The sequence below is a fragment of the Manihot esculenta genome, chromosome 13, assembly GCF_001659605.2.
Source record: "Manihot esculenta cultivar AM560-2 chromosome 13, M.esculenta_v8, whole genome shotgun sequence".
Lineage (NCBI taxonomy): Eukaryota > Viridiplantae > Streptophyta > Magnoliopsida > Malpighiales > Euphorbiaceae > Manihot > Manihot esculenta.
Window position 1 is genome coordinate 8093605 of NC_035173.2, and position 68123 is coordinate 8161727.

General features: G+C 35.6%; 10 protein-coding genes across 16 annotated transcripts; 6 read left to right on the top strand and 4 right to left on the bottom strand.

The window, feature by feature from the left end:
* The first annotated feature begins 18072 nt into the window (after positions 1-18072).
* On the top strand, positions 18073-19128 carry LOC110630544. Its single transcript, XM_021778081.2, has one exon. The coding sequence runs from the start codon at positions 18449-18451 to the stop codon at positions 18866-18868; it is 420 nt and encodes a 139-aa protein (XP_021633773.1). The 5' UTR covers positions 18073-18448; the 3' UTR covers positions 18869-19128.
* Positions 19129-19440: 312 nt separating this feature from the next.
* Positions 19441-26932, bottom strand: LOC110629177 (transcription initiation factor TFIID subunit 6). 4 transcript variants are annotated; one of them, XM_043949828.1, is made up of 11 exons: positions 26556-26932; positions 25717-25818; positions 25523-25631; positions 24945-25045; positions 24724-24861; positions 24533-24628; positions 22810-22934; positions 22293-22425; positions 21120-21245; positions 20918-21020; positions 19441-19916 (listed from the first exon to the last, which is right to left on the bottom strand). In XM_043949828.1, the coding sequence occupies exons 1-11, from the start codon at positions 26766-26768 to the stop codon at positions 19555-19557; spliced, it is 1608 nt and encodes a 535-aa protein (XP_043805763.1). In that variant the 5' UTR covers positions 26769-26932; the 3' UTR covers positions 19441-19554. The 4 variants fall into 4 exon arrangements, with proteins under 4 accessions (XP_043805763.1, XP_043805761.1, XP_043805762.1 ...); XM_043949826.1 differs by having other exon boundaries at positions 20912-21020; XM_043949827.1 differs by having other exon boundaries at positions 21120-21248.
* Positions 26933-32700: 5768 nt separating this feature from the next.
* On the top strand, positions 32701-34878 carry LOC110630346 (protein IQ-DOMAIN 33). Its single transcript, XM_021777799.2, has 6 exons — positions 32701-33159; positions 33259-33510; positions 33624-33830; positions 33917-34030; positions 34120-34488; positions 34607-34878. The coding sequence occupies exons 1-6, from the start codon at positions 33082-33084 to the stop codon at positions 34706-34708; spliced, it is 1122 nt and encodes a 373-aa protein (XP_021633491.1). The 5' UTR covers positions 32701-33081; the 3' UTR covers positions 34709-34878.
* A 507-nt stretch (positions 34879-35385) lies between these two features.
* On the bottom strand, positions 35386-36808 carry LOC110630348 (eukaryotic translation initiation factor 1A). Of its 2 annotated transcripts, none has more exons than XM_043949195.1 (2): positions 36651-36808; positions 35386-36028 (listed from the first exon to the last, which is right to left on the bottom strand). In XM_043949195.1, exon 2 carries the CDS (start codon positions 36015-36017, stop codon positions 35580-35582), a length of 438 nt encoding a protein of 145 aa, XP_043805130.1. In that variant the 5' UTR covers positions 36018-36028; positions 36651-36808; the 3' UTR covers positions 35386-35579. The 2 variants fall into 2 exon arrangements, with proteins under 2 accessions (XP_043805130.1, XP_043805131.1); XM_043949196.1 differs by having other exon boundaries at positions 35386-36040; positions 36651-36792.
* A 1877-nt stretch (positions 36809-38685) lies between these two features.
* On the top strand, positions 38686-41738 carry LOC110630347 (tRNase Z TRZ2, chloroplastic). Its single transcript, XM_021777800.2, has 8 exons — positions 38686-39236; positions 39391-39553; positions 39653-39723; positions 39804-39899; positions 39978-40091; positions 40540-40608; positions 40725-40799; positions 41484-41738. The coding sequence occupies exons 1-8, from the start codon at positions 38835-38837 to the stop codon at positions 41571-41573; spliced, it is 1080 nt and encodes a 359-aa protein (XP_021633492.2). The 5' UTR covers positions 38686-38834; the 3' UTR covers positions 41574-41738.
* Positions 41739-42004: 266 nt separating this feature from the next.
* LOC110630345 (3-oxoacyl-[acyl-carrier-protein] synthase, mitochondrial) lies at positions 42005-48280 on the bottom strand. Of its 3 annotated transcripts, none has more exons than XM_021777796.2 (14): positions 48039-48279; positions 47733-47962; positions 47386-47493; positions 47222-47293; positions 46935-47021; positions 46328-46479; positions 44800-44880; positions 44678-44711; positions 44521-44587; positions 44359-44435; positions 44026-44086; positions 43824-43906; positions 42745-42816; positions 42005-42415 (listed from the first exon to the last, which is right to left on the bottom strand). In XM_021777796.2, exons 1-14 carry the CDS (start codon positions 48169-48171, stop codon positions 42251-42253), a joined length of 1422 nt encoding a protein of 473 aa, XP_021633488.2. In that variant the 5' UTR covers positions 48172-48279; the 3' UTR covers positions 42005-42250. The 3 variants fall into 3 exon arrangements, with proteins under 3 accessions (XP_021633488.2, XP_021633490.2, XP_021633489.2); XM_021777797.2 differs by having other exon boundaries at positions 42340-42569; positions 48039-48280; XM_021777798.2 differs by lacking the exon at positions 48039-48279 and having other exon boundaries at positions 47386-47554; positions 47733-47935.
* A 963-nt stretch (positions 48281-49243) lies between these two features.
* Positions 49244-54061, top strand: LOC110630331 (protein-tyrosine-phosphatase IBR5). Its single transcript, XM_021777774.2, has 5 exons — positions 49244-49911; positions 51034-51133; positions 51771-51828; positions 52024-52130; positions 53480-54061. Exons 1-5 carry the CDS (start codon positions 49672-49674, stop codon positions 53788-53790), a joined length of 816 nt encoding a protein of 271 aa, XP_021633466.1. The 5' UTR covers positions 49244-49671; the 3' UTR covers positions 53791-54061.
* A 186-nt stretch (positions 54062-54247) lies between these two features.
* LOC110630332 (mitochondrial pyruvate carrier 4) lies at positions 54248-58069 on the bottom strand. Its single transcript, XM_021777775.2, has 5 exons — positions 57964-58069; positions 57770-57868; positions 57631-57683; positions 55302-55375; positions 54248-54450 (listed from the first exon to the last, which is right to left on the bottom strand). Exons 1-5 carry the CDS (start codon positions 58016-58018, stop codon positions 54399-54401), a joined length of 333 nt encoding a protein of 110 aa, XP_021633467.1. The 5' UTR covers positions 58019-58069; the 3' UTR covers positions 54248-54398.
* Positions 58070-60995: 2926 nt separating this feature from the next.
* On the top strand, positions 60996-63974 carry LOC122721550 (GDSL esterase/lipase At2g42990-like). The gene is made up of 3 exons (XM_043949492.1): positions 60996-61433; positions 61701-62193; positions 63578-63974. Exons 1-3 carry the CDS (start codon positions 61074-61076, stop codon positions 63766-63768), a joined length of 1044 nt encoding a protein of 347 aa, XP_043805427.1. The 5' UTR covers positions 60996-61073; the 3' UTR covers positions 63769-63974.
* A 3302-nt stretch (positions 63975-67276) lies between these two features.
* Positions 67277-68001, top strand: LOC122721477 (GDSL esterase/lipase At2g04570-like). The gene is made up of 2 exons (XM_043949312.1): positions 67277-67393; positions 67488-68001. Exons 1-2 carry the CDS (start codon positions 67277-67279, stop codon positions 67983-67985), a joined length of 615 nt encoding a protein of 204 aa, XP_043805247.1. The 3' UTR covers positions 67986-68001.
* The last annotated feature ends 122 nt before the right edge of the window (positions 68002-68123 follow it).

A 68123-nucleotide genomic window follows, 5' to 3' on the forward strand; every position in this document is an offset into this window, starting at 1 on the left:
AGGAGACCAGTGGTGAAGGAGTTTTACAAGCTCATTGATGAAGGTCTACAGTTGGAGTTGTCTGGTATAGGTGCTTTAGTGGCCCAGATGAGAGTGGCACCCGTGTTTCTGGAGCAGGTGGCTCAGAAACAGCATGAGGATTCAGAGTTAGTGAAGATTGCCAGGACTGTTCAGTCAGGCAAGGATAGTGAGTTCAGATTTGACAGTAAGGGGATCCTCCGCTATGGGAGTCGATTGTGTGTACCATATGACATAGGGCTAAAAGGAGACATTATGAGGGAGGCTCATAATGCAAGATACAACGTTCACCCCGGAGCCACCAAGATGTATCAAGATCTGAAGAAAGTTTATTGGTGGCCAGCGATGAAGAAAGAAGTGGCACAGTTTGTGTCAGCCTGCGAAGTGTGTCAGAGGGTGAAGCTGGAACATCAAAAGCCGGCTGGAATGCTTAACCCGCTACCTATTCCAGAGTAGAAATGGGAGAATATAGCTATGGACTTCGTAGTGGGGTTACCGGCGACGTCCAACAGATTGGACTCCATATGGGTGATTGTGGACAGACTCACCAAATCTGCTCACTTCATCCCTGTCAGGAGTGGCTATTCTGTGGACAAGTTGGCACAGGTGTATGTTGATGAGATCGTCAGGTTGCATGGGGTTCCTGTTTCAATAGTGTCTGATAGAGGGCCCCAGTTCACCTCCAGGTTTTGGCGGAGTCTGCAGAGTGCCATAGGTACCAGGTTGGATTTCAGTACTGCCTTCCACCCCCAGACTAATGGACAGTCAGAAAGGACCATCCAGACAATCGAGGATATGCTTAGAATGTGTGTGCTGGACTTTGGCGGTTCTTGGAGGCAGCATCTACCTTTGGTGGAGTTTGCCTACAATAACAGCCATCATGCTAGCATCGGGATGGCTCCATATGAAGCTTTGTACGGAAGGAAGTGCAGGTCACCTGTTTGCTGGGAGGAAGTTGGAGAGAAGGCCTTAGCAGGGCCTGAGCTAGTAGAGATTACCAGCAAGGTGGTACCCATAATCAGAGAAAGGATCAAGACTGCTGCAAGCAGACAGAAGAGTTATGCAGACATCCGCAGACGGCAAGTACAGTTTGAGGAGGGAGATCTGGTATTGCTCAAGGTGTCTCCAATGAAAGGGGTGGTTCGATTCGGAAGGAAAGGTAAACTGGCTCCACGGTACATTTCGGCCGCCGAACATGCAGACATTTCGGGTGTGCCTTAGGCCCCCGAAGGAATAGGTTGAGGAAGGTCCAGGTTCGGCCGCCGAACCTCAAGTTCGGCTGCCGAACATGTCATGCATGCGGAGGCATGTTCGGCCCCCGAACGTGGCCTGGCCAGCCACTATAAAAGGGTCCCTTAGCCGAAAATGGGCGAGCTTTTCTCCCCATTGTCGGCCAAGGTGAGTTCTCCGCCGTTCCTCACCAACCTTTGAGTTCTTCCTTCAGATCTTTCAAGATTTTCACAAGTTTTTGCTTTGTTTTGAAGATTTTCAAGTTTTGAGCAAGTTTTGAGCTTGGAGACCCAAGGAAGTTGTAAATCTCCCATCTCCGAGTTTAGGTCGTCTCTCTCTCGATCTTCATGAGGTAAGAGCCGATCTTAAGCTCAATGCATGTTTTAAGTGAGTTTTATGCTAGTTTATGGGGTAGAATGGCATGTATAGGTTTATATGAGTTTTTGAGTTTATATTGTGTTTTTGAACAATGTGGCTTGCCAATGCATGTTTGATATGTTGTAGATGGGGCTTAGGATAGTTTGAAGCCCCTAGGAGCTTGTATGCTTGTGTATGTGTGTTGTAGAATAGGTTTATGCATGTTTGGAAAGTTTTGGAGGCAAATGTGCATAAAAGAGCTGAGTTTCTGCCATTTGGGAGAAACCAGGTTCGGCAGCCGAAGGAACTTCCGGCTGCCGAACATGCTTGTGGGAGCAGCCTTCGGCTGCCGAAGCTTGCCCCCGAAGGGAGACTTTCGTCTCTGTCTGGGAGTTTTGGCTGCCGAAAATGCCGCCGAACATGCATGAGTTTCGCCTCTATCTGGGAGTTTCGGCCGCCGAAGGTGCCGCCGAACCTGCCTGACTTTCGGCTCTGGAGGGACTTTCGGCCGCCGAACCTGCCGCCGAAAGTGCCCTGTCCAGCCCTCTTTTGCATGATTTTCTATGATTATTTCATGATGTTCTAGGGGGTTTTTGGGGGATATTTTTAGAGTTATGTTCTAGTTGTTTGGTCCCTCATTGGAGTCCACCTGTGTAGGTTCGGACCCGAGGAACTGAGGACCCCAGCAGTGAGTTCAGCTGCTTCTGAGACAGTAGAGCTTCAGCCAGAGGTGAGTGGAATAACTCTTATGCTTTTAAATAAATAAACCAGTTTTAGCATGATTCACGCATCATGAATGCCATGAGATATAATAGGGTGCTTGTATTAGAACTCACGAATATGTTGCATTGCATAATATGTTGATGATGCAGATGAATGTTGAATGATCCTTTAGTCCTCATATGTTATGATATGATGATGATACAGTACAGAAGACCAGTGAGGCCCATTCTACGCCCCTGGCACCATGTAAGAGAAAGACCAGTGAGGCCCATTCTACGCCCCTAGCACAGTTGGAATGTTATGTTATGCTATGTTATGATTATGTAAGAGAAAGACCAGTGAGGCCCATTCTACGCCCCTGGCACAGTTGGACCATGTAGAGGACTATTGGTGACAAATTCATCCTTGATGTGATTAGTTGTGATGTGATGCATTTCATGTTATCATATGTTTCAAATGTTTTATTATTCTGCTCACTGGGCTCTTGTAACTCACCCCTCTCCCTTAACCCCCAGGCTTGCAGATACAGGGTAGACCAGGAGGTCAGCAAGAGTAAAGAAGTCTAGTGTATGTAATAGCTAGAATGTGGACATGACAAATTGTATAATAATGTATAGTTATGTAATGTAATGACATGGAGGATTAGAGATTGTGCTTAAGCCTATGTGTATGGTATCCCTTTTAATACATGATCTTAGAGATTTTGTAATGCTTATGTAAACCAACTCAACACATGTTATGCCGCCCATTGGGGGCATTGATGAGGTCCCACAGAAGGGCCAATGTTTATGATTATGTTTATGTTCAGTGCATGCACATGTTGAGTTGGTGTATGAGAGAATGAATGAAAGAAAAGTTTTAAATTTTTATGTATGTTGTTGATCATGTATGGGATTAAACAGGTTCACAGGATGCATGTTAGGCTTGCTACGGGTCCCGGCGGCCTTAAGCCGACCTGGATCCTAGCGCCGGTAGCGGTCCGATTTTCGGGTCGTTACAAAACTGGGGTAATCCGATGTACCTCCCATCGAATACCTGAGATTATGAGAAAAGGGTGGGTAGTAAGGTGGCTGAACAAATCCCGAGGCCTGAGTGCCTCCTTGGGACTCTCCCATTCCCTCTTCTGACATACTTACTCCGAGACTGCCATCCCTTCTCTGATCCACATCCATCTGATCCCCCACATTCTCTGACATAACCCCTTGTACTGTTCCCCGCACTGATCTGCTTCTACCCAGATCCAAAGACCTTCTAGGGTCTCTTACTACTCTTTCTCTGCTGGACCTACTTGACATTGCCCTAGGCAATGCAGGAGGACGGGCATCAGTGCCCTCGTCCTGGGGTGGTACTCCAGTCAATCGTGCAGATCGATGAGTTCCTCTCATCCTGTTTACTGAAAAACAGCACACATCACATAGAACATTAGCATCAAATGGTTTATGTACAAACACATGAACCCGCATCACATACATCGCATATCATAGCATAACATTAATGCACATGCATATAATCATGGCATTTCACATCATCATTCAAGACAGGACTCTTTATCCTATCCTAGTAGACATGATCTTCCTATTGTGCTTGACCTTTTATAACCTCTATGAGCCCGAAACTCTAGGTCCGACCATATGAACCTAGGGCTCTGATACCATTCTGTAACGACCCGAAAATCCGGACCGCTACCGAGGCTAGGATCCAGGTCGGCATAAGGCCGCCGGGACCCGTAGCAAGCCTAACATCATCTTGTGAACCTGCTTAATCCCATACATGATCAACAACAAACATAAAAATTGAACTTTTCTTTCCATTCATTCATTCTTCCATTCATTCACCAAACTCAACCTGTGCATGCACTATACATAAACATAGTCATAAGCATTAACTCCTCTTTGGAGTCTCATCATTGCCCCAATGGGGTGACATAACATAAATTGAGTTTGGTTACATAAGCATCATTAAAATCATGTACTCAAAGGGATTAACAACATACTAGGGTCAAGCACAACTATGAACCTCAATAGATCTCATTACATTACATTTCTATACTAAACTTATACATAACTGTACTCAATATAACATATCAACATTTATCATGTCCACTCTAGCTATTACATGACCATGACTTCTTTACTCTTGCTGACCTCCTGGTCTACCATGTACCTGCAAACCTGGGGTTTAAGGGAGAGGGGTGAGCTACTAGAGCCCAGTGAGCAGAATAATAAAACATAGCATTTAAAACATATGATAGCATGGAATGCATCACAACACAAACATTTCACATCAAGGATGAACTTGTCACCACTTAGCCCTCCATACAGTCTAATCATGCCAGGGGTGTAGTGCAGGCACACCTGGACTTCCATAGCATAGCATACATATCCATTTATGCCGGGGGTGTAGTGCAGGCTCACCCGGACTTCCATAGTCAGTCATGTCTTACCATATAAGGGCTAATGGATCATTCAACATTCATCCACATTAACAACATAAAGTGCAATGCGACATATTCGTGAATTCTAATGCAAGCACCCTAATATATCTCATGGCATTCATGATGTGTGAATCATGCTAAAACATTCATTATTTACTTTGAAATCATAGAGAGTTATTCCACTCACCTCTGGCTAGCTCTGACAAGACTCGAAAGCAGCTATCTCACTGCTGGGGTCCTCGGTTCCTCGGGTCCGAACCTACACAGGTGGACTCAAATGAGGGACCTAACATACATAAACATAACTCTAAGAACATCCCCTAAAAACCCCCTGTAACAGCCCGGAAATCGATACTCCTCTGTAACGGCCCGAACCATCACTGGCACTAGGATCCAGATCGGCTTAAGGCCGCCGGGACCCGTAGCAAGCCGACTATACTCTCTGTGTGCCTGAAAAATACTGTACATGATCAAACATATATATAAAAATTGTAAAACTTTTCTATGACTAACCAGGCTTAACTAAAGCATACTCTCAGATGTACAAATCTGGAATAGCCCTCAGGGCTCACACTAGTGGATGCTGTCCACTTAGGGTCAAGGGAGTGAAACCCTTTCTTCCCATCACACTCTACATATGCCATACATTAAACCTGGTTCAGTACATTTCTCCTCAAGAAACGTAAAACAGGATACATGTACAAAGGGATTATTCATACACTAGGGCATAGCACAACTCTATCTACCATATGACACTACATATCTATACATTACATTACCAACTAATCTTTAATTACATCATGTCCCCTAATCTAGTACATAGGTACATGCATATCCTTCCTCGTTACTCTTGCTGACTCTGATTTCCCATAGCTATCTCAGAACCTGCAAAACTGGGGTTAAGGGAGTGGGATGAGCTCTATAGCCCAGTGAGAAGGAACAATAAAACAGTTCATTAATTACATGATGCATACCTCAACTCCTCAACTTGCATATACTCAAGTATATGCACAAAGGGTTAAAAACTACCTAAAACCCCAACACAACAACATAGCATAACACATATCCACACTTTCATCACAAAACACACATAAACCTACTTTTAAACCTAATCATGCAAACTCATGCTTAAACTCCCTTTTCCCTTCATAAAACTCATGTAAAACATCATAAAAACTAAGGATCTCCACTCACCTCTTGAAGAACAAAGGCTGGTGTGATCCAAACTCAAAGCTATGGAGGATCTAAGCTCCAAACTCTCCAAAACCTTACTCAAAGTTCAAAACCTTCAAAACCAAGATAAAACTCACTTAAAACTTGCTTACCTTTGAAAGATCTGAAGAAAACCATGAAAACTCACCAAGGAGATCAAGAACTCACCTCTGGTCGTGAAAGGAAGCAAATCTGATTCATTTCACCGACTGAGGACCTCTTATAGGCGGCTGACCGCCTCAGCTTCGGCAGCCGAAACTGCATGCGAAACCATGCATCGTTCGGCGGCCGATCATGGACTTCGGAAGCCGAACCTCAAGCACTTTCGGCGGCCGAACATTACCTTCGGCGGCCGAACCTGCATTTGGCCTCCTTGGTCTTTTCTCTTCAAAACTCAACTCTTATCCACTCCAAGCCTTTAAAACACTTTAAAAATTATTAAAACATTTAAAAATCTTTTAGAAAACCTTCACTCTACCCTTCTAGAAACCTCTGACATCCTTGATTCCCACCGGACGGTAAGAATTCCGATGCCTGATCTAGCCGGGTATTACACCCCCTAAAACACCTTAAAACAATCAAAGGATTCATGCAAAGGAGGGCTGAACAGGGCACTTTCGGCGGCAGGTTCGGCGGCCAAAAGTCCCTCCAGAGCCGAAAGTCAGGCAGGTTCGGTGGCACCTTCGGCGGCCGAAACTCCCAGACAGAGACGAAACTCATGCATGATCGGCGGCACTTTCGACGGCCGAAACTGCCCTCCAGAGACGAAAGTCCTCTTTCGGGGGCAGGCTTCGGCAGCCGAAGGCTGCCTCCACAAGCGGGTTCGGCGGCCGAAAGTCCATTCGGCGGCCGAACCTGAGTTTCTCCAAAGTGGCAGAAACTTAACTCCAACATGCACAAACGCCTCCCAAACCTTTCAAACATGCATAAACCTGATCTACAACATGCATACTCAAGCATACAAGCTTCTAGGGGCTTCAAACTATCTTAAACCCCAACTACAACACATCAAGCAACCACAAACATCATACATTGCTCAAAAACTTAACATAACCCATAAAACCAACCAAAACCTAAATATGTATTTCTACCCCATAAATCAACTTAAAACTTGTTTAAAACATACAATGAGCTCAAGATCGGCCCTTACCTCTTGAAGATCGAGAGGAAAAACGATCCTAGCTCAGAGATGGGAGAGATCGAGCTCCTTGAACCTCCAAGCTCCAAAACTTGCTATATGTTCAAAAATCTTCAAAACAAAGTGAAAACCCGTGAAAATCATGAAATATTTGAAGGAAGAAACTCAAAATCGGCTAGGGACGGCGGAGAGCTCACCTTGGCCGAAAATGGGGAGAAAAACTCACACATTTCGGCTAAGGGACCCCTTTATAAGTGGCTGGCCAGGACACTTTCGGGGGCCTAACGTGCCTCCACATGCATGCCATGTTCGGCGGCCGAACCTGGGCTTCCCTCACTTATGCCTTCGGGGGCCTAAAGCACACCCGAAGTGCTAGCATGTTCGGCGGCCGAACCTGGGTCTTCCTCCAAGGCTATTTTCATTCAAAACTCATTTTCCTATTTACTTAACATCATTAAAAATATGAAAACATTTTATAATTACATCATTTTACCCTCCTAGAGATTTCCGACATCGAGATTCCACCAGACGGTAGGAATTCCGATACCGGAGTCTAGCCGGGTATTACACCTAGTGTTCGCTCACATAACATAGTGCCAGGGGCGACCTGGTCTTTCTATCTCATATCATACCATGGCATATCATATCATATCATATCATGTCGTACTGAGGGCTAGAGGATCATTCAAGATTCATCCACATCAACAACATATTATGCAATGCATCATATTCGTGAATACTAGTGCAATACAACCTACTACATAACATGGTAATCATGATGCATGAACATGCTTAACATTTGATTTATTTTAAACATAAGGTTCAGTTCCACTCACCTTTGACTAGCTCTGGGCCGACTCTAAAACGGCTGACACGGCTAAACACCTCGGTTCCTCGGGTCCGATCCTACACAGGTGGACTCCAGTGAGGTGCCAAACTGTAACAGCCCGAAAATCGAACTGCCACCGGCACTAGGATCCAGATCGACTTAAGGTCGCCGGGACCCGTAGTAAGCCTGCTATCCTGACTGTGAACCTGTGACATCCCATACATGATACTCGTTTCTCATATTAAAATACTAAGTTCAGTTCCATTCCACTCACCTTGGGTTGACTCTGAACTGACTCTGCAGGTTCTGAAACTGGACTCACTGCTGACCTCCCTGATTCCTCTGGTCCGTACCTACACAGGTGGACTCAAATGAGGGACCAACTCACTCAAGAACATTTCTAAGAAACTCCCCAAAACCCTTCGAAACTATCCTAGAACATTCACAGAAAACATGCAAAAGAAGGCTGGACAGGGCACTTTCGGCGGCAGGTTCGGCGGCCGAAACCCCTCTCCAGAGACGAAACTCATGCATGTTCGGCGGCACCTTCGGCGACCGAAGGTCTCGTCCAGAGACGAAACTCACATCCTTTCGGCAGCCGAACTCCCTCTTTCGGCGGCCGAAAGTCCCTTTCTAAACCGAAAGCTTAGCTTTCGGGGGCAAGCTTTGGCAGCCGAAACTGCCTCCAAGCATGTTCGGCGGCCGAACCTTCTTTCGGCGGCCGAACCTGGTTTTGTCCAGGGGACAGAACCTTGCTCTGTTTCATGCAAACTTTGCCCAAAAACCTACAACATGCATATCAACTACTCCCAACTAGCACATACACATATATATGCACAAAGGGGTCTCAAACTATCCTAAACCCCAAACAAACATAGCACATAACACTTAAACATGAAAGATCACCAAAAACCTCACCTACACCTAAACATGCATACTACCCATACAAACTTCATAAAACCTTCACAAATCAACACAGAAGGTTCAGGATCTGTACTTACCTCTTCTAAACAAGAGATTACACGATCCTAACGTGGAGATAGAGAGAAATCCGTTCTCAAACTCTCCAAGCTTCAAACTTTGTTCTTTTTGCTTAAAACCTTCACAAATCAGCAAAACTCTTAAAACCTTGGAAAGATTTGAAGGAAATCATAAAAACCATGAAAGTCAACGTGAGAGAGGCTGGAACTCACCTCTGGCTGCAAGTGGAGGAGAAATAGCCTCCTTCCACCGACCCTTGGCCCTTTTATAGGTGGCTGGCTAGACCACCTTCGGCAGCCGAACGTGAATCCGAAACCATGCAATGTTCGGCGGCCGAAAGTGACCTTCGGCGGCCGAACCTCTGCATTTCTCCCTTGTTGCTTTTCTTTCAAAACTCATTTCCTTTCACACTTGAAAACATTCAAAACTCTTAAAACACATATAAAAACATATGCCTGACCCTTCTCGAGGGTTCCGACACTCGAGATTCCACCGAACTACAGGAATTCCGAGGCCGGACTCGAGCCGGATATTGCACAAACACACTCTAAACAACTCATAAACAACTCCCCAAAACAAGCATCCAACCTCATTAAAACATGCATAAACTGCTCAAAACCAAGCATTAACCCTTAACCATGCATAAAGGAGCTTAACAATTAGATTAAACTCCAAAAACAACATCCAAAGCATACATAGATAGCTTATGACCTACATAGACCAAAACCATCAAAACATCCCTCAATCTCACTTGCTCTTTCCCAATCATGCATACACTCTCCCACATGCATAAACTAGTTCAAACCTTCCACATAACATCACATAAACACACATTGGGCACAAAACCCACATAAACCCTAACATGCTTATCTACCCATACTCAACCATCAAAACATCATTAAACTAACTTAAAACTTCATTAAAACACTAGGAAAGCAAGGATCTACACTTACCTCTTGAAGATCGAGAGGTGGTGCGATCTCTAACTCGGAGGTGTGGAGGATCCAAGCTCCAAAAGCCTCCAAACTTCCAAAACTTCTATTTGGGCTTTAAAACTTCAAAACAAAGGTAGATCTCATGAAAAACTTGAGGGATGGGTAGAGAAAACATGAAAACGACCAAAGGAGGACAAAAACTCACCTGAGCTCGAGAATGGGGAGAAAACTCACCCATTTCCGGTCTGAGGGCTCTTTATAGGTGGCCTGTTGAACCACCTTCAGCAGCCTAACGTGCCCCCTAAACTCATGCATGTTCGGCGGCCGAACCTTGGCTCATTCAAACAAGGCTTTCGGAGGCCAAAGGCGCTCCCGAAGCCTTCCCATGTTCGGCGGCCGAACCTGGCAAATGCCTCCTTGGTCTTTTCTTTTCAAAACTCAATTCTTTTCCATTTAAAACCATGAAATCAGTAAAAAAATTTTAGAAACCACATTTTAACCCTCTAGAAGATTCTAGCATCATCAAAATTCCAGATTTCAACGGAAATTCCACCGGAAGGTAGGGATTCTGATATCGGAATCTAGCCGGGTATTACAAAAGACGAATCGCTTAGGGAGTATGTCGCTCGTTTTAACACGGAAGCCTTGCAAATTTCTGAGCTCGATGAGGGAAGGGCTATAGAAGCCATGCAGAAGGGGACGACCTCAGTCGAATTCCTTGGCTCATTGAGCAGGAAGCCTCCGACCTCACTGGCCGAGCTGATGAAGCAGGCTGAAAAATATATAAGGCAGTACGATGCTTTGGTGACAAGCAGATTCGCCAGGGGAGCGACAGATAAGGGGAAAACACCAGAAGAAGGGAGGTCGGAAAGGCACGAGAAAAAGCATGGCAAGAGACCTGAAACGTACAGACAACCCTAGGAGCGCAGGGACCAAAGACCTCTCCCTCCTCGGGTTCTTGAATAGAGGCCACTCCCTCTAGTGGTTCCAGAAAAGTTGACCCCACTCAATGCCTCTAGAGCCGAAGTGCTCATGGCCGTCCAGGACAAGGAGTTCCTCCAATGGCCCAGACCTATGAAAACGGAAGCGAACCAGCGAAATCCTGATAAATATTGTCAGTACCATCGCACGCACAGACACAACACCAATGACTGCTTCCAGTTGATTGCTGAGATCGAGAGGCTAAACAAGCTGGTGAACTTTGGGTCCAGTGGAACCATCAATATGATCGTAGGCGGAACAAAAGGCTGAACAAGCTGGTGAAGCAGAAAAGGTACTTTCCTTAGAATGTTTGTATTATAAAAGCATGAATAACACCATCTTATAGTAATACAACGATTATCTCTATTATTGTGAGTACTAACTCTCCTAGGAAAAAGAAAAGAACAAGACCTCCTTGAAACATAGAGACCTCCTGAAGGTAGAAGGCCGGCGGGATCACAAAGATCTTCCCGGAACAAAAACGGTCGGCGAGGATCTCAAAAAGACCTCCCGGAGCAAAAACGGCCAAGATCTCGTAAGATCTCCTGGAGCAAAAACGGCCGGCGAGGATCTCAAAAAGACCTCCCGGAGCAAAAACGGCCAGGATCTCGTAAGATCTCCTAGAGCAAAAACGGCCGGCGAGGATCTCAAAAAGACCTCCCGAAGCAAAAACGGCCAGGATCTCGTAAGATCTCCTGGAGCAAAAACGGCCGGCGAGGACCTCAAAAAGACCTCCCGGAGCAAAAACGGCCGGCGAGGACCTCAAAAAGACCTCTAGGAGCAAAAACGGCCAGGATCTCGTAAGATCTCCTGGAGCAAAAATGGCCAGGATCTCGTAAGATCTCCTAGAGCAAAAACGGACGGCAAGGATCTCAAAAAGACCTCCCGGAGCAAAAACGGCTAGGATCTCGTAAGATCTCCTGGAGCAAAAACGGCCGGCGAGGATCTCAAAAAGACCTCCCGGAGCAAAAACGGCCAGGATCTCGTAAGATCTCCTGGAGCAAAAACGGCTGGCGAGGATCTCGAAAGACCTCCCGGAGCGAAAAACAGCAGTAAAAATCTCAAAAACCGGGGTCCCTAGAGATCTTCCGGTATCACATACTCACAGCAAACAGTGGTATACAACGACCACATGCAAAAACAAACTCATAAGAACATAGTTCCGACCTCATATAAAAGATAGGTGCACAGAACTATAAGTGAAAAGCTAAACTCCGACCTCCCAAAGGAGCTCGAGTCATAAGGTAAAGAGACTTTGGTCTCACACAACAGCCAAAGGCGTCAAAATACCATGCTGACCTCAAAAGGATGCTGAAACAGAAATAAAAGAATTCAAATCCGACCTCCCAAAAGAGCTCGGATTAATACAAAGACCTCGATCTCGCAAAGTAACCAGCACATAACAAAATTAAACCAAGGCACCTCAACGTTTGTATCATATAGCAGTGCGACCTACTAAAGCAGGATTCGCAGGCGCTAAAGCGCCAAAGCACCATGCCGACCTCAAAAAAGTGAGCTCAACACTGGTAAAACCCAGGGGCAGCAAAGAGCACATAAAACACTTAGGGGCAGTAGGAAGCCCTGACCAAAAAAAAAATAATAAAAGCCTAAGGATTTACCCCCTCATCACTCATGTAATAAATGCTGAGGAGGTAAAGGGGCAACCTGAGGAGAAATCCAAGGGCGTGAACAGATGAGACCCCAGCTTCAGCTCCTATCAAATCAGAACTAAAAGCAAAAAGGCTAGTCCTGCTCATCACCTCAAAAGATCGCGAGTTTAACCCACTATTAAAAACAGAGCTCGCAGGCACGGCCAGTTCAGCTTGGAAACGGGTAGGGTTAATCCAGCTCGGAAAAGGCTTACGGATAAGAATGCCCTAGCGAAATAGATAAATCTACGGGTCAAAAGTTCAGTTAAATGACAGAATTTCAGTTCTGACAGGCCTGAAGGCAAAAAGGAAAAACATCACAGTGGATCCCTTAGAAAAAATTACGAGGCACGCAGTTTAAGTGTTTCATTCGTGATAAGCAGAGGTAAGTTCAAGAATGGATGAAAAACAAGAAATAGTTCAAGTAAAGGAAAGTAAAATTTCATTAAAAGAAAAATGTATTACAATCTATTCTAATTATCTGCTAGGGTCGAAGGAAAAGCAGTCCTTAAGGGACTTATACTTCTAGGTACATCATCACCTACATTATCTTTATCTACATCTACATTGTCATCTGGGAGAGGTCTAGCATCCTCCAGCTCAGACCCCTCAATGCCAACAAGAGGCACAATCTCCAGCCCTGGAGGCCTAGCACCTTCCTCTCCTAGCTCCATATCCTCCTCTTGAGGCCCAAAGTCGTCCCCTTCAGGTCCGAGGACCTCCACATCTTCCTCGTTCAGCTCGGTTTCTTCCTCAGAAGACTCAGCTGCAGTGCGAGAGGTCCCTCTGGGCAAGGAAAAATCATCCTCCCCGTATAGCACGTTCTCACCATTAGAGTCCACCTCAGCAATTCGGAGCTTTGCTAAAGGGGTATCAGGAGCAAGTCTGGCTTCTCTTAAACCCCGATTGAAGCTAGACATGAACATGCGGAAGCCTTTTTGCCAAATAGCAGTCTTCATCTCATCATAGGCTTTATACTCCGCAAGTTGTGACTGGCAGGCCTCAGCTATGCTTGCTTTCAGCTCAGAAGAATCCTTGTAATCTTGGAGATGAGCTTCACAGGCCTGTTCAATCTCCCTCTTTAGCTCAGCCGAATCCTTATACTCCATCAAACGCCTCTCACACTCCAACTGGATTCTGTCCTCAGCATGCCTGGCCTCCTCGAGCAGGGCTGAACATTTATGCTCCAAAGCCCTGACCTCATGGCTGAGCTTTTGATTATGAAGTTTGGAATCCTCCGCCAATGAAGCCAGGTCTCTGATACGATCAGAACTCCTGCTCAGCTCCTGCTCGAGAACTTCCACCCGAGCTAGAGCCCCTTCCTTTTGAATCCTCACCTTATCAAGATGAGCTTGAATTCCTTCGAAATCAGCCTTTAGGGCCTCATACTGACGATGGATCTCGTCCCTCTGACTTATAGCCTCATCCCTCTCACGAAGGGTCCCCATCATGGAGGACAACTGCTTCAACACTTCTTCACAGCGGACCTCAGCTGCAGCTGCCCTCTCGTCAGATTCCTTAAGAACCCCTCGTGTGCGAGACAACTTCGCTTCCAGGGATTTAGCATGTTCCTGCGCCTCAGCCGCCCTCCCATCAGCCCTCTTGAGGGCCTCCAAAGCTGTATGTAGCTCGACTTGGAGGGATTCGGAGTTCTCTCGAGTAGCCGCAAGATTGCCTCTGGCGTCACTGGTGGCAGACAAGTTCTCCTCCAGACGCGCCTCCTCAATCTGGCGATTCACGGACTCCCGGAGAGAGTGGTCGCGAGCATCCACCTCCATGAAGAGGCCTGTCACCTAGTACAAAAAGACAACCATTAGAAGAAAGAAATAAAGAAAGCCAAAAAAGAAACCAAAAGATGACTTACCATCAAGAGCATCTCCCTAATTATATCTCCGAGCTCCCCCCGAGGTCGAGACCGGAACGCTGCCTGCTCCTTAATGGAACTGGCTAGAAGACCAGTGAGGGCAAGCAAGCGGGGGTCTGAAGCCTCTGTGATGCCACCAAACATCCGCTCTTTGATGATTTCGGCAACCACACTAGTCGGAGATTGGTGGGTGATGTCCTCCGCATTCAGAATGTCGTTGTCTGGGGCAGACAATAGAGGTACCATGGGAACACCCTTCTCCTTCCCAGTAGGAGGGAGGGCTAGAGCCGATCCCGCGGAAGCCCTGGATTTCTTCCGAGCGGGAGCTGGGACAGATATTTCAGGAAGGGCTGGACGCTTGTCCCCAGTTTTCTCTATGACGCCTTCGTCAACAGATTCAGATCCAATCTCCACAGGAGCAGGGGCATTCCCAGTATAGGCCGCCGGGACATCTTTCTCCACAAGAGTAACCTCCATCCTATCTCTGGAGCTTCCTCTTCAACAATGGGGGACTCAAACCTCCCCCCTGGCACCTTCTCGGAAGGAAGAGTAGGATCCAACCTCACTTGCTCAATATCTTCTGCCTACTTCATAGTGATTCGAGGAGCTTCCCTTACCTCCTCTATAGAAGCTTGATTGGACCTGGACTCCAAAGTAGGTTTAGGGACCGAGATCGACCCGCCACGGCTAGATGGCCGAGAGGATTTGGCACCGCGGGAGCTCGTTTTAGGGGCTCGAGAGGAAGCTTTGGCAGGAGGACGGCTAACCGTCCTGGAGGAAATAACCTGAGCCACCTCTTCAGTGGCTTCAGACACACGACGTCCAGCTCGGAGGGCATCCAACGCGGCATTCATGCTCTCCCGGGATAAAACTAAGTTCTTTGGGGGCTTGATTTGATCCATCTTGGCGTCAGAAGCTGGAAAAAACACAAAACCAGAAAAGGTTAGCATACTTTCCAGTACCAGTCACAAAGAAAAAAAGAACTGCTAGACCAAGAGCAATACCCGCGTCTCAGATATCCCTAAGGTTAGACGCAAACATACACTTCTCGACGTCATACTTCTTGTCGACAGAAGTCAGTCGGAGGAACCCCACCTGCTCGGCAAGGCTCAGCTGGGGCAGGTCATTACAGCCCAGGGGAACATCCTCCCAGTCGAGCCCCACTCCCCACGACAGGTCGGTCTCTTTCTTCAACTCTGCCACAAGGAAACTCTCTACCCAGCCCTTTATTGAGTCCTTGTAGCCCATGAAGAGAGACAGCCCTCCACGGGGGGGAAAGTAGTAAAAATTCTGGATCGCCTTAACAAGACGGAAGAAAGTAACGAATAGACACACCGTGGGCGTAAAACCCCAGCTCAAGCAGATAGATTCAAAGCAACACATGAACAAAATGGAATTCGGAGACAGCATCCGAGGGGTTATCCCGAAGTATTGAAAAACCTCGACGAAGAAAGGGGTAAACGGAAAAGTCAGGCCGAGGTCCCGTTACTTAAGGAAAAAGACTATATTACGACCCTTTTGGGGATCTATCAAACTAGGAGGGGAAGGATTTGGAAGACCTATCCTTTCATTCTGGAGGGGAGCTCGAATAAAATAAAGCGGAGTATCTAAATACTTCCGAGAAATGAACTTAGTTATGGAAGAAGTAGTGATGCATGATTTAAGATCAAAAACTTCGGGAAGTTTAGGACCTTCCATGGAGGAATAAGAAAGCGTACCTGAAACACAGTAAAGATGGATAAGCAGAAGAAGGCGAAGGAGAACAAAGAGCAGAAGAGAGCAAGTTTTCCGAGAAGACAGAGAGAATTCAAAATGTGAAACAGTAATGAGACGAAAAGTGGTTCTGAACAGTTTTATCCTGGAGCGGCGCGGTCATTATTTCTCACGATGTTTACCCCCTCGTCAGTCGGGCAATAACTGACGAGAAGATAAAGGGGCAATTGATGACCGCTGGGTTCCTTCACCCCTGTCTAAGGGACAGCCCATGAAGACAGCCCACGATATGAAGGCTTCCAGATCTTCTCCAAGAGCCAGACCTGGCCCATTCCGCCGCGAGATCGTACTCCAGTCTAGGGCCAGGCCCACTAGGGCAGCTCATGGCCCGAAAGCTACTAAGCCTCCTCCAAAGACCGGGCTCTAGTCTGTTTCTTCAAGCAGGCCGGCCTCGCTTCTCTAGCCCAACAAACAGATTCCCTCTGGGCCTAGTCTTAACCTCATCCTCCGGCCCAGCTCAGAACCAAGAAAAAGTTCAGCCCCTTCGCCTTGTGGGACCATCCGCATGCGCGCCCGGGGAGAATCAGGGGCCGTTGTGCATGGGACAGAGATCTGATTTCCTCGTACGTCCGTATCAACGCAGCAGGGACAGGTGGTCCAATGATACTCGTTCTGTTAATGCGTCACTAGCAGACAAAAGAAAACATATAAATGGAGAAATACCCTCTTCTAGGTCTAAGTTTTTCCAGTTTTACAGAACCCATTGTAAAACCCTATTTTCTGGACCTCAGATCATCAGCATGGATGTCTTCCTCATAGCTTTGTATAAACACATCGTGCTTTATTAATAAAGCACCATACAATTTTCTTTCAAGAACTCTACTTTGTATATGGTATTAGAGTCCCACAAGCCCATAATGCTCTTTGCTCCTTCAATGGAAGGTTCTAGTATAAGGGCTTATCAGTTGGAGATTTGAGGAGCAGATCAGGTTCATGATCCACTGTATCTATATAGTTCTGATTATCCAAGCTTATTCTTACTAATACATCACAAGGTAAGAATGAAGATTGGAGTGTTAACTTTTCTGCTATGTTTCAGCAGGAAATGATGACGCTGATGAAGGGCAAAGCTCCTACTATACCTACATGTGAGACTGAGTTTGCCAATGCCACAGACTTTGCTTGTAAGACCTTTTTATTCTTATTTTTAGCATGAAGAACAGGAGCAAGGAGGTTCAGATTATAGATAGAGGGGCTACAAATTGTGAGCGCCATATTTTCTTTTCTCAATAAACACTAAACCCAAAAAAGAATTTTAATATCACCAACCTTATTTCTCAATACTTCATTTATTATGAATATATTAATTAGTAACATTATTAAATATAAAAATAAAAATAAAATATATTATGTGCCTCATTTAACATAAATATATAAATTTAAAAGTGTAATTTGACATAATTATCTAAACTTAAATATAACATTTATTATTTTTTTATAGCTTATTTTAAAATCAATTTTTATACGTATATATATTAATCTTTTTATAATTTATTTTAAAATGAACTTTTTATATGTGTATATATATATAAATTTACCATACATCAGTTTCCGATAAATGTATAATGCAGGATATGTAGATGAGACTGTTTCTATTAGATAGGTTAGGGATAGACTATACTTATTTGGCACAACTTTTGTTCAGAATTCAATTATTAACATTTTTAAATATAAAAATAATTTTTTAAATTATATTTTAAATAAATTATTAAATTACAAATTTTAAAATTAAACAAATTTAGACATTGTCGAATAACAATAATAAAATTTAAGACGCTGATAGAAAAATAATTGAAAAAAAAAAAAAAAAAAACAAAAAGTCAAGATTGATGGGTTAGCCAGTGAAGTTCTTTTGACTGAGCCCACTGGAAGTTCCGCAAGGGAACCAGTGGCTTTCACATTGGATTAAGACCAAATGAATGAAGTATACCACTCGATTCTCCCTATTCCCTATTAAAAATATAATATTTTATGTTATAAGATGAAAACCCATCTTAATCTAGTTACATAGTAAAGAGTTACAGTGGGTGAAGATCTAAGAAGCATTTAGATTTGGAAAATTTTTAAAGATGTAGCAAGTCAGCTGGCAATAGTCAATGGATTTTGGAACCAGGTGCCCATGTTCTTCCATGCATACTCATTCGCCACCTTCATTTCTCTAAGCTTCATTGCAGCTTCTCTCCCTCTGTCTCTCTCTATATATAAACACGAACCCACCTTCTGATTCATCATCAATATCAAATTCAAATTTCTTATCTTCAAAAGCTTTTGATTCTTAGCTTAAATCCCCTGGTTCTACCCATTTAAAGAAAGAGAGAAGGAAGATGAGTGTGGAAGTTTTGGACGGTGCCACCATTGTGAACTTCGTGGAGGACGAAGAAGCGTTCACTGTATCAGTACGTGACCGTTTTGATGACCTTGATACAGACCAAGATGGTCTTCTTTCCTATGCAGAAATGTTGAAGGAGTTGCAGAGTCTGAGGGTTTTCGAGACTCATTTTGGAATAGATGTGAAGACAGACCCAGAAGAGCTGGCTCGAGTGTACGGTTCTCTGTTCGAGCAGTTTGATCATGACTTGAGTGGGAGAGTAGATTTGGAGGAGTTCAAGGAAGAGACGAAGCAGATGATGCTGGCCATGGCTAATGGGTTGGGTTTCTTGCCTGTTCAGATGGTGTTGGAAGAAGACAGTCTCTTGAAGAAGGCTGTGGAGAGGGAGTCTGCTTCTGCTTCTGCTGCTGCTTAAAATTTTTGCAATGCTCTGCTTGCTATTTGCACTGCAACTCCATTATCTATTTTCTTTTCTGTGCTTTCGTCTAATTCTAGTTCTCCTTGTTGTCTTCAATATTCTTTTTTCCGTACATGCCAATCTTAAAGAATGTTTACCATCGAAAATTGTTCTGTAATTGAGGCCACCAAATTTCTTACAAATAAAGAGATATTGTTCTAGTAAATTTAGGTTTTTTTATTTTTTATTTTTTAAAAAAAAAAAGAAGAAAAGACAAATGGGTTTTATTTTTTTATATTCATCATACATTTACCCCTTCAGCCTTTTTAATGTCAATGATGTGAGAGCGAGTATAGATCATACTTCAACTTCCATCTCTATGATAACTTAATTTTTATAACATAGAATGTTAAAAGGTAAGTGAATATTACGCTCCAGTTATAAAAGGTTATTCCACAATTTTAAGACTGAAAGACTAAAAAGATAATAAAAATAAAGTTCATGGGAAAATTATACATTTGGTCGACCATCTTACATTGAGGATTTCATCTTCTAAATAAACATGATTTTCAGAATTTTTTTTAAAAAAAAAATCTACAAATGTAAAATCCTCTATAAACATTTCATGGAGATTGAACTCGTCTTCTAAATAAACATGATTCCATCTGGACTGCATCTTGCATGCAATAGATTTTCAGAATTAATCACAAGAATAATGACATCTCAGGGGCTGGAATGAAGGATAGAATATCTTGACCAAACAGCTCAAACAGTGATGCCAGGATATGCCCAGATTTCAAATCATCCTTCCATACCTGATTGAGGATGGCCGACGTCTTTATTGATCGACGATCTCCCTTCCCTCTTTCAACTTTGCCATCCAAGTCATTGTTTGGCATATGTTCAGAAGATGCGGATGGACCCACATTAGAATCATTTGAAGGAGCTGGAGCAATAGCTTCCCCTTGCATATGAGATGGTGATGATGATGCCATAACTGGCCCATCAGTTGCTATCTTCTTTGCCGGCGGTTGTTCCAAGTGCTCAGTGCTTGCCTTGCGTTTATCTGGATTTTCAAAGGCAGAGAAGAAATTAGTGCCTTGTTTATTTAGCAAGGAATGGCACAGAAAGTTTGAGTTCCTCAGATATGCTGAATACTTGTGTCTGGTACAAAAGGAAGCATAATAAAGGGAATTTGAACTTCTCAACAACCAATTAGCCTCCTGAAATCCAACGAAGTAACTGGCTAGGAAAGGAAGAGGGGCCAATAAGTTCAAGTTTTTTAAGTAGAATTGCAAAAGAATTACCTAATTATGACATTTAAATACTTTCTTAAAAAATAAATTTGTTTGAGAAATTAAGTATATTACCATAATTTTCAATTTTACATTCTAGGAAGTTGAAACGGAACAATTTTTTGCATTTCTTAAGAACAAGTTTACAAACTAAATGTTACAAAAAATGCAAGTTTTCTTAATAAATAACTGCCCAGTGCTACTGTGAGCTTGCCAGCACTAGTTAAATAATTTCCAAGGTCGAAGTTTGCCTTCATAAAAAATAACAATTTCAGCCAAATGTTTCTGAAACATCCTCTTAGGAAACATCTACTACAAGGTAATAAGCAATATTCAAGCATAACCTATGCAAGGACATCTCCAGTTCATTTCATTACCAACAATGCCAATTTTCACATGAATGCATTGAAGATGCTCTGTTATGTACTAAGGAATGCCAATTCCTCGCCCTAAACCCCACCTCCCTTTTTCCCCATCTTCTGCTGCCCAAAGAAAAGGGAAGGAGAGAGGAAAGGGATGAGAGAGGGAGGGAAGAGAATTGTATGTTACGTCTGTGTGTATAAAGAATGCACGATGGGGGTTGATATAAAACTATAAGCAAAGAAACAAGATCGATATATTTGGAACCACAGTGACTACTGAAATTAGAAACATAAAAATGCAATTTTAGTTGACAGAGAACTGTAACAATATAAGCATGTGAACCACATAAACTGTAGTATGAAAATGTCAATTTCAATCACAAAGCAAAGTTTGTAAGACTTACTTGAACCTGTAACAACTTTTCCATTGCTCCTCCACACTGTGTGTGCTGGAGGTGATGGCAAAGGTGGGAAAATCTTAAGCCGGTCATATATGCACTGTCCTGCTGCATGCTGGAAAATAAAAAGAAAGGCCAGTTACACCCTTTACACAGCCATCTTAAGACTTCTCACACTGGACATGCATCATGTTTCTAAAAGAAAAATACTTACCAATAACGCTCCATAAACACGCCAAGCTTCATACCTCTTCATCTCGTTCCTTTGCTTCTCAAGCAGCATCTCTGGTTCAAGAACTTGGAGATAAGGCTCAAGGTTTGGCAGTATAAGAAGGCGAACCTGCTTGTAAAGTGATAATCATTAATGAATCAAATTCCTTGATGAAAAGAAGTAGTTTAATGATTACCACAGTTTTGAAAGGGCAACAAACTAAAAGACTTCAAAAAAGAATATTATGAGTTATTCAATTTCCTAATCAAATTAGTTAAAACGATTTAAAAATTTACATTAAAGCTAAAAATTCATGGGGAAATTAATAAGCATCAAAGTCAACTTCCTCAACCAGAAATCCATGTCACAAAATCATGATGACAGTGGATGGGGTTCTACTCTGAATTATATGGAGGAAAAACACATGCAGTCATGAGGATAAAGCACATTTAGAGATGACACATTTAAATGGTTTATCACAAAATAATTGCTTGATGCTAGCCAGTAAACCACTTTTGTTTGATTTTGCAGCAAAGTATATCCTAATTTTCCTTGGTTGCAAAGTAACAAAGCAGAATACGAACATGGCAGAAACCTTTCCAGCATCCCTTTCAATTTAATTATTTAAACATGTGTCCTGAGAACTGCAACAGTTGAAACTGAGCAATGAGCCTGAAACATCATCCATTAAACTTCTTTTTGACTGAAAATATAAACCTCTTGGTTCTTTGCTGCATGAAAAATTTAAATCGAACATAATCTCTTAGTCTTACAGGATCTATGATAAAATATTACCAAATACTTTGAATTCCAAACCTCAGTGTCCCACATAAATAAAAAAAGAAAAAATCCATAATGCCGGGCACGTCCAAATATATCCATCAGCAATTAGCATGTGTAATATGATTTTTGCACTCATCCCCATTACAAATACCAATTATCATTAGAACAATAAAGCTATCTATACCTTTACCAAGAACAAAAGGTGGACTGCTCTTCACCATTAATCGCAATTCTGACATCACACTTCACATTTCTTCTTTATTTTATGATTTGATAGTATGCATAGTAATTTCTATAGGTTATTTGTTCTAAGGAACCTACGGACATAAATTTCCACCAACTGTTTAACAGCATTCAACAATTTTACTTCTAGATTGTGAGATAAGAAAATACCACATTGGGTCCTAGAGCTGCCAGTCCTTGAATTGCACCATAGTGCTGAGTCAGTGACCGTTTTGGGTCCAAAAGTGCGTTGACCAAAGTTTTTGTCAAACGGGTCTGGAGACTGCTATAAACATGCCCAAATCTGCAACAGAATTTAAGAAAATTCCAAATATGAGAAATAAAGCAGACTAGTTCACAATGAAAAGCTAGACCAGTCCATAAATCTCAGATCCCAAACACTGTTTAAATTTTAGAACTGCACAGGAATTTAGATTTAATTCAGCATCCACCAACATCAACAGTTTTTTCTTATAAATCACATTCAATTACTAATGCTCGCTTAGATTGGTTATGAGGGAAAAAATGAAGAGGCACAGGAAGACCAGAAACAGATGTGAACAGGGAAGGAAGATGATGGCCAGTGCTCACACACAATATATGTATTAATGCATAGTGTCCCAACCAAGTATAATACCAAATTACTTCAGTTGCATGCAGAATAGAAAGAAATGTTAAGAAGCCTTACCTTTTGCAGATCGAGGCAACCAGGTTAGCAGTGAAGTCTCTGAGTTCCCAGTGGTTGTCTGCAAATCTATTCCCTAACCTTTTTGCAACAAGGCAGGTGACTACAGATGGCATCAATTGATGTAGCTGAGAAGAAATCCAACTTTCTCTCAATTTCAAAGATTGCACCTTCATGCAAACTATTAAGTATATACATTTAGGAAAAAACCATTTTCAAGTTCCCTTGAACATTTCAAGACTTGTTCACTGAGCCCCTATACTAAATTTTGTGCTATTAAGCCTACAAAATTTTAAAATAAAGGATAATGAGGACTTAATTAACAAATATATATATAGAGAGAGAGAGAGAGAAAAGAGAAATTAGTTAACAGATATTTAAAAAACTTCTAAAAAAAATTGCACCATTCAATAGACAAAACTTGGAAATGGTCCCACCCTCCCCCTCCAACTCAATTTCCATGGTAAAACTAAAAATGTGGAGCAAACTCTTCTTAATGTTTCTTAATCTCTGTTAACAAATGTTTCATTTCCTTGTTTATGCAATTAAACAAGTCCTAACACAAAATTGTAAAATAGAGGTTTAATAAACAGAATTAAAAAAGTTTGGGGGCTTGGAAATGGATTTTTCCGTCAATATATTGAATAGTTATGAGATCATTAAATATTGTTGACTTGCAGAAGAAGTGATTGAACGCCTCAGAAAGTGATGTTTAAAATAAAAGCAACAGAAGGGGGAAGAAGAAGCCCAAAAATGTAGCCAGAAGCTGCGGAAAATGGCATGCTTGCCTAGTAATGTACTAATTAATACAGGATAATGTTATGGCTAAGGGATAGAGTAGTAGTGGATTAGTCCAGTAGTAGAATAGGCCTATCTCCAGTCAATGATAACTGTAGAAGCAGTCATAAGAACCAAAGTAGTATAACTAGGAACTTACTTATAAAGAGAAAAACATCCAAAATCTCTATTTCTGCTTTCTCCTCTTCTCTAATCCTCCTGGTCACTCTCACCCAGTCTACTTATATAATTTTCTCTCCCTATTTCTCTATTTTAAAGGGGATTACAGCTCTGACATGTAACAGACAAGAGAAGCCAGAACTAAAGAGCCAAAGGGATTAATGTAGTCATGTAACTGGAACCAAGGCCTAACAAGTAATAAGTTCCATAGTTCAGGGAAGAACACTGTGAAATTTAAATGTAAGCCTAACATTGTTCACCTAAAGCAAATGTATTGTTTAGAACTCAATTAGTAATTCAATAGCAGATATGAAGGATAATCCAACCACTGCCTAGTGGCAGAGTTGCAAGAATTTAGGAATGGCAAATTGAAGTCATTTATTACAGATGTCAATTACAGATATACATTAAAAAAAAGTATATCTTCACAGCTGCAATTTCTCCTTTTAGAAAATTTGTAGGATAAATTCCTAACCCAAACTTCACCAGGAACAAAGAAAATTGGAAAGAAAACTTCTCACTCATACTGCTCATAACAAACGGTTCAATGGGTAGCAGCTAATCTCATTCCAAGTGGGACTATAGCAATTATAGCAAAAGTCCATCTCCATTGAAGGACCGTTTAAAAGGCAGTCTCAGTTCTTTATCAATGTTTACATATGCCAGAAGGAAAAAAGCTATTATAGAACCAAAAATCACATAGAAGGTGATAAACCTCAAGGTGGAGATTATTTCACAGTATTAAGTTTACAAAAGGTAGGTAACTTACATAAGGTTCAATGTGAATATGAGGGTTCTGAAGAAGACTCCAAACAACACGCATCAAGGCAAAGAGAAGTTTATAATCATTTAAACCACAAGCAACCTGTATCATTTGAGAAGCCAAAGTTAAGAATGAGGGAAACATGGCAATAGCAGCTGTCCACATCTATTTGCACATGATACATAGGAAATCATTACCTCATCAGCTATGAAGCACGTGAAATAAGGAACCAATGGATGAAGTCCTGAGTCAGTGGCTAGACTCGCCAACGCTTCTTTAAAGAGGGCTGAATCAGACCTTCTCACTGTAAGCTCTGTAATTTTATCAAAGTATAGCTGCAAAATGCCAGAAGAAAAGTGAGAAATAAATTAAACTGCCTCATAGAAAATAGTAAAAGATAGTGATATCATATCTATACCTGCAACTCCCTAGATAATACATGTTTCACTGGCAATTTAATATCAACTGGAAGTTTATCCTTTTGTTCATTGTTTTTGCCATCAGGAGGAGGCAAAATAACTACAGACAAAGCACAATCAACCCAATATTAGCTTCAAAACTCTGACAACATTGGGAGGAAACTAAAATAATATACATTAACCAGCTTCAAATCATCATTAGAATAGTGTTTTACTTGAAGGAATTCTAAAAGTTAGGAAATAGAATAGTGTCAATCCAGTCTATGACTCCACAAATATAACACATATATTGCACTAGCAAATCGGTAGGAGCCTTCAAAGAGCCACTCCATGTCAAAATTTGTAAGATCAAGTTTACACCAAATGTAGAAGATATTACTAGCCCCATTATTAACCCTTTAATGACCACATCATAATATCATCTCCTTTAAAAACCACAGATGCTGGTAACGGGCAATACAGGTATGGAGTCTGTCATGCTAAAGTATAAATGGTCATTTACAAAATATCATAATCGGTATCAGTAGTGGGTACACAAATAAAAACTAACAGTGGTGTCTACAGGAAACAGACTGACCTTCCAATGGAGCATTTTCAGGTATAGCAGGTTGGACACCTTCAATAGCTAGCCAGTGACAAACAACTGAAGTATCAAGTGGTGCTTTTGGTAATGGAGCTTCAATCACCTATATGTCGGAAAAAATTGCGACATGAAAATAGTGGTAGTATAATTTCAGTTTACGGTTGTTAGCATACTCATTAACTCCTTACATCTTTAAAATCCACATCCTTGTCATCAATGTAAAACAGATCCCTATGACCAATGGCTCTTTTGAACTGCAAAGGACCACCTGATGCAAAGCCATATACTGGCTGATGCAAGAAATTAAACAGAATAAGATCTAAGAGAAAATGTTTCAAAATTGCCAGTTGAAATTTCTAAAACAGCACGCAGTTGTATTCATACTACTGTTCAAATCAATCCATCCCATTCCCTAGTACAGGCATTGAGTTATACATAAATGATTCAGCCAGAACTATATTGCCCCCAACTAAGACAGCACCCCTAAATTTAAAATTACTTGACAAGCAACCCGTATTCTCATATTTAAAACATAAAGCTGCAGAAGAAAAGTACAGAACCACATTGAAAATATTGATAAATGAAAGATTATTCTATCACCCAATAGGTCACCCAATATCAGTTTGGATGGTTGGATTACAACAACTATAGTTAAGTGATTGATAAATGAAAGATTATTCTATCACCCAACAGGTAGTGTCTTTACTTTTATAACAATTCTCAATCGATGATAAATCAATTATTGAGTTAAACCCATGAATTCTCTGCGTCTATCCTAATTTTGTACGGTTATTTCTCTCAATAATAGTTGAATATTCTCCCCCCCCCCCCCCCTTCCCTTTTTCTAATATCACACATGAAATTAGAAATCCAACTTAAATAAGCCCCTTCCATTACATAAAAAACAGCCCAATATCCAGAACCAGAAGCAATTTAAGATGACTTCCACTACATAAAAAACAGCCCAATATCAGAACCCTTAATAGAAAGAATGACACTCAAATAGCTGATTACACATTTCAAATACCTCGACATTTCTGAGGCTGAGAGCAGTATCAACATCATCAGAGGTCAAGGTAGTCCTCTTGGAATGACGCATACATTTGATTGCTTCTTGCATGATCTCCCGCATGCGATATTCGACATCAGGAGCGAGAGAAAGGGCTGCATCTTCACTTAAATTGTTTATACCAATGCTTTGCGCTATCACCTCTATTGTCTCCTTCGGCACTATACTCATCTTCCGGCTCGCAGAATTCAGATGCTTCGCCAATTCATAACCATGGCTCCATGGACAAGGAAGCAAAAACCAGTCTTTGTACTTAAAACTCTTCCGCGCTTGTAGCAAAGAACCCTTTCAAAGGAGAATAGCTTCGATGAGAATCCTTGGCGAACGATTTGACAGGACTAAGTAGTAATTTTCTTTTTTTTTTTTTATCTAGGATTCGGCTAAATTAAATTAAAAAATAATGCTTTATTAAATATAAATTCTATTCTTAAAAAAAATATTAAGATAAAATTAGTATATGTCTCCCTATTTTGAAAAAAAAAACATAATAATTTTTAATTATTTTTTCTTTAATTATATATAGAATGATCAAATTATATTTGAGTAAGTGTTTTCATTTTTAAATTATATTAAAATTATTAAATATATCATTATATTATGTTAAAATTAATAAATATGTCTTTTAATTTTTTTTAAGTCAATAATTTAATACTTGCATTTTGAAAGTAGAAAATTGGAAAAAATGCACTGTTTTCTTAGATAAAGTTATAATATATGCATTAAATTATTGAATTATGAAAATCAAATAAAATATTTATTAATTTTGACATAAGTAATTTATTTAAAAATAGCTTCATATAAAAAGAAAAAAGAAAACTTAATTTTTAATTCTTGAGCTATATAAAATTAACAAATATGTCCTTGTATTTAAAATCAATATTTATGGTTCATTTATTTAAAAAAATAATTTGTATTTAAAAATATTTTAAAAAAATATAAAAATTTAATGATGTTACGTTCGTTAAAAATCTTTTATTTGATTAATTTAATCAATAATTTTTTTTAGTGTTTTAAACATTTAAATTTAAAAATATTTTCATAAACACTATATCAAGTCTCAGCGAAGATTATCCAATCCAAAATTATTAAACTTATTAATATTTGAATCATGCTCAAATCCAATTAAAATTTAATTGATTGAATAATACTATGTTCATTAATTTTATATATTTTAATTAATAATTTATATTAAAAAATAATATTTCTAAAATATTTAATTCTAATTTTTAAATGAAAACATATAAAAATTATATTAATATTATCATAAAATATATATTCTATATTAAATTTTAGTTTTTGTAATGATGAGGATTGTAGATAGTTTTTTTAGTTTTGTTTTTGCAAATCCAATATTATACTAGTAGGCGATGCTTAAGTGATAATATTATGAGATTTAGAAAATAGAGTTTTTGAGAAAAATATTCCTCTTTTTTATCCGTTTTCCTTTTGTCCACTAGTGACATCTAATCGCCACTCTATTATAGTGACATTTATTTCTGCCACTCAGATCCGTATGTACAACGTGTCAAAGCGCCATTTAATTCTCTCGATGTGCATGCGCGCTGGGCTGCAAAGTGACTGGGTCTGCTCTCCTTTCTCTGGTCACATTACCAGATTGGGCTTCTTTCAAAAGGGCACTCGTCTGAGGTTTGTCCAACTTGATTCCTCGACTGGGCTGCGACATGCCTTCCTCATTAGGGCATGCCCTTGTTCTAGGTATAGAAGACTCGACAGTTATCAGGTGATATGCTTTCAATCTCTTAGCCTGAAAATTTATTTTTGAGGAGGCTTACATGTGGTGGTTGAAAGTCTGACGATAGTGTTTTTCTTCAACCCATCACAAAGAGAGAAGAATCTACTTTGCTTTGTTTTTCTTATATCTTCTTAATATAGTTTTGGCAATGAAAATCCTTCAGCCTTTTCTTATTGGATTATATATTGGTGCTTTTTATGCTTCCAAGCCAAATCTTCGTCCTCCATTGCTTATCTCTGGCAAAGGCCAATTGAGGTTTTGATTGTGGGATTTAGAGAGTTTGTAATTTATCTTTCGTTATTGATTTAGAGATTTAGATTGACTCCTAATGATATTGTCTCTCGTCTATTTCTCTTTAGGCTCTGTGCTTATGTTGTTGGTTGATTTATAAAGCTTTTTAAGTCTTGATCCCCATTCTACGTCATTTCTAATTAAGTAAAGACTTAGATAATAGAGATCGGCAAGAAGAGAAAGGCGATAAAAAGACATGTTGCATTTCTTTGGTTTGGAAGTTTGAACATATTGTATGCATGTGGACTTTTAACAAAGGGAAGCTCCCTTATGCTATTTGATAAATTCAAGTTCAGTATTGCTCGTCACTCCTCGAGGCCGCAACTTTGACTAGGGTTGGGCTTTGGGCTTAGTCCTTAAGCCGGGTGTAATCTAGTTGGGCTTTTGTCTTGTATCCTTATATCTAAGTCTAAAACCTTTTATCCATGCAAATTTTACATTTTAAAAAAAATGGCACTCAAAATTCCACTCGTTCAAAAAGTTTTCTAAAATTATAATTTTAATTTTAAAAGGAGAGTGGTTAGTCTATCTAATATAAGAAATTATAACTAAAAAACAATGAATAACCCCTTTTTAACATATAGCACCATATTTTATGAGTTCCTTTTGAAAATTAAAAATTGAAAAAAAAAATACAAAAACAACTTTTTCATCAAAGTTTTGTTCAATTTTATTAATTTTGTTAACTTTATTTTTTATTAAAAAAGGAAAACCCATTAAGAAATTTAACTTTTTTTGAAAAAAAAAACAACTTTAGGTACAGTAACATATTTTTTTCATTTTAATTAATTAAGTTTAAAGATTATATTCACTTACCTTTTAAAAATTGGATTTTGATTATAAATACCTTTTTAATCTAATCTATTTTAATTTAGTTTTTATCTATTTATTTTTGTTCATATATCAAAACAAAAATAAATATATTTTGTACGAAATGTGTTGGCTGTATATATATATATATATATAGCCACGGTTTGAACCGTGAATTGGACTGAAATCTTGTAGGAAGGGGACTGGTTACAAACTTTTCTTTTTTAAACCAAAACTAGAATTAGAACCAAAATCATCTTATTCAAACTAACAATTCGGTCTGATTTCAATTAAATTTAAATATATATAAAAATATTCAACCAGAGGATGCCACGTGGAAAGTTTACCACGTGGCTCCCCGTAGTTAGATACAGGGAGAGAGGGCCACGCGGTGCCTGGCCCTCTCTCTATATGTGCCTACAGCCAACAGCCTAGATTACAAACCCAAAAGTGGCAAACGGTTTAATTTTGTACCGTTTCAATTTTTTTAAAAATTTTTTAAAAATAAATTTTCTTTTATAAATATCAACATTTTACTTCACTTAAAATCGTCTAAAAAATCTCTCAATTCTCCATTCAATTCTCTCAATATTTTTTTTAATTTTAAATCATTTCAATCCTATCAAATTATTCTCATTTTCTTAAAAACTTTAATATTTCAATTTATTTTTTTCAATTTCTTTAAATTATTCTTATTTTCTCAAATATTTTAATAGTTTAATTTAATTTTTTATAATATGATAAATTGTAGAAATTCATCGATGAGAGCAGATGAGGTAAAGAAAAAACAATAAATTTTATCAATTAAGATAAATTTAATTTTTATTTTAGACCCATAAATTCTGATACTTTTAATAAATTATTTGATAAAAAAAATTTAAAAGTTTAAAGTTTATACTATTTTATATTTTAATTTAAACATTTAAATTTTAAATAAATTCATCAATATTTATTTATATTAAATTTTAAATAAATTAATTTTTAAAATTAAAAATATAATTAATTTTTAAAATTAAAAATAAAAATAATTTTTAAAATTAAAAATAATTAATTTAATTATTAAATATATAATTCACGTAAATTTTATTTTATAATAATAATTATAAATTTTTTATAATAAACATATTATTTAATGAAAAAATAACAACATGCAAAATAATTAAAAGAAATATATTTATTATAAAATTTTTATAATTATTATTATTAATATAAAATAAAATTTATTCACAATCAAAATTACTGACTGTATTTTCAATAGTTAAATTACTATATGAAATATATCATTTAATTATAATTAAATATAAGTTGATATTATTAATTTATATTTAAAAATGATAAAATATTATATTCAATAATCTATTCCAACTCTTATATTTTAATTTTTAAAAATTAATTAAAATAAATATTGATTAATTTATTTTAATTTAAACATTTAAATTAAAATATTGTTATAAGTTATAAAAAGTAAATATGTTAATATAAAAAGTAAATATTAATAGATTGATCAGTTGTTTAATTATAAATTTTTAATTTTTCGTTCTATTTAAATATCATCTCTCATATATATATATATATATATTTATTTATTGTAATCTTTATTTTGAAATACAATAATAAAATATTATATTTTCATAAATATAAAATAATTTAAATATTAGATTTCTCATTTATCATTAGTTAATAATAATAATAATAATAATAATAATAATAATAATAATAACATACTATTAAATTTAATAATTTTTAAATTAGATAAAATTATACTAAAATATAAATATTGAATTAATTTTAATATAATTAACGAATAAATCTCTATATTTTTAATATTAAATATCAAAAATTTTTATAATCAATATATTTAAATTAAAATTTCTTTCATTAAATTTTATCATTAAACGTGTATAAATATTTTTATTTAAATTTTTTAATCAATTCACTTTTATATAAATAAAATTTAAGGGATAATTTATTAAAAAGAAAATTATTTGAGTACTTTATTCAAAAAAATATTATTATGTAAATGTTGTGAAATTTATTTTAAATTTTAACAAATTTAAAAGGAATATAAAATTAAATTCTTAAATTAATTAAATTCTAATTTTCTTTCAAACTAAACTCAAAATATTGAAATCAATTAAATTCTATAAAAATCTAAGAATTAGAGAGCATATTAAATATTTTTTATTGATTAGCATTTGTTGTCCAGAAGGAGAAACGTCCATAAAAAGAGCATACTGCTTTTAAATGTGATGCGTTTAAGACTCGTCAGCAAACCAACAAGCTACAGCTGGTTAAATGTCTTGTTGATAAAAATTGATCAAACTTATTATAATCAAAAGTCTAATTTTAATCCATTGATTAAATTATATTTTTTGCAAACAAATTCAATTTTTTTAAGGCCTCCTTTGTTTTGCTGAAAACATTTTTCTCATTTTTAACCATTTGAAACACTCGGCAATGTTGATCTAACAAGGAAAATGCCATCTTTGTTTCCAAAAACAAAATTATTTTCTAAATTTTGAAAATCTCATTAAGATCACTGCACACTATATATATGAATTTTAGTTTAATATTTTAAACAAATAATGAAAAATAAACTATTTTGTAAGAAAAAAAAACTATCTGAAAAAGTATTTTTCACATATAAATCATTTTCTACAAAACAAATGGACCCAAGATGAACAGAGATGATGAGGATGCAATATACATATGACAAGAAAATGGAACTAGAGACTCAATGCCAGTAACATGCAAACACAGAAACAAGTCATCATCAATCTTTTTTCCTTATTACAAGCAAAAGTGCAAGTTACTTAAATATAAAACAATAGCCCACAAGAACAAGGCCTTTGTGCTTACTGTACCACAACAATGCATGAGGAACAGAAACTCTTTGATCTATAACCTAATCAAAAAGGTCAAAGACATGAACATGGTACAATCCCATAAAGCACACAAACAAAACAAACAAACTATCAAAACCAAACAGTCTCTTGCTATAAAATTCTTTAGTTAACATGTTATCCACAAGTCCCTAAAGCCATTGACGTGTTTTTCAGGTCAATAGAAGAAGAAAAGGGCCACTTGAGGGCAGAAGAAGAAACCCAGGAAAAAAAAAAAAAAAAAAAAAAAAGAAGTGGAATACGGACGTAGCCCCAGCAGCAAGCAAAGCAAACTTTCTTTTGGCCAATCTGATACAACCCATGTGCAAAAAGTAGGCTTAAAAAGCAAATAAAATTATGCATTTCTTAAAATCAATCCATCCGTCCTTTCTATCTAATCTTTTACTTTTCAGTCTCTATTATTACTAATTATTTTTTGTGATTTAGTGCCCACACTCCAGCTCCAATGCTCTGTAAACCTGGCAGATTATCCCACTTAATTACAGCTAACTTATGCTTTATTATAAGATCAATATCTTATAAAGCATCTTCTAGACCAGACCAAACCAGTGAGGCTTTCTATTATTGTACTGAAGATGACTGAGTGAAGTATGTCACCTGCAGGTTTTAAACTTTTCTCAAATATCAGTAATAATTGAAGGGCTTACTAGTGCCATTGGATGGTGTAGATATAAACTCCAGACAACCTATATTGAGCATATATTGGCTTGAGATTACTAGGTGGAAAATGGGTATCACTGGAGAGTTGGTTAGAAATGTCTTCTCTAGAAACCGCTCTGTTGGAACTCATGAAAGCAATACTAGTGTAAGTCACAATCTTTATCTCTTCTTATGATCTTAGTTGTGGCTCTGATAGTCTCTTTTTCCAATTTCAAGTTCATTAACAAAGCTTGGATCAATCCAGGGTAGAAGCAGTGCAGGTGATAAGAGAAGGTGGAGTGTTGTTAGATCATACCTCTGTGGGGATGAGTTTAATTCAGTTCTTGCTGAAGAAGATTCAGCTTCAATCAAGAGCTCAGAGGCCACTGTTACACAGCCTGTACTAGAAGATATCCCCAAAGAAGATAGAGTCAAGGAAAAGCATAATTCAACTTCCAAATTATTCCAGCAAGAAGATGCAGCAATCATCATCCAGTCAGCATTCAGAAAATATCTGGTTAGTTCACTTTGGTAGAAACACCTTGGAAATAGATATTCTCACTCTGCAATTAAATATCATGCAGGAAAATGACTTTCTGATTCTAGGGTATGTCTGTGCTTGAATTCCAGGCTAGACGTCTCATCGAAGAAATCAAATCAAACGATGGTGAGAAGGAGCCTGCAATGGAAATGGAAAGTCCAAGTAGGGATTCTGTAGGCACATCAATCGAAGTTCAGACTGCAAATTCTGTGGAAGTTCTCTCAGTTAAATTGGAAAAAGTGGCTGTTCATCACAGGATGCAGAAGAAAGCCAGAACTCAGGTTTTGAAGATAAAGGTAAGGCTGCAAACCATTGTGCCGTCCTCAATTAATTAGTACATACATAAATAGATATACTATTTAGGACATTTGAGTTATTACAGGACGACTGGGATGATAGCACAGTGAGCAGCAATATAACCAAAATGAGGATTCAGAACCGAATGGAAGCAACAAACAGACGCGAGAGAGCACTGGCTTATGCTTTTGCACAACAGGTATGATGATATCCTTCCTGGATTGGAATGTGAATAGAAATTCGAGTTCTAGTGCTTAACTAACACTACTTTGTCCCATCTGTTTATAGCTAAGAATCTGTTCAAAGAGAAAACAAACCAGATCTGATGATACAGAAACCAATATGGGCTGGAGCTGGCTAGAGAGGTGGATGGCAACTCGACTTTCAGAATGCTCAGTTGAAAGTTGTACAAGTAAGACATACATGACACAAAGCAGCAACCATGGAATTCCAGCTAGAAAGAGATTTCTTGATGGAGCAGAAGAAAAGGAGAGCTGTGGATCTAATGAAGTTTCTGTCCAATTTGATAGCTTAGCAATGACTACAGCAAATCACAAAGAGGGTTTAAACCCAACCAGGAATCAGCTCAAGTCTTCAAGACCCATTTCAAGGCGTAAAACGGCACCAAGCAACCAAATCCTGAAAGAGCATAACAAGGTCAGATTTATTTGATACAATACCTGAATTTGGCAGCAATACCTGAATTTGTCAGCTTTTCTTCTTGTCATAAATCAGTTTGTCAGTCCTTTTTTTGTTCTTATACTATGTGGAACAGGTGATCAAGAAAGAGGGCCAAAAGGAGAGCGAGCAACATAAAGAGCACAGCAGCAAAAAAGAAATCAAATGCAAAGATGCCTCTTCTAAACAACTGGCTTAGGCTTTAGCTCCTTTTGCAATTTCTTGAGTGAGACTTCCCATGGAACTTTGTCCAGTCCTCCTACTTGCTGTCCATTTCGCCAATAATGCATGTGACTTCAAACCTCGCCTTGTAAATGTAGCTTCTTGAAATTTATTATATGAAATTGATAAACCTTCAAGAATTATAAATTGGCATGGAAATGCAGCTACTTGACCTTAACATGCAAAAATCAAATGACATGATACTCGCATCATAACAAGTCTTTGAATACAATTCTACATTTAGTAGCTTGTGAAATATTAACTCGTGCAATATCTGTTAATTTCCAAAACAATCTCCCCAGCTCCTGCTCCTCCTCCTTACGTATTGAGAGCAAATCAGCACCAAGAGCTGATAACTAACCAAAACCTTAGGATGCAAATTTTCAACAAGAATACACAAAGGAGGAGACAAATCACACAGGAAACAGTTCTCAAATATAATTAATTTAAAATTATAGATTAAATATTTTAATAATAAAATTTCATATATATATACACCTTTTTGATCTCCCAATCACAGTATCAAACAGAAAGAGACACCAGCATAAATAACAAATTTGAATGGGAACAACCATTAAAAACCAAAACCTAAGAATAATGGTCAAGCATCCACATTAGGCACCTAATTTCTAGGCAACCATAAGAGCAGCAAACTTCACAAAGACAAGGCATGAGGCCTAATAACAGAAACGATAACAGATATTACATGAAATATGATCCGTTTAGCATCTTAATTTCCAATTTATAAAGCACAAACCCTCTTTTAGGGCTTTTAATATCAAAAGCCACTCTCATGAACAATCTCTCTTCATAGCTAAATATAAAATAACACAGTCAATTCCCAAACTCTAGATCTTATCAATATCTTCATCCTCAAACTCGATATAATCATCACCAGCACCATCATCCTCCTCATCAAGACCTCCAGCAATACCCTCATTGAGACGTGTACTCTCAGGAAGTTCACCATAGGCCTTTAGAAGTCTAGCTTCATCTGGCATATACTTCAAGATAACATCAGCCTTGTCATCCTGATAGTCACGCAACCCAACAAGAATTATATCACCAGCGGCAATCCAGACCTTCTTGTGCATCTTCCCTCGAATGTGACAAAGACGCTTGGAGCCATCAATACACATGGCTTCACAACGGCCATTGCCAAGCATGCGAAGCACTTGGGCATATTCCTGTCCATCTTCCTTAAAGATGAGCTCACGTTTCTCATCATCTGCTTCATTCTTTCCTCTCTTCCTATTCTTACCTCCCTTTCCCTTATTCTTTGGCATGCTTTCTGATTCTGTCACCAAAACAGCACAGATCAGTTATTTTAAGATTGCAATATATACAGAGACGTGAACTGAAACCCTAATTTCATTCAAACTAAGAAATTGTTGCACATGCATTTCCACATAAAACCCAGGAAGAATAGGACAAACTGAAGAAAGATAAACAATTTGCTCAACACATACACTTCCTCAAACGCAAAGAAGAGAGACCTTTGAGTCAATTCAGAAAACCAAATTAATTTAATTTTAGTAAGCAACAAATTTCAAACAAAATACAACAAATTAAGGACCTAACAGCATCAAGTTTTCCCAATTTCCGAAACTTATTATTTAAAAAAAAAAAAGCAAATAAAAATCACCAACCAACACGCAAAATTTAGAACAATTCCCAGATCAAAAAAAGAAGGAATTAGAAAAACGAAACCGAAACAAAATTCAAATCAGTAACAACTAAAAACAAAAATTCCACATAGTATTCTGATCAGCAACAAACTAATCGATGATGGAATCACATAGACAAAAAAAAATGTAAAAAAAAAATTGAAAATTGAAAATTAGTTTGATTAAAATTACTTCAAGCAAAAATAAAGCGGATATAAGCATAAAAAATAGAAAAAGAAAAGAAAAGCACACCTTTGTGAGAGGTAGCGTAGATAGAACAAAAGATGCCGATAGAAATCAATCAGTGATTGTGATTGTGTTTCTGAAAGTTTCAGCCCTAGCCTGTTTTTGTAGCAAGGCAAACGCTATACGGGTCAAGCTGTGCCGCCTCACCTAAATATTGGGCCATGGATCCATATTTGGGTCCTGACCTAGGATAATGGGATATATGAAAATTTAATCTTGTTTTATAGAATTTCATATTATTGATTATGAGTAAAAAAAGAATTTTAATAAGAATTCCATGTAAATTAATCCATAGTAAAATAAATAAGTTATAATTTTAAAATGAGATTAATATTAATATAAGGTGTAAAAATATTTTTTTTAAAGTGTATGATATACAATTTAATTCAACTATAATCATAAGTAGGCATTTAGAACCTATTTATGTGTGAAAATATTTATTTTTTATTCTGTGAAATTATCTATTTTATTTTCTACAAAAAGATTGAAAGATAAAAGAATGTGTTAATTGTGAATAATTAAAAATAATTTAATAATTTTTTTATAATATAAAAATTAAAAAATTATTTATGAATAATTTAAAATATTTAAGTATAATTATAATTTTAATTTTAATAAATATAATAGGAATCTCACATCATAAATTTCTCTGTATTGTTTTCAAATACCAAAAATTTTATTATTAATTTAAAATATTTAATTAAGTAAATAAAATTAATTATAAGTACTAATAAATAATAAATAATGAATGATAATAATAATAAATATTTTTCTTTATTATAATCATACTTATTATAAATTATTCGAGTTTGAGCTCTTTGACTAATGAAAATTTATACATACTCAAATTTGAGCTCGATTCGAGTTTTAATATTAGAGTTTGAGTCTGATGCACTTATAAAATTGAATTCAACTTATTTAACGAGTACGTTCACAAATCTATTCAATACATCAATTCACATACTTGCTTATAAATTTTAAAAATGAGTCAAGTTTATAAGTTTTAACAGGTTAAATACGGTTAAATTCAAATTTGATTTATTTATTAACGAGTCTAAATATTAAGTTCGAATTTGACTTGTTTAGAAAACAAACTGAATACAGTCGAATTTTTATTTGAGCCAATATTTAAATAGCTTGTGAATAATTTAATTTATTTACGTTTCCAATTATAAGACATTTATCTACCAATATCAAAATTTCAATTTAAGGTGTCAATAAAAATTGTTCCTCCAATCAAAGTTTTCGCATCAATTTACTCTTAAACACTTCATGTATGATAGAATGTAAATTTTGTTAATATTTTAATATTTTATTGTTCTAAATTTAAAGTTAAATGAATTTGAACATTTTTATTTGTTGATATTTTAATTTTGAAAAGTTGAGTGATGATTGAAAGGAAAATGGATATTAAATATATCAAAATACAATTTTCTTATTTGCTTTATGCTCTTAGTAATTAGGAAATTGTCATTTTAAAGGATAGCATTTGGTGGGTAGACACACCTTTTGACTCTTAGATAATTTTAGAATCAATTAGTTAAATATATTTATATATTTTATAAAATTAAACTCTTTATTTAATTGTTTAGTAAAAAATTATAGTTATTTTTTTTATTAAAAATAATTATTTAATTTTTTTAAAAATTTTCAATTTAATAGAATGATCATTCCATTAATTTAATTTAAAATTAATTTGAATAAATTAAAAATTAAAATTTTAATATTTATAAAAATTAAATTAAATTAATTTTAAATAAAAATTAATTTTAATTATATTGATTGTTGAATTTTGTCGATTAGACTTTTTAATAAATTTTTATTTTTTAATATTATAAAATTTAATTAAAATATTCTAATATTTATTATAGTATAATTTTTTTATATTATTAAAAATAATATATTATTATTATTAATTAATTTAATTTAATCAATTTTTTATTAAAATTAAATAAAATTACACTCAATTTTTTAATTAATTCAATTTTTTAGATAAGCTCAGAAGTAAGAGAAAAACTAAATTCGTAGCCCTAAAATTAAATGTCTTATCTTCAAGAAAGAAACTGGCTCAGTTTAGCCCAAATGTCTCTGCAGCGGGACACGTACCAGTGAAGACGAAAACCGAAAACCTCTCTAAAACCCTCTCTTTAATGCAATCTTGTCTCAATTCAACACCACCACTACCCCAAAATGCAAACTTCTTTCCCCGTTTCGCCCTCCAAAATCCCTTCAATTTTCCCATTCAACCATCCCATTTTGCATAATCCAACAGCACCAACAAACCACCATCAACTTCCTCTCCAAACCTATCTCAAAAGACCCATAAACTCAACTTCCCTCAAATCCTCCGGTTTTTTATCGGCAATTGGCCGTGCAATCGAGGAAGAAGAGGAGTACAAAAAGGCCCGTGCCTCAGTAACCCGTAAAGGAGTCGACTTGGAAGGGTACTCAATCGAGGGAATCTCCATTGGGGGCCAAGAGACCTGTTTAATTATACCGGAATTCAAGTGTGCTTTTGATATTGGGAGATGTCCCACAAGGGCTATTCACCAGAACTTTGTGTTCATTACTCATGCCCACCTTGATCACATTGTGAGATTCTCTACTTGCTGCTTCCCCCAGTTTTTGGAATAAGTTCATGTTTTGTTTTCAAGAGTAATTTTTGTTTAAACCTTTACATTCTTGTGTTTTTGAGTTTCATTGCATAACAGTTTAATATGGAGCTTGTATTGTATTGTCTACTCAGGGTGGGCTGCCAATGTATGTGGCTAGTCGTGGTTTGTACAACTTAAAACCCCCTACTATATTTGTGCCCACTTGCATCAAACAAGACGTTGAGAAGCTTTTTGATATCCACAGGGCCATGGGGCAAGTGGAATTGAATCTTGATTTGGTTGCATTGGATGTGGGTATGTCACTCATTTCTTTGGTTTTCTAAGTTGGTTGATTGTGTGTTATCTGAAAGGTTTAAGGTTTATTGTGTGAATTTCTCCTAACCTCAAATTCAGGTGAAACATATGAATTGAGAAATGATATTGTGGTTCGACCATTTCGGACCCAGCACGTTATACCTAGCCAGGTGCGCTTCATTAAGCTTTTATTTTGTTTCTTCATGATAGAATGGTTCAAAATTTGAAACAGAGGGTCGGTCTTCTCCAGGGTTATATTATCTATTCTATTAGAAAAAAGTTGAAGAAGCAGTATATTCATCTCAAAGGGAAACAGATTGAAAAATTGAAGAAGTCGGGTGTTGAGGTTTGTAATTTCTCCAACAGGGTCTTAATTAATTTTCTGCCTCTAAACATTCTTTCAGCTTTGCATTTTCTTTTTTAGATTACAGATATAATATTGTCCCCCGAGGTGGCCTTTACTGGAGATACTACAGCAGAATACATGCTTGATCCACGAAATGCGGATGCATTGAGAGCAAAAATTCTCATAACTGAGGTATAGAGGCGTTAAGATTAAGATTCGTGAATTTTAATGTGTGTACTTCTGAACATGGCCTAGCTGACTTCGTTTTTCATATATCTAACAATTTTCCCAAAATTATTGTGTGTGAAGAAAGAATTAGCTTGCTTCAAGTTTTTAGATTGTAGGTGGTTTGCAACCAAGGGTGTAATTGGATGTGGGTGATTTAATTCTAATTCTATGAAGTCTTGGATACGTTGAGAAAGAGGATGTTTGAACACTTCCATGGAATATATCCCACTTTTGCTAGTGTTGTTGACTGTGGCTCTCATGCTTGATCCATTGTTGGATTTCATGTGCCTGATTTAGTTTGTATTTTTCTTCTTTCTTTTCAATCGTCATTGTAAAATAACTTAAAAAATACTTTTTGTATGCTAGTAATAATCTGCTGAAGTCATATCTAATGCTGAATTGCTTTTGGCAGGCAACTTTCCTTGATGACGGTTTTAGCATTGAACATGCACGAAAACATGGCCATACTCATTTGTATGAGGTAGAAGAAGTGCTGATTCTTGTTCTCATTTTACATTTACTTTTAACTGCTTTGAGGCTTTCACATTACAAAATTCATGAATAATATCGCAATCTTAAGTAGCTTTAACTCTGCAGATTATAAAAAATGCTGAATGGATTCGGAGTAAAGCTGTCCTTTTGACTCATTTTTCTTCTCGTTACAGTGTGGAGGTATGCGGTAAATTGAATTAATTTAAACAGCTCAAAATAAGTGATGCATTGCAATTAACATTCTGCTTCAGGGGTTCCCACCTTGTATTTGCATATAAGATTATAGGCCTATCATATGGAAAACCTTGTAAAGACTAAAAAATGGCTATCATAGACTTGCATTTACATTTGACGCTGTTGACTTATTATATGAAAATCTGGTTAAAAACTTAAAATTGCATAACTGGTTTGTTTATCACGGATCAAACATAGATGCCTCTTACTATAAACATCATAAGCCTCCCCACCTCCACCCGAGAGAGTTAACTTACTGGACATAGACTTCTAGGTTTATCTGAAGTTAACTTCTAGGTTTATCTGAAGTTGACTTGCTTCAGTTTGATACGTGGATGATATAAAATGAAACTGACCAAAGCCATGGAGAAAAGGAATTGAGTGCTAGAGAAAATCAAATAACTTTGTAGACTTCAGAGGATACTAGAGAAAACTTCTAATTTAGTTTAGGAGAAAGTACTGATGCTTAATTCATGTCTTGTTGCAATGTTAAATTACTTGGTTTGCTAAGAATACCCTTTGTTCAAGCTTATTGCAGATTGTATCATTTGAATCTCACTAGTTGCCGTCTGTCATCTCCAGAGTGATCCTATTAGATTAATAGTTGAAGCTTGGTTGTGTTAATTGCAGGACATTCATCAAGCTGCATCGAAGTTGCAATCTACGGTGTCAGCAAAGGTTGTTCCTCTAACAGAAGGTTTCAAATCAATGTACTCATGAAAACTCACGGTTCATTGTTTATGTCAGGAAATTGTAGAAAAAATGTTCAGTCTTTGTAATTTATTTGTAAAGTATCGGTTCCTTTGCGGCATCTTATGGCTACAGCTACAAATGTATCAATGGGATGTGGAATGTTCTAATTTTGGTGGTAAAATATCAGCTGCATATCATACTTAAAAAGGTTAGAAATTTAAAGGGAGCCTGTATATGGTAGAACAGTTTAGACTTTCAAGCTGTGAAAGGTTGATAATTTTAGGATCCAAACTGTCTGAAACGCTAGTTGGGAGGAAAAGTCACGTGAATATAAGCATGATGTTGTTCCACAACAATGGTACTCGGTTTCATTGGTAATCCATCTAAAGAGTGAGCTTGTGTAGGTCAAGTAACATTGCTGAGGCAGAGTTGGCAAGAAATAAGCGTCACGATATCACCTCTGATAAAGGGTAATCTTCATTCAATCGGTTAGTCTCAAAATTTTTTGAATGCCATCCAATTTTAACATGTACGTAAAGAATGATTTGTGGGCACAAGCTATGACGGCAATCATGTCACTTGATTGGTAACATTCCTAGATACTCTTCTAGATGTTTCAGTTCAATTGATATTTTGAAGGGCACCCTGCAATTTCATGTCAATAGTCCAGAGCAACAGCATATATGCATGCCGAATCACATCTTCTACAAGACAGAGGTGAACAACAGAGATGTATTTGTGCCCCCAAAGCCAAAGGAATTAGACAAGGCTGCTCTCACTGGCATCTCTTTTGAAGCACTTAACGGCACGAACTTGTCTTTGAATATGGGATCTGGCTTAGCGAGGTTACGAGTCAATGGTGCAATGCCCTGAAACATGGGAAACCTAACAATTATGATTGTGAAAGCTCTAAACTATGCAAGTTCCCAAACAACTTGTGCAAAGAAACAATATGTTGGTGCTTTCTCAGTAATGCAGGCTACTGATAAGGGAAGCACAGACAGTATTCCAATTTCAGCCATGCTGCGAAATAATAGAAGAACATGGTATTACTTAACTAGATATACTACTTCAAAATCTTGTTTGGTAATCCATGCATAGACACTACACATGCATGCATGTGTAAAAGTGAGCACATCCATTCCAATTAGGAATTTTATCTTAATCAAGTAGGAAGCAAGTAAATGCAATTGCTTACATGGTGTATGGCTAAAACTGAGAAAATTGCTTCAACAGAACCAGCTGCTCCAAGGAGATGGCCAACGGCACCCTGAATTTTTTTTTTTCAAAAAAAAAACAAAGCAAGCAGGATTACCACATTCCAACTTTTACTTCATTAAATCAACACAGACAATGCATATATTTGATAAGAGACATGGATGAACATGTAACATATAAGAGAAGCATAGAAGTAATAAGTGTCTCATAATTGGAGGGAAAGCCTTTTGTAGAGGTTGTTATAGCTGTTGAGGAAGAAGGCAGTTATAACTTCCTCAGCTATAGTATATAAATAAAGGAGCTGTTATCTACTGGGATATTCTTGAAGATCAATAAGAATTCTCTCAATCTTTCTCAATACTTCTATTCTACCCCTTCACTGTCTCTGTCTCTTTCTCTCTCTCTCTAATTCTAGATTCTTTCTTCTTGCAGCAGAGTACCCAATCCAGGGTTTCTGCTGACAGGACGTTGTTCTTTTCAAAATTAAACTTGACAAAAAGTTGCTCACTGGAATGCATACTACTACTACTGCATAGGATTAGATATGTTCTTTTACTCAGATAGCAGAATAAATAAGACGTGAGAGAGAGAAGGGGGAAGGGAGAAAGACAATGACAGCTAAAGCATCATCATTTGGAACCACCAAGATGGTTTGGAGAGATGGACCATGATAACAACTAAGAAGCATCATTTAGAACCATCAAAATGGTTTGGAAGACGTATCCACAGTGAAGAAATTTTTAGTCCTCGACCATCGCATTCATTATTATGATGACATTCCTTAATCAATGACTAATGAAGCTTGCAAAGTTCCTTCTCCTGTATGTCTAAAACCATGTAACTTCTCTGCATGTGGAAATGCAAAAAAAGGTTGTGAAGACCAATCAACACTGTCATCAGACATTAAAGACATGTGGATCAGCCATGTGGATAATGCACAAACTATGACATTTAATTATGTCTACCATATTAAATGACAAACAATCTGTAGAATCAATTATGCCAATAAAACTCTATATTGACCATCCTCAAGTTACATGTTAGAACCCTAAAATTTACCTTTGTGGAAGAGAATGTCAAGGCACCTGATGTTGCATGTTCACAGAATATAGTTTTGATAGCACTGGCTTCCACAGCATCACCTGGATGAGATAATAACGCAACAAAAACCACATATACACAAGTTTCAACACAAGCTTGGCATTCTCAATACATCTACTCTTACATAGAGAAGTAAAATGGGAAGGACCAACAAGTTTACCCAAAGGAGTAGATGTAGCATGGGCATTTATATAATCCACTTGATTAGGATGAAGACCAGACTGCAATTATCGAAGAAACAAGCATGTTAATACAGAACACTAGCTCAATTTGAATGTTTGCATCAGAATTAATAGCATTAAAAAGAACTTAATGTACATGCTGCTACCATTAGCAAAGTACAATAGCTAGCCTAACAATTCAAACAATAGGTATCTCCCATTTCATCCTCAGAGGTGTTTGATGCAACATATATACAACTAACTTTTCAGCAATCAAGCTCAATAATTAATCTTAGACAAACAAAAGATAGTACCACTAATGGTTTCCTCACCTGCTTTAAGGCACGAGTCATGGCCAAAACAGCTCCTCTTCCATCAGTATGCGGTTGAGTAATGTGATATGCATCACCTAAACAGAAGCATTGTCTTTGAAATGAAAGAATTACACAAAATGGAAACAGAATATTTATAAATTTATGCTTCTGACAAGCAACCTGACATCCCATATCCCCGAACCTCTGCATAAATTTTGGCTCCCCGTTCTCTTGCATGCTCAAGTTCCTTGATAAGATAAAAGCAAGAAAAGACATCAACTTGACAGTGGTACTAGAAATGCAAGGTTAAGTTCAACAAGGACATGTCTCAACTTACTTCTAATACAACAACGCCGGAACCTTCACCTATCCTGATCTCAAAGCATATGTTAGATGGTAATAATAGCAAAAGTGAATGACAAACTCGAAAAAATATATCTGTTACAAAGGTGTGCTCACACAAATCCATCTCGATCACAATCAAAAGGTCGAGAAGCTTCCAGGGGCATAGAATTGTATTTTGTAGTCAAAGCCCTTGACCTGGAATTGAACATGAAATGGCTATCAGCTATGTATAATAACATGCAATATGAACCCTAGAGCCACTACAAATGGGGCCAAGTGAAAGTCCATCATGAAGACATCATTAAATGCAAATCAATGTTCTCTACAGATCAAGTAACTGACTGTGGCATAATGGTGATGATAGTACAAAATTTTTACACCATATCATACCACAAACTGATGGATGGACAACAAAAAAAGCCTCATTAAAAAATCATTTGTGGTTGTAGTTTCTTTCTATTGGTCACACTAATAGTTGTGTCCTGAAGCAATTAATAGCTATGTTCTTGAGAAGGGATATCTTGAGAGTGGAGAAAGTACTATTCTTTAATATTTTCATGGACATTACTCTAGAAAAATAAGATATCATCAAGTGAATATGATAGCATTTTCTAGGTAAATTGCTACAGTATGGCAACAATTCATGCCACCTCCTTGATGGATGGACATTAAAATGGAGCCTAAATGAGTGTTTGTTTCCAAAAATTCTCTTCCTGTAGTTTCCAACTTTAAGAATAAAAGTGTCAAAGCACAAAAAAAAAAAATGCTATTGTTCTGTCAAAGCAGGGTGCAGAGAAGGACATCTAAGTAGCCTCTTCCAAAATGATAAAGTAGTGAGTCTCAAACATCAATCTTGCAATCATTTGGTTGGATCCAGATTTTAATATTGCACTATAAGGTTCATTTCAAGATGATGGGAGCTTGTAACCTAGATGCATTTAATACAAGAAGTTTCAGCATATAAAGCTGAAATCCAGGCAGCAAGAGATATGGTTAAACTTAGAAACAGGATGCCACTTTTATTTGAGAATTTCCCAATTATAAAAATGTTAGGCTCTATTTGGGGAAGTGTGTATGTTAAATCAAAGTGAATATGGATTTGTATTTTAAGATAAAAATCACATATAATGTCAAACATAATCTCAAATTCAATTACTCATTTGTTCTTATATCAAATTTAGACACTCATTCATTTCAAATCATCATCTATCCAAATGAACCCTTAGGGAAATATCAACATCAAGGAATTCTTGCCATCTCAAAAGAAAAAAAGAAAATTAAAAAAGAAAAGAAAAATCAAGGAATTGTACCAATTAGGGACAAGGTGACAAAAGGTCATTATAGCTTTCCATTAACTGCTGAACAACTACCAGAGGCTAACTTTGAGTTCCTAAATCACGTCAATATTTTCACTTCAAAAGAAAGAGATGATGACGCAGCAGAATAAAATATATTATCGTCTCCATGCAGCAACATTGAAGAAATGATTGACTGTCACATTATTTACATGTTACGACTACCTCCTTCACCAGATTAGTACTTTTAGCAAGTTTTCAAGAGAAAAAGTGAATCGCTTCAGAATAGAATTCTCAGTAAGGCAGTTTGCTTTCTGATACGCCATATCATTTCATCATATAACAACCTGCAAAATCCTGCTATTGACAAAGCATCTATGCTGGACTCTGTGCCTCCAGCCACCATAACATCCGAGTCTCCAAATTGAATCATCCTAGCAGCATCACCAATGGAATGTGCCCCAGTAGCACAAGCAGTAACAGCAGCATGGTTTGGTCCCTATATCCAAAAGAAAGGCTAGACCATGTAGGAATATGTCACTGTTGATATAAATGATAATGTGCTTCAAGAGGCTGAAGAAATGTTTTTGGCCACAGAGAAATTGAATGGTGAAATAATACATGGAAATTTATAGAGAAAAACAATCTTTTTTTATTGTTCATACACTTTAGTTCACACTCTAGTCCACTCAATTTTTTTTCTTTTTTCTATCAAACAATCTAAGCTTTCATAGCAACAATTGGAAGAGTGGATCACCATAGTGTGTCACCTACACATTTTGCAGCTCAAAAGCTTCATTTTCATGAGTTATCCAAGGGCTACCACCTTTGAAGAGATGAGTTACAGCTCAATAATTTTTTAGGAGAACATTAATGAGGCTAAAGGGCTAAATATCCATACCTTCATCTTATGTCAACTATGTAAAGAATAATGGAAATGGTAATTATACACACCTGAAATCCATATTTCATACTCACGTGACCAGATGCCATGTTGATCAATATCCGTGGTATAAAAAATGGACTAAGCCGACGAAGTCTCTGCATTGAAAGAGTCCAGGTAAGAAGGTAAAATGTTCCTCTAGTGCTTGGGTGATTGATTCACAAGCCAATTCAGAAAACCATGATGAGTTAATGATTATTGCAAGAAAGGTGAGGTAAAAAGTTAGTGATGGAAATAAATTATTAACAAAAGAACTTCTTTATTCCTTGAACATATTAAAGGAGGATAATAAGTTCACCTTCTCACAAATCATTTGTGAAGCATCCAGTATATCAGTGATACTTCCAATTCCCCCGCCAATAGAGACACCCTGGTATTCTTCATGTTAAAGAAAATATGCATCATCAAAGAATTGAAACTATGTATGCCATTACATGCTAGCCACAGATAACAATGGGTTACCGTTCTTTCCTTCTGCTCCTGTTCGTCGGGTACCCACTTTGCATCTTTTAAAGCTTCATCAGCAGCACATAGTGCATAGCCTATAAACCTTGAAATCGATCGATGTTCCTGAGAAACACAAATTGTAATGGTACATTTGATACTGAACATGGCAGAGCGGAGCACGGTACTACATAAAGAATTAGCAAACAGTAAGACAAGCTAACCGCCGTGACAGGATTAAGATTGTACACAAAACTAGTTCTTTAGTAATTCAAAAAGAAAAAAGAAAGCGAAAAAAAATCAAATTACAATAGCATTTGTTGCCGTATTCCCAAAATGAACCCGATTGATATGAATTCATATACCTTAGAATTAAGCCATAATTCCTCATTAAATTCACCAGGGCCAGTTCCACAGGGCACAATTGCGGCAACTTTAGAGGTCAGCTGTTCGAATGTGTACAACTGAGTTTCCTTATCGAAATTATTCATTTTGAGATCATCAGGTGTTATTGCTCTTATTCCACATTTTCCCTCAATCAACCGCCGCCATGTCGCATCCACCCCGCAACCCAAAGGGGTCACCATGCCTAGGCCTGAAACAGAAACTCCCCAGTTACATAAATATCATTACACAAGCACGAATATGTATGCAGGGGGGCTTTCTGTTACCGGTGACGACCACTCTGCGGGGAGTGATTGGAGGAGGAGGATCAAAGAGTGGACAGGAAGAAGAAGATAAGTAACGAATGAAATGAAAGCGAGAAGGGGATGATAATCTACGCCAAGAAGAAGAGACTGCCATGGGTATTTCTGAGTTCTGCTTCAGACTTTCAGTACAAGAGCTTGAGCTTTGCTGCTCCGGAGAGACGCAAAATAGAAGCTACTTTTGCCCCGCTCTTGTTAATCTTATTACGAAAAGCAGTGTTATTAAATCCCCAATTTTTTTTTTAATTATCTAAATATCATTATTCATTTCCTTTATTATACTTTATTTTATTTTATTTTCAAAAATTTCTTATTAATTATTATTATTTTAAATACATATTTAAATATTTTTTTAATATTTAATAAAATTTAAATTTTTTAAAATAAATATAATTACAAAATTTAGAAAAAAAATTAACTTTTTTAATATATATAAAAAAATAATAAAAATAGACCTGTTTTAATATATTAACTTTTTAAATTAAATTGTCAATTATATTATATAAGAATGAAAAAAAATATATATAAATAGACCTTTATATAGGAATGAAGAAAATAAAATATGAGCAGTCAAATTTTATTTATCAAAAAATTTAAGTTTGACTATTTTGAATTCAGATGTATATTTAAATTTTTATTTTTTTAATAACAGTAAAATATTATTATATGGAAATATTTATTTATCTCTCGAAAAATAATCAAGAGATTAAATATAAATAAATTTAAGTTTAATTTTTTTAGCAAATCAGTCAAGATAAATTAAATTTTTATTAAATTAAATTTCAAATAATTTTATAATAATTAAATTTATTTATACTTTTAACAGATTTTATTTTAAATTAACACATTTAAAACTAAGTAATTTTAATTGCACAAAATATATTTATAAGTTAATTCGTCAAATATTTATAATTTCAAATTTTATTTATTTATTAAACGATTAAAAAAATAAAGTAAAATTTAAAAAAAAATTGACTAAATCGAATATTTCATCGATATTTTTATTTTTTTAGTAGGAATTGCTATTCAAGGTAAATTACATATTTTCAGATTTTAATAATCGGGTTGTCCCCAATTTTTAATCTACCCAAGAACATGGGTACGGTCAAAATAAGCAGTTCTACTACACAAAACAACAAAGAGTCGCTTGCAAATCCAGAAATGGTTAGATTCCAAATTTCTAAAAGAAAAAAATGGTAAATTAAAAAAAAGAAAAGAAACGCTCAAGAAAAAGCAATGTCTTTTAAAAGGATGTTAGAACTGTTTGATTCTATGAAATTATCATCATCATCATCATCACTTTCACATATACCCATCATCCAAGAACACCGCAATCTTCTAGTATTTCTTTAAGATTCTCTCCATTAATAGCTACTTCTACTCCTCCTACAATCCATTTTCCCAACCAACCCACATCTATAAATACCCATTCTCTCCCTCTCTCTCTCTTTCTCTCTTTATCTTTGCCAGCTTTCTTGCATCCATCGCTCAAATCTTCAATTTTTGGTCATTCCAGTCAATCTTTGTCTGTTCCTCGATTCCTTGGTTTTCAATTTCTTCGTATCTTGAGTGGGTTCTTGATTTTCTGATTGGTTGGATGATGAGGAAGAGGGAGCGAGAGAACCCATGTGGGGTTTGTGGCCACTATCACAAGTACGAAGAAGGGGAAGTTTGTGGGATTTGTGGACACCGGATGCCGGAATCTGCTCAGAAATCTCCGCTGCATGTTCGTGCTTTCCCTTCTGAGATCCTGCCGGAGTTCCTCTATTTGGGAAGTTACGATAACGCATCTCGCTCTGAGCTTCTCAAAGCCCAGGGGATTTCTCGCGTTCTCAATGTATACTGCTCCTAAACTTCTTATGCTCGGTTTGATTTTGGTTTTGTTCATTGAAAGTTATAATTTTTTTAATATTGTTACTTGCTACTCTGCTTAATTGTAGACTTGTCATTACTGGGTACTTTGTTCTGCTGTTTATCAATCTTTAGCTTATTTAGTTTTTTGGTAATTAAACTCTAATGACTAGGGCACAGGCTAGGAACAAAGCAAACTGGGGAAATAAAGTTGAAACCGTGATGTTTTCATTGGATTGGATCAATTAGCTTTGGAGAGGGGTGGATCATGCTATTCTAGTGTTGTATGTTGAAGGACACTAGTGTTCTATAGCTATGAGGATGTGCAGGTTGAATGGAATGGGTGCTTAGAGGTTTAAAAAAAGGGCAGTTTCATGAGAGGATGGCATAAAGGAAGTTGATGTTCGCATCAATTGACTATGGAAGACAAGGACAATCGAGTTCCAGCATCTATCTATCTGTGATTTGTTGAGTAGCATCCATGGTTATTTGGAATTCCAGTCATGTTTTCATTCAGTGAGATTTTGTCCATGTGACTGTGGTTTTTTATATTCTCATACTTGTCCATTGGTGTTTAACATTGTTTTTATGATGGATTCAATTGGATTTTTGGTTTCCACCCACAGAAAAAAAGCACCATGCTTTTGCTTCAATTTATCTGCTATAGGCAAAAAGATCTGTTTTATAGAAAGGGTGATGTGTATCGAGAGAACAATGTGTAGTGAACTGATTTAGGATGTGTTTTCTGGCGTATAAGTTAGGGATCAAACTAGCCAATTCTTTCCTTCTGTTTTACTTGTAAGAACAATCACTGATTTCTTTGCACTAGATCTAAGTAAATACTAATGAAGAAATTTTTTGGGAGGAAAAGGGGAAAGAACTAATATGATGTTAGTGTTTTTTTTTTCTTTGGTTCTTTTGCAATCTCAAATATGTCATACTTCCTCACTTCAATCTGTCTCTGTGAAATTCTAGTATGAAAATTATATTTTTATGGCTTATCAATTTCATGATTGCCTGTTGCTTATGTGAAATTAGTAATTCAGTTAGGAAAAACAGGAGGTATGCCATATTCATATTCATTATCAGTTGCTTTGTCTGTATGTAGACAGTACCGGCTTGTCAAAATCTTTACAAGAATTCTTTCACCTATCATTGCCTCCAAGATGACAAAACCTTACAATTTGATGATGCAAATCAATTTTTAGGTGAGTATACTATTGTGAATTTTATTTGTTACTTTACATCCTCCAACCCCTCCCCCAGTTCTCCCAACAAAAAAAGAAAGAAAAATAAAAGGTTGATCAGACAGCACGGATCTCCTGCATATTTCTCTCCTTGTTTCTTGTTTGAAAATTGATATTTGCAATGTACTAAAAAATACTGGAAAATAATTTTCAATTTGATGATTGCTATTGCAATTTCAATAGAATGGTAGCCATCCATGAATTAAAATGATTTTTCTTATTTGAAGAGTTCATGCTAAATAAAGGTGTCCCTAATGTGTGAAGGTCATTTATCATAGAAGCTCTCCCCTGTTTTTTTTTTTTTTTTGTTTTTTTGTTTTTTTGGCTGTTCCTCCTTCCCTATTGTAGAAAGAATATACTCACACTTTGAATCCCATTACCACTTGGTCACAAAAGAGCAACTGTACCAATGTGCCAATGCTTCTTCTCAGAATCCATACATAATAGTTGTTTGAATAATTTTCTCATAATCAACATTCCTTCCTTGATAATCATAAACAAGTTTGGTTCAGCTTAAGTGGGACTTGTTTACATATTATTACTGCCAACTATTACTTTCTCACTGTGCTTTGAGCCTAAATTGTTTGCATTTTTGCAGAGCAATGTGAGAAGGAGAAGGTTCGTGTTCTTGTGCACTGCATGTCAGGAAAAAATAGGTAGAATGTTGTAGAATATTCCTGCAAATTGTGCTCCTCAGTCCCTGTTTCTTCTTTTAAAAGCACTAAAAATGTGCATATGATCTATTTTTTTCTGCATGTATGGTCATCTACAACTCTGGACATATATTGGGAAATGATTGTGGTATTTTTAGTTTTTTGCTTGGGAGAATGGTAACCATGTTCTTTTTACAGGTCTCCTGCTATTGTGATAGCTTACCTGATGAAGTCTAGGGGATGGAGGCTTGCACAAAGTTACCAGTGGGTGAAAGAGCGCAGACCATCTGTTGACTTAAGCCAAGGTATGTACGTCATGATACTGATCTACTTGTATGTTGTGGAAGAAATCATCTATATCATATTGTTAATACTCAATATAATTTAGGTAATTTATGATTCCAGTTAGGGGAGTGCAACTGAACCGAAAATCGAACAGGAATTTATTATTAACTGAACCAAACCGTAATATTAAAGGAACCAAACTAATCCAAATCGAAATATCTCTGTCTGGTCCTGTTCGGTTCGGTTTAATCAATTTGAGCCAATATAAATTAAATATTAAAGATCATATAAAAGTAGTAAGAACTGATGGCCATGGTACATTCTCCAAAGCCATGGAAACGGACAACAATGCAAGCCAAAAACTTAATAGTATCAGATCCATGTCCCATTACCAGGGAAAGGGATGGCAGCAAAAAGCATCAAGCCAAGCCACTTAAACTCCTCCATTGATGTTGTGGATGCAATTTGGAGACTGGAGGCATGATGGTGTAGACGCACAACCTGGAGACTCTAGACAATGTGTCTATTCAAATGAGGAAGAATAAAGAATGAAAAAAGGAGGACAAAGAAGAAAGAGAAAAGGAAGGGAGTTGGGAAGAAGAAAAAGAATAAAAAAGAAAAATTGGTCTGAATGGGATTTGTGGTTTTTTTTTTTTTTTTTTTCCAAAGGTAATTGCATTCAAGGCCCTTAAATGGGCATGAAGTTCAGTACAAAGTTAAATTGAGTCGAAGGATTGTAATAGAAGGAATCATTGGTCAAGCTCTGTTTAGCTAAGGAATGAGCTGCCGAGTTCCTATTCCTATTGACATGAGAAAACTTCGCCACTTGCAAAGAAGAAGAAAGTCGAAGGATATCTCGAATACATCCTTGAATAGCACTGTTGCATGACTTCCCCTGCAAGGCTTGGATTACTGCGATACTGCTATAGAGGCAGCTTCTTTGCAAGCGAGTGCTTCTAAAACCAGAGTGTTAGTCAAGCCATTAAAACGCTTATTTGGTTTTTCTGCTAAACTAACCGAACCAAAATCGAACTGATCAACAAGAAAATCAAACCGAAAAAGTGAATTAAATTGGTTGGATTTGGTTTCTTAGTTTAAACCAATTAATGCTCACCCCTAATTTCAGTATCTTTAATGTTATCTTATGGGCATGCATAGTAGTTGCAGAATTCTGCCAAATTTAGGTGTAGTATATTTCAAAGTTCGAGAACTACTGAACTGCAAATTTTTGTGGATATTGTACCCTTATTGTCATGTGGCACTTATTTCTCATTTATCCGTTTTTGTGTCTTTAGATGAAGATTTGGTTCCTGCAAACACATCGTTCATGTCTAACTTGCATTTCTTTTTGTTTTGGGATGGAATCCAGCTGTGTATCAGCAGTTGCAGGAATACGAGCAAAAAACTTTTGGGTCTTTTGATGGCAACAACCCTGCCTCGCCAGTCTTCCCACCTGTAGGCACATCATTGGTTACCTTTGGGTTTCCAAAGGCTAATGACCCAGTTCCCACTCCGGCTTTCAACAGCACCAACACTACCTCCATTTTTACCCGACCTCTGGACGTTCCTCCACAGGCATTCCAGTTTGGATCTGGCCATCCTCAACTTAGTCCATCTGAGAACCCCTCCATTGCCAGTGCACAGAACCCAAATGGAGGAGACATTTCAATGGACTCATGAAATATCCAGGCTTCACCCAACAAGATGAAAGAGTTTTCAGAAGTTTCAAACTGCATATGACTTTTTCTTTGCAATGTGGAAGTGTGGAACACTTTGTTTTTGCCTAATCATATACAGGAGTGTTGAATTTAATTCAAAAGTAGAGCTTTCATCATCTAATGTACTGTTGTATTCTATTTTTTTTTTCTTTTCTGCCTGCTAGTATAGGATGGATGTTCTTTTTATGAATACAAGAAGAGGTGAAGGTGGCATCCGCCACCTATTTCATACAGGACTCTGGATTTTCAAACTGTCTAATTAATTACTTATTTTTGCTGTTTTCTATCCCTCTTTGGTTGGTGCAGTAATTCATAACAACCTGATTAAACTGTCTTTAAAGTTTAATAATATTACTCTATCAAAGTAATTATAAAGGTTTAATAACCTTAGCAACTCCACTATTTAAAAAAAAAAGAAATTAAAGAAAAAAAAAGTTTTTATGGGTATAAATAATCATAAGGACAGCAAGTAAGAAACACATAGGAAAATCCAAGAAGGCAAACAAGGACTTGAAATTTCCTATTTCTTATTTAAATGATAAAATAGGAAAGGTAGGGTTCCCACTTTAATTAACAGTCATGTTCAGCTCCTATTTTCTGATGATTAGAGGATAAATCATGCCTGCAAAATATCATGAAATTTAATAATCAAACTTGTATTATATAATATAAAAAAAAGGGAAATTTACTTTTTAGTCCCTGAGGTTTAACGTAATTAACACTTCTGTCCCTCTATTTTGGCGACCCAACACTTAAGTCCCTCACTTTCTCTTCCGTCCAAATTCGTAGTCCTTCCGTCCATTTAAACCGTTTGGTCAAAGAGTCAAAAGTGAGAGGTGATAATTTTTTCCAGAAATACCCTTCTCTTAATGTGAAATTCCTTTTTTTTTTTTTCTCTTTCATGCTTTCTCTCTCCAGTTGCAGAAGAAGAAGAAGAAGAAGAAGAAGAAGAAGAAGAAGAAGAAGAAGAAGAAGAAAGAAGAAGAAGAAGCTGCTGCAGAAAGAGTAGGAAGAAGAAGAAGCTGCTGCAGAAAGAGTAGGAAGAAGAAGAAGAAGAAGAAGAAGAAGAAGAAGAAGAAGAAAGAAGAAGAAGAAGAAGAAGAAGAAGCTGTTGTAGAAAGAGTAGGAAGAAGAAGAAGAAGAAGAAGAAGAAGAAAGAAGAAGAAGAAGAAAGAAGAAGAAGAAGAAGGAAGAAGAAAGAAGAAGAAGAAGAAGAAAGAAGAAGAAGAAGAAGAAGAAGAAGTTGCAGAAAAAGGAGGAAGAAGAAGAAGAAGAAGGTTAATTTTGTCAATTCACGTGTCCCAAACGGCTATTTTGGACGGAAGGACTACGAAGTTGGACAGAAAAGAAAGTGAGGGACTTAAGTGTTGGGTCGCCAAAATAGAGGGACAGAAGTGTTAATTACGTTAAACCTCAGGGACTACAAAGTAATTTTCCCTAAAAAAAAAAATTAGAAATTTGAATAAAACTTACCCTAGTTTACGTCCCAGTTGGTACATGGAAATTGCAGCCATTGCAGCACTTACGCTGAAAAGGTTCCAGTTCTTCTGCACTTTCAAAATGGTTTAAATGGTAAACTAAGCCTGCTCTGTTTGAAAAATAATTTTATTTTTTTGAGAAAAACAGTTTTCATAGAAAATATATTTTTAAGAAAATAATTCATTTCTTTAATTTTAGCTGTTATTTAAAAAAAATATATTAATAGATTTATATAAATAATATCCTTAAATTTCAAAAAATGACTTTAAAGTGGAAACCATTATCCTTGAAAATAACTTAATTTTTTTGGTTAAAAATATACTTTTTATTAATCAATTGGGAGATTTACAATTTAATTCCTGGATATTGCCATTATTAACAAGTCAGTCCCTGTATTTTTAGAAACCTATTAAAACGTTCTTATGTTTTCTTTCCGTCAACGAAATAGTTTTTCTGTCCTCTTTTCCGTTAAAATTAGATAAAGGAGGAGAGAGAAAATTTTTAAAAGCCAATTTTACCCTCAAATAAAACCATTTATTTAGTCATTGGATATTATTATTATTAATAAGTTAGTTCTTATATTTTCAAAAATCTATTAAAACATTTTTATCTTTTTTCATATCTATTAAAACGTTCTTATCGTTTTTTTTCGTCAATGAAATAGTTCCTATCTTTTCTCATATCTATTAAAACATCCTTATCATTTCTTCCCGTCAATGAAATAGTCTCTCCTTATCGTTTCTTTCCGTCAACGAAATTGTCCCTCCCTACATTTTTAGAAATATATTAAAACATCCTTATCATTTCTTTTTGTCAACGAAATAGTCCTTATCTTTTCTTTCCTCCTCCTCCGACGACGAAAAAGAAGAAAAAGAAGAAAAAGAAGAAGAAGAAGAAGAAGAAGAAGAAGGAGAAGAAGGAGAAGAAGAAGAAGAAGAAGAGAAAGAAGAAAAAGAAGAAAAAAAAAGAAGAAAAAGAAGAAGGAGAAGAAGGAGAAAAAGAAGAAGAAGAAGAAGAGAAAGAAGAAAAGAAGAAAAAGAAGCAAAAGAAGAATAAGAAGAAGAAGGAGAAGAAGGAGAAGAAGAAGAAGCAGAAGAAGAAGAAGCAGAAGCAGAAGAAGAAGAAGAAGCAGAAGAAGAAGCAGAAGAAGGAGGAAGAATTGATGAAGAAGAAAAGGAAGAAGGAGGAGGAGGAAAATAATGGGGGGTAATTTAGTTTTTTATTATATTTTTAACAGCAAAAATAGACGGAAGGACTATTTCGTTAATAGAAAAAAAGATAATGACGTTTTAATAGGTTTCTAAAAATATAAAGACTGACTTGTTAATAATGGTAATATTCAGGTACTAAATTATAAATCTCCCTAATCAATTTTTTTGACTTTTTAAATATTAAAAATGTAAACAATATATTCTACCAAAATAAACGAAAACTAAATATTCCCTCGTTTGCATTACAAATACCAAATTAATTATGTAAATTTTAATCCATGTTAGAGACTAATTAATTATTATCTTTTTAATTTTATTATCATTTCATCCGATGGAATTGTTATATATAAATATTGATATTTGTTCAAATGAGGGAAGAAAAGAAAAGAAAAAGTAAATAAAATAAGGAAAAATAGAAAAATGATAAGAAAAAAAAGAAAATAATAGAAAATGAAAGGAATTGAGAGAAAATTAAAATAAAAATTAAAAAAGTAAAGAAAATGAGAAAAATGATAGAAAGGAAAAAAGATAGAAGAGGAAAAGAAAACAATAAAAAAGAAAATAATAGAAATAAATGACGCGGTAAGAAAAGAAAATGAGATAAACAGAAAAAATATATATATATATAATAGAAAATATAAGAAAAAACAAAATAAGAGAAAAAATTGAAGAAGGAAGAAATAAGATAAGATAGAAGAAAAGGTATATAAGAAAAAGAGAGAACAAAGAAAATAAGAAAAAATTAAAGAAAATAGTAGAAAAATAAAATATTTAAATATTATTAAATTTGGATTGGTCCAAAAGGTAACTCAAAGTAGGATTGTCTATGGATCATATAAGGGGCATATTACCCTTTCCAAAACCGATACTGGTGCGTGACATATTTATGGGAGGTCCAATATTGAATGAAAAGTTTTGGTACCATATTAAATTTAGATGAAACCTAACTCACTCCAAAACTAATCCAAAACTAATTCAAAATTCAAAGGAAGATTGTCAATGAACCATATAAAGGTTATATTATCTCTTTTCACAACGATGTCCAATATAAAATAAAAATAACTGGATAATTTAAAAAATACGAGAATAATCGAGTAATTGTGATTCTTTACCGGTGTGATCACAGTGCTATACCTAGCCCAGATCATTCCACTGCATGCAAGAGCTAAAACAACAAGAACATAAGTAAAGCTCATCATCATCATGTTCATCAGAAGAAGAAGCTATTACAATTAATAATAGAAAATAAACCTGACTGCTGAGGATAGGAGAGCTGCTCTGGTGAGTTTGTGCAGTCAACAATATTTGCAGTATTAACTCCCCATTTAAAAGTTGGGGCCCAAAAATGAACTGCAAAAGTTGACATTCAATCTCAACTCAATCACACATAGATCAATCAAGCAAAAGGGTAGAGAGAAAATTCATTAAAGAAAGCAAAAACCAACTTGTTTTGGGCCCTGCAGGATGATTCCAAATCTTCTGCAGCTTGGAAGCAGCCATCGTTGTCTTTTCTTTGCCTTCTGAAAACGAGCAATCTGTTAACTGCTTGCAGGCCTTAAGAGGCTATTAATTAATTAAGTTGCTATTGAAAATTCAATTTTTATTTATATATCTCTTTCTGTCAAATGTCATTTTGGAGTCTGACTAGAATAGAAAACCATATAAATAATTATATAGATGGCATATGAGCAATGCTTAGTCAGATATGATTTTAATAAGGGAAATAAGAGAATTAGGCTTTATGGAAGCAAAATCACAAAGCCTTTGTTTAGAATAAAAAAAATGAGAAAATCAATTCAATTCAATTTATTTATTTTTTAATAATATTTTTATTTAAAATGAAAATTTTTAATTCTCTTTAATTTGAAAAATTTTACTTTAAAAAAATTAAAGTATATATAATTTTATAAAAATTTATTTAAATTCTTTTATTCTAAAATGAAAAACACACGAAGAAAATCACGCAGCTTATATTCACGCTAAGAAAACAAATCATCCGCAGAAAATCATTAGATTAATGATGAGATTTACCAAAATCGTTTACAAAGCTGTGAAATCTCAATATCAAATTCCATATGAGCAAATTATTTAAAAAAGAAAATATGAACTTTTGCCTTCTCAGTATTACCCCTGTGTTGTCTGTCAAAAGCTTTGTTTAGCAAATTCAATTTGAAGAAAACTTTTTTTTTAAATGCATTCATATATATATAATTATGGCTTCTTAATAAAAAAAAATTCAAATATTTCTCTTAATTTATATTTATATTCAAATTTTCAAATTTTAAATAATAAAATTATTTTTTTTATTTATCAAAATTATATTTCAAAAAATTAAATTGAATATAAAAAGTGAACGATAATTTATAATATAACTTTTAAAATTAATAAAATATATATTGCACTAATTTAAATTTTATATTGAAAGTAAATATAATTTATACTTTATCATATATGATGTTACATAATACTCGCTAAAAATAGGCAGTGAACTGTTACTATAAAATAGAGTCACGTGATAAAAATATGATAAATCAATACGTGGTTCCACCAGTATAAAGGAATGTCCAGACGACCATGGTGCCCGGAACTGAGAGAAAAGAAGATCCGGACGCTTCAGGTCGGCCTCAGGTCGGACAAACTCGCGCTCTCAACTTCAGGGCGAGACTCTATAAGAAATTTACCATTAACGCCTACAATCCAACAGATCCCCTTTACATCTGTGATCATGGGATTCTCGACCAATTAGCCGGTGAAAATGTCTTACCAATGAACCGGCCACATCGTTGTTGGATTATCAGAAAGTGTTATATTTATATCTATCTTTTTACAATATAAAAGGAGAACAATCATAGAGGCAAATGTACACTATTCTCTCACACAACTATTCTTGAGTTCTAAATATTATACTCGCAGTTCTCTTCAATTTACTGACTTGAGTATCGGAGTGGCTGCCGTAGGTGTCAACTACCTTACGTTCTCTATCTTGCAAGTAGACTAATCAAAACACAGCTCCATTGGACCAATCAAAGCACAACTCCATTTTGGCCACGTCATCAATTTAGTTTCATCAACATCATTTAGTTCCGCTGCCGAGAAATCCATTGAATTCTCTCTGTTCATTTAGATTAAAACCGGTCTCTTATCCATTTTCTTTTAAAAAAAGAAAATTTTACTTTTCTCTCTCGACATGGCTAAAAGTTCAGGAGCTACCGCTAATGTTGTTATCAATGATGGCGTTATCATTTCTTCCACCCCTGACAGTGGATAAAACAAGCCCCCAATGGTCAATGAAGAAGATCTCAATGACCTAAATAATGTGCAAATGATCCAATACATTCAAAAGTTGTAGACTATTCTCAAGCAATACAAGGCTCGGGGAGAGGTGTCTGTCATTGCTCCTAGGAAAAGAGAGGAAGCCTCCATTGTAACCTTGAAGACTCAGACAGAGGCGATTGAGAAACGGTCTAAAGAGAAGGTTGAATTAGAAGAAGGATCATGCGATGCTCTGAAAGATGTAGACTGGAAGCTGGTACAAGCTGTTCAAAGGCACCAAAATGAGCAAGAGGAGGACTTTGGACAGGATGGTGCCTCGTCCATTTTGAAAGAAATCTTAGCGGAAATATTCCCAACCAAGTTCAAGCTGCCTAACTTGGACAAATATAATGGAATAGTGGATCTCAGAAGTCATTTGGCGATCTTCAGGACAACCATGCAGTTTTAGAATGTCAACGACTTCGTATTGTGCCGAGTGTTTCCATCAACACTCACAAATTTGACTCAGAAATTGTACCAATATCTAAGTCTAAATTGAATTCAGAACTTTATGCATTTCACTGTATTATTTAAATCTAGATTTATTATTTATATACCTCAAAAAAAGCTCTCCTCTGATTTGCGAAAGATTCGCCGAAGAGAAGACGAGTTTTTAAAGAGATGTATCTCACATTTTAATACAGAAGCAATATAGATGGAAGAATTAAATCATGAGATAACATGTGAAGTATTAAAGAAAGTAACATGTAACATCAAATTTATGAATTCCCTAATTAAGAACCCGGCCACTATGTACCAACAGCTAATGGACAAAACTCGAAAATACATCAGCCTTGATGACGAACAATAAGTATAGAGAGAGTATAGAAGGACGAGTCAAAAGCAAAATAAAAAATTGTAAGGTGGGTTCTGCCAGAAGATCGAGCATTGGTCCCACTAAAAAAGACTACAACGCCATTCGGATATGGATTCCCATAACACCAATTATGCAACGAGTTCTGAATAACACCAATTGGACAACGAGTTCTGAATAACTTTAATATCGCAATTTATTTCCTTTTAATATATATTTTATAAATTTTCCGAATTACCAACAAAGACTGTTGTATAGGTCCTGTTCTCTATAATTAAAACCCCACCGAACTTTTTCGGCATTTGTTACCATTTCTTGAATTTTCTTCTATTTATCTCAAAGTCCATTATTTTTCCAAATCCATCCCATTACCAAGGCTAGCTACCTAGCTTTCTCATTTCTTCATTAAGCACCACACAGTTCCCAGCTATGGCATACATGCATATGCTTCTTCTCTTGCTATCACTAATCCTTGCTGATGAAACCTCAGCCAAAGTCCCAGCAATCATAGTATTCGGAGATTCATCTGTTGATGCTGGAAACAACAACCTCATTTCCACTGTCCTCAAGAGCAACTTCGAGCCTTATGGCCGAGATTTCGAAGGTGGTCGCCCCACCGGACGCTTCTGCAATGGCCGAATCCCTCCTGACTTCATTTCTCAAGCTTTTGGACTCAAGCCAGCAATTCCTGCTTACTTAGATCCATCATTTACTATATCAGATTTTGCTACTGGTGTTTGCTTTGCTTCTGCTGGAACTGGCTACGACAATGACACTTCTAGAGTCCTTGTGAGTCTCTCAATCTTCATTCCCAGAAAAATAATGCATGAATTCTCATAGAAAATTTAGTAAACTTGTCCCGGCACAGTGTACCACAGCGGTAAATGCAATTTGCTGCATGCTGGGTGCTCGAGTTCGATCCTTAGAGATTTGTCCTGCGTGTGTGTGCTGGACAGTGGTCGGACGCTGTCTAAAGGAATGGTCGGCCAATACCAGGCAGATAATTTTTCGTTATATAAAAAAAAAAGGTTAACTTTTCTGGATTTGTGCTTGCAGAATGTGATACCCTTGTGGAAGGAGCTAGATTACTACAAAGATTACCAGAAAAAACTCAGAGACTATGTGGGAAGCAAGAAGGCAAAGGAGATAGTGAGTGAAGCATTGTATTTGATGAGCTTAGGAACAAATGATTTCCTGGAAAATTACTACACATTTCCAGGAAGAAGAGCTCAGTTCAGTGTCAAACAATATGAGGATTTTCTTATCACAATTGCTAGAGATTTCATTACAAAACTCTATAATCTTGGAGCTAGGAAGATCTCACTAACTGGGGTTCCTCCAATGGGGTGTCTGCCATTAGAGAGGACTACAAATTTCTTTGGATTGCATGATTGTTCAGAGGAATATAATCAAGTTGCTTTGGAATTCAATGGGAAGTTGGAGAGCTTGGTCTCACAGCTGAACATGGAGCTTTCTGGAATCAAGATGATCTTCACAAGAAGTGTTTATGACATTTTCTATGATATTATTAGAAGACCTTCTTCATATGGTAAGCTCTCCTCAATTAATGCTTAATTTTGTTTCTTCTTTTTTATTTTATTTTATCTATTTTTGCATATATATCCTTTCCTTTTCAATAATAAATAAACTAACTTTTAAATAGCTGAAAAAAAAGACATTTCATTGGAAGCAGTTAGAAGTTGCATTGCTCGATATTAAATAAGGATTTTTCTTACAATTAGTGGAATATTGGAGTTTTTAAGGTAAATTTGATATAATTTAAAATATTAAAATTTGATTCTGTATTTTATGTGATAATTCTGATAAATAGAATTAAAATCACATTGAAATTTAAGAAATTGAGTTACTTATTAAGTTTTATCTTAGTATATGAAATTAACAAAAATATATTTTTAAAAAAATGAATGTTTATTAATTATATAGTAAAACAATTGTTCATAAATTTATATTCCTTCATTAAAGATAATTCTTTTATTAATTTTTAATTATACTCATTTTAAATATTAAAATGTATTTTATTTAATGAGATGTTGTTTTGAAAATAAAATTAAATTAAATTTCTAATCATATAATAATTTTATGGTCCAAATTAATTTGTCAAACTATATACTAATTTTAAATGAGATTGAGGCAGAAAAGTTAACAAATGAATAACAATAAAAAAAATAAAATTTTATAAATATTTAGCTAAAATTTAATAATTTTTCTATTTAAAATGAAAGAATTTAATTTTTAATTTAAAATTTTCTTTAAAAAAAAAAAAACTATATATGATTGAGCGTAAATTGTGTTGGACAGGAAGGGGTCCAAGAGCTAATTAGGGCTAGGCTGTGACAGCTACATTCATTAAGACATACACCAACTTAACAAGTATTTTATGCTACCTGGGAAACCAATGCATGCAGATGTGTGTTGCATTTAAGGTTATCACATGGATTTATTTAAAAACTCTCAACATATTTCACAGAAAATAAATTAATGAGAAATTCTATAAAAAAATTGAGAGAAATATAAAAAATTATTTCATATAATTTTCTCTAATATTTATATAAAAATTTGTTTAAAATTAATTATAATATATTGGCTATTTACTTTAAAATCAAAGAGAGGTAGCTGGGACCCAATTAATTACTACAAAACAAAAAATAACAGAGATTTAATTACACTAGCATAAATGCTTTGCTGCGATTCCCAACTGCTATACACTATAAATAAATTGTTTAATTAATTGATTTTTTTTCTATAATTCTCTTATTTAGAATGAACCCAATTCCTTTTAACTTTAAAATAATTTATTTTTAAAAAAAATTAAATTTTTTATAATTTTGTAAAAAATTATTTAAATTAATTTTTTACAAAATGAATTATGTCGAATAAATGAATGAATGGAAATGGGTGTTGATGATTGGCAGGATTTGAGGTGACAGAAATGGCATGCTGTGCAACAGGAACATTTGAAATGAGTTACCTCTGCAATGAACATTCAATTTCATGCCCAGATGCCAATAAATATGTATTTTGGGATGCTTTCCATCCTACTCAGAAAGCAAATCAAATTATCTCTTCTCATCTCATCCCTACACTTCTTTCTGAGTTTCACTGAACTCCTACTACATCTACCTTTGTTAAATTTTGTATGCATTTAATTCCTAGTATAGCTAGACTTCATATACTCTTGTATCTATTTATCATCTTCTTTTTTTTTCTAAATCTTCTCGATCTAAAATAATATTGTAAGATTTCATGATCCAATAAATGCAAAACAATAACAAAGGAATTACACCTCTGAGCTAAAATATTAGCTACAATTATTAGATTAATTATATAATGATCTAAAAACTGAATCGCTACTAGCACTAAAGTCTCGTAGTAAATCTATTATACATGCAGATATATAATTGATATAATCTCAACATGATTTAAAAAATATACATAAAATATTTTTATAATATGAATCAAATTCAGTATGTGCATGTATATAACCGTTGATAACATATAAAGAATTATAAATTTATTTTAATTAAATAATAGATCCACTTAAAAATATATTAAAATATATTTTCATAGATTTCAGAAAAAAGAGAGATAGATAAAAATGAAAGACAGCTTTTTATTCTGACGAATTTTTTCTTCTTCGTTCTCCTCTCCATTTTGATTTTCTATGCATAACTTACTTGGCCATATTACTCTAGTTCATAAATCTAACTTGAACTTTGGAAAATTTCTACTGGGGGCATTCTCGGTAAATCCCTCACCATCTTTTTCTATTTTTCTCAGATTTCTTTATCAAATCGAGTATTGGGATACTTACATGACGGAGTAAGAGGAAAATAATCTATCAAGTGGCGCCGTCTATAGGAAACCAATGAGATTTTAGTGTCTCTAGAATCCTCAAACTCACCCATTGAGATTCACATGGAAATCTAAAAGATCATATCGAAGGGGATGACTCCTGGTTTGCTATAATCCAACCAAAAAGAATTTTATTCACTAAATCTTTAAAAGGCTCATATATGTAATTATTTTAAATCTGTGTTCTGGACATTTTGTTTTATAACTCCATATATATGCCTTTTTTTTACCCCTAATATCTAATTACAGCTTGCTATTAAAAATAAAACGGAAATAGAATATAAAAAAGAAAAAGAAAGAAAGACGTTCACAACATAGAGAAAAAAAAGAAGGGTGGTACACAAGTTGCTGGACTTACAAATATTTCAAGTACTTGTCCTTTCTCAATTTGAGTAGTTGAGGTCAGCATGGTCGAGTCTATGGGCCGAACTATCAAGAGGTCAGCAGAGTCTATTGGTCAGAGCATCGAGGGGTCGGTTGGTCGGCTAGTCGAAATAGCAAAACTGGAAAGAACTCGAGCTGCCAAAGATGCGTCGGCCTAATGAGGAAGTCGATGGTCTCGTCGAACTCCAACAGGCGAGGTCGGTGACATGCTGGAATTGACCACATGTCAATGCAGATAGGTGGACATGATGAAGCCAATACCACATGTCGGGAAATGAAGAAACCGCAATTTTCAAGAATTAAAGCAAACAGGAAATGATCAACCTTTGAGTGGGAAGGCTCCAGCAGGTCATCCTCAGCAAATTAGAGGAAGTCTGAATTGGTCATTCTCAGCAACTCAGAGGAAGTCTGAAATGGTCATCCTTATCGAATTAAAGAAAAGATTTCGATTAATTATACTTGACAGGTCGATAGAATAGAGGTTGGGCTGATCATCCTCAATAAATTAGAGAAAATCTGAGCCGATCATTCTCGGCAAATCAAAGGAAAGACTCCTACTAATTACTACTTAACAGGTCGGCAAAATAGAGTTGGAATTAAGAAAATAGTGCTATTAATGATGCAACAGTATGTCTACTTTTTATTATTAAACCTGAGATGGATTTAATACCTGCGCAAATTTTATAATACATAAATAATAAATTAAAATTATTTTAATTAATAAAAATTTTAATTTTAATATTTGAAAATTTTTAGTTTGTGAAAATTAAAGGAAACTAAGAGATTTTCAGATAGAGTGAGAAATAAGAAAGACAAATTAAAAATATATTTTAATTAGTTAAATTTACGTTTTGTAAGATTTGTTTAAATGTATGGTAGATTTTATATTTAATAATAAAGAAAGCTATATATCATGCAGCAATATATAAAATCACACTCTCTAATTTCAAATTTGAATAAAATTTATATGAATCTTTTAAATTTAGATTAAATTATTAAAATTAAAAATTTTAATAAAATCACATATATATGAAGATTTAATTTATTAATATTAATTTTTTTTATGTATGAGTCAAATAGAATTCATATTTAATAATAAAAAAAAGCTTCTTATGTCAAATCATCAAAAGCACAATTTTTATGCTTTAATTTTAAATTAAAATAAAATTTATATAAAAATCTTTCAATTTAAATTAAATTGTAAAAATTGAAACGTCTAGATAAAAATAAAATCACAAGAAATATTTGACTTTTTAAAATCAACCATTTTTTTAAGTACATATCTTACATTGAATAAAATTTATCATATTTTCTTTCTTAATATTTATATCCTATAAATAAAATTTATCATATAAATTTATTTTTCTTATTTAACGTAAATCGATTTAATATATATTTAAAATAGAAATTAACTAAATTAGAAATAGAAAAATAACAAACACAAAAGTACTAAAATAAACAAATTGATTAAAAGAGATATCTTACATCTATTTGCCAAAATAGGGTTTCAACTCAAAAATCTCTAGCTTTAATCAAAATAATCATTAATTACAAACAAAACAATAACAATTAACAAAGAAAATCATAACAAATTAACAAAAACTCAAAAGTAGAATTCACCACTCTTCCAGAATTGCACATTAAATGATAAAATACAGAAGAAAAATAGTAAGAAAATGCATAAAAATTGATGAAATTTTATAGAAATGAAGTTAAGATATATAAAGAACGTAGAAAAAAGATCATGCAGAAAGAGCAAAAGAAAAATTAAAATCACTTGCAAAAAATATAGATATTGAAAACAGAATAGAAGAAATTTAGAACTTTATATAAAATTAAAGAAATTCAAAATACAAAAAGTTATAAAAAAAAAATTCTTAAACTTGATTTTAAGTTCAAGAATGGTTCAAAAAGATTATGGATACCTTAATTTATACTTGATTAAAGTGACAGTATGTGTAGAACCATTTCAATCAGATACTAAATTTTGGAAAAACATATCTTAATGTTAATGGTGTTGCGTAACAATCGAAAGAACTAAAGATCATTTAGCACATTCTCTTCTCTGTGCCAACTTGTTATCAGCATACGAATTTGTAATGTGAGAGATCTAGAAGTAGGGAAGTAATCATAGCAGGAAGCAAAATTTTCTCATGAAACAGAAAATTGGAGATAGCATTCAATCCCAAATCCCACCACCTCCATTTCTGTTGGAAAGTTTTCCATGACTTTTTCGCTGCTTCACCATGAAAACGTCCCTTTCTTAGGTGGTTGCAACCACTTTGTGTTACCATTGTCTCACTCTCTCACTCTCCTTTCTAAAACCAATGGAAGAAATTATAAAGAAAATAAGCAATACCATTATCTCAGCAGTTATGGGGCTAAAACCAACAATACCAGCTTTCTTGGATCCTGCTTATAATATTTCAGACTTTGCTGTTAGTGTCACTTTTGCTTCTGCTGCAACTGGCTACGATAATGCCACTTCTGAAGTTCTAATATGCAACTTCATTAATTTTCCTTATAATTTTTATTCTGAATTGGTGTTTAGATTCTCTTCTAATGGTCGTTTAATTTGTGGTTTAGTCTGTGATACCATTGTGGAAGCAACTGGAATTCTACAAGGATTATCAGAGGAGATTGAGAGGATACCTTGGAGAAAGCAAAGCTAGCCAAACGATATCAGAAGCTCTGCACTTGATCAGCATAGGAACTAATGATTTTGTGGAGAATCATTACGCATTTCCAGGCAGATCAGCTGAGTACAGTATCACAGGATACCAGAATTTTCTTGCAGGAATTGCAGAAAATTTTCTCAGGAAACTTTATGGTCTAGGAGCTCAGAAAATTTCCTTTGGAGGGCTACCTCCAATGGAGTTTATGCCAATGGAGGGAACTGCAAATATTATGAGCGGATACGATTGTGTTGAAAGTTACAACAATGTGGCCATGGAATTCAATGGCAAGTTATACAATTTGGTGGCTAAGTTTAACAAGGAACTTGCTGAAATCAAACTCATCTTCTCCAACCCATATTATATTTTTTTGCATATCATCAGAAATCGCTCTTTATATGGTAGGTAATTAAAGTTCTTCTCCTTCTCTTCTGATATATTTTGTTTAATTTGTCACCTTGAAATCCTGAAGAAATTTGAAACTGACTTTCCGAATATAGTCAAGTAGTCAACCTTGTTGAAAAATTAAAAGGAGTTTTAATACCTC

What these genes read in the sequence shown, in the direction of transcription:
- LOC110630544 (XM_021778081.2), top strand. Translation starts at nt 18,449, where the DNA reads ATGAGTGTGGAAGTTTTGGACGGTGCCACCATTGTGAACTTCGTGGAG.
- LOC110630346 (XM_021777799.2), top strand. Translation starts at nt 33,082, where the DNA reads ATGGGTATCACTGGAGAGTTGGTTAGAAATGTCTTCTCTAGAAACCGC. An exon ending in CTCATGAAAGCAATACTAGT is followed by an intron (nt 33,160 to 33,258) that starts GTAAGTCACAAT and finishes GGATCAATCCAG; the next exon opens with GGTAGAAGCAGTGCAGGTGA. An exon ending in CAGCATTCAGAAAATATCTG is followed by an intron (nt 33,511 to 33,623) that starts GTTAGTTCACTT and finishes CTTGAATTCCAG; the next exon opens with GCTAGACGTCTCATCGAAGA.
- LOC110629177 (XM_043949825.1), bottom strand. Translation starts at nt 26,768, where the DNA reads ATGAGTATAGTGCCGAAGGAGACAATAGAGGTGATAGCGCAAAGCATT. An exon ending in TCAGCCTCAGAAATGTCGAG is followed by an intron (nt 25,819 to 26,555) that starts GTATTTGAAATG and finishes TTCTTGCATCAG; the next exon opens with CCAGTATATGGCTTTGCATC. An exon ending in TGAAAATGCTCCATTGGAAG is followed by an intron (nt 25,046 to 25,522) that starts GTCAGTCTGTTT and finishes CTTTGTCTGTAG; the next exon opens with TTATTTTGCCTCCTCCTGAT.
- LOC122721477 (XM_043949312.1), top strand. Translation starts at nt 67,277, where the DNA reads ATGGGGCTAAAACCAACAATACCAGCTTTCTTGGATCCTGCTTATAAT. An exon ending in ACGATAATGCCACTTCTGAA is followed by an intron (nt 67,394 to 67,487) that starts GTTCTAATATGC and finishes TTTGTGGTTTAG; the next exon opens with TCTGTGATACCATTGTGGAA.
- LOC110630332 (XM_021777775.2), bottom strand. Translation starts at nt 58,018, where the DNA reads ATGGCTGCTTCCAAGCTGCAGAAGATTTGGAATCATCCTGCAGGGCCC. An exon ending in TCCTGCAGGGCCCAAAACAA is followed by an intron (nt 57,869 to 57,963) that starts GTTGGTTTTTGC and finishes CAACTTTTGCAG; the next exon opens with TTCATTTTTGGGCCCCAACT. An exon ending in CTCCTATCCTCAGCAGTCAG is followed by an intron (nt 57,684 to 57,769) that starts GTTTATTTTCTA and finishes TTGTTGTTTTAG; the next exon opens with CTCTTGCATGCAGTGGAATG.
- LOC122721550 (XM_043949492.1), top strand. Translation starts at nt 61,074, where the DNA reads ATGGCATACATGCATATGCTTCTTCTCTTGCTATCACTAATCCTTGCT. An exon ending in ATGACACTTCTAGAGTCCTT is followed by an intron (nt 61,434 to 61,700) that starts GTGAGTCTCTCA and finishes TTGTGCTTGCAG; the next exon opens with AATGTGATACCCTTGTGGAA. An exon ending in TAGAAGACCTTCTTCATATG is followed by an intron (nt 62,194 to 63,577) that starts GTAAGCTCTCCT and finishes GATGATTGGCAG; the next exon opens with GATTTGAGGTGACAGAAATG.
- LOC110630331 (XM_021777774.2), top strand. Translation starts at nt 49,672, where the DNA reads ATGATGAGGAAGAGGGAGCGAGAGAACCCATGTGGGGTTTGTGGCCAC. An exon ending in GGATTTCTCGCGTTCTCAAT is followed by an intron (nt 49,912 to 51,033) that starts GTATACTGCTCC and finishes GTCTGTATGTAG; the next exon opens with ACAGTACCGGCTTGTCAAAA. An exon ending in TGCATGTCAGGAAAAAATAG is followed by an intron (nt 51,829 to 52,023) that starts GTAGAATGTTGT and finishes TTCTTTTTACAG; the next exon opens with GTCTCCTGCTATTGTGATAG.
- LOC110630345 (XM_021777796.2), bottom strand. Translation starts at nt 48,171, where the DNA reads ATGGCAGTCTCTTCTTCTTGGCGTAGATTATCATCCCCTTCTCGCTTT. An exon ending in CCGCAGAGTGGTCGTCACCG is followed by an intron (nt 47,963 to 48,038) that starts GTAACAGAAAGC and finishes TTTCTGTTTCAG; the next exon opens with GCCTAGGCATGGTGACCCCT. An exon ending in AATTATGGCTTAATTCTAAG is followed by an intron (nt 47,494 to 47,732) that starts GTATATGAATTC and finishes TGTGTTTCTCAG; the next exon opens with GAACATCGATCGATTTCAAG.
- LOC110630348 (XM_043949195.1), bottom strand. Translation starts at nt 36,017, where the DNA reads ATGCCAAAGAATAAGGGAAAGGGAGGTAAGAATAGGAAGAGAGGAAAG.
- LOC110630347 (XM_021777800.2), top strand. Translation starts at nt 38,835, where the DNA reads ATGCAAACTTCTTTCCCCGTTTCGCCCTCCAAAATCCCTTCAATTTTC. An exon ending in TTTGGTTGCATTGGATGTGG is followed by an intron (nt 39,554 to 39,652) that starts GTATGTCACTCA and finishes CCTCAAATTCAG; the next exon opens with GTGAAACATATGAATTGAGA. An exon ending in AGCACGTTATACCTAGCCAG is followed by an intron (nt 39,724 to 39,803) that starts GTGCGCTTCATT and finishes GGTCTTCTCCAG; the next exon opens with GGTTATATTATCTATTCTAT.